Raw genomic sequence first — 72,089 nt, 5'->3', positions numbered from 1 at the left:
ACCTAAGCCTAGTACGAGGGAGTAGTAAGTGAGGAGTAGTTTAAGTTTTAGTATTTCTCTGCCAAGAATCTTTTCAATAATTCTCTAAGGATCTAATCAGCTCTGTACCTTGGTTTTAGAATGATAGAGGTCTGGTATCTCTTTCTCTGGACTCGATCTCCCAGCAACCCTGAAGGGTAGCCTGGAAACACTGGAGCTGGATTTCTCGGTAGGAGAAAAGACAGCGTCTTTTCAGTGCGTTAGTTGGAGGGTCGGCTTCCTTCAGCACTTGCATCAGCGGGGCATCGGGCAAGTAGTTAGTCGATCTGCTCCGGAACCACTGTGTGTTTGACTGGGCAAATGTTGGCATATTTATACCCCTGAAGGTGCTGAGTCTGACGTAAGATTGGACATAATATCGTCACTAGTGCCTTAGTTCCTTGAAAACTCCTGGATTTCTTGGATGAATCAGTATTCAAGCAGGGGAAGGTCCTGACTACTGAGGGCTGGTTTTACTACGAAATCAATGTGGATTCTCAGAGTTTAGTGGAAGTAGCCATGCCGTATTAGGGCTGCGCCGGCTATAACTAAATAAGGCAATGATTCTTAATGCCTATATAAGGACTGGATGTTTTATACCTATATATGGGCATGAATCGGGAAAAAGCACTCTAGGGTCCTAGATTCCCACATAACAAGATAAGCAGCAGGTGTCTTTGAAAACCAAGCAATAAAGAGAAAACAATGCATTCCTGCAACTCTCACAACTCACAGACCCCACATTGTGAGCTTTTCCACTACGCCAAACCTTTCCGTCACTCTGCAAATATAAACATAATTTTGCATTGGAGAAACTAGGCATTACTTCTGGACTTGAGAACAGAGTGGGGAGGAAGCTGTCTGGACCCTGGGTGGATCTGCACAGTATGTACAGCAACACGTCTGGGAGGAAGACAATCCGGGCACTGGATGTCTGGCAGAACATGTTGCTTAGTCCAAGCAACAAGGCGTAATTTTGTAGTGTGGAGTAACAAGGCCAGAAGCGCTGGGCAACTGATAGTGGGGTTAATCCCATGACACGTCATTTTTATGTGGTAATGTAATAAAATGCCTCTGGACTGAGTACCACCCTAGGGGTCTTTTTAGAATGAACACACAGGACAGTGTTTTGGGAGAGTCACTGTTCCCGGAAAGCCTCCATGCCATCAGCGACAGCTTGCCTTCCAGAAGCAACGGGTGTTGTTCCTGCTGAGGGCCCTGCAGCAACCATTTCGAGTCCGGAAGCATTCGCGGGCAATCGCAGCTCCACTGCAAGAGCTTGGGAAACCAAGCCTGAGACGTCCACCACGGAGTCACCATGACTAGCTCCGCTTTCTGTCTGATTACCTGAGTCATTACCCTGGGTATCATGAGGAAGGGAGGAAACGCATACTGCCTCCCCTGTGACCAGTCCTGGAGAAAAGCGTCCGTTGCCGCCGCCATCGGGTCCGGTCTCCAGCTGAAGAACCGGTGAATCTGAAACGAGAGCCTGGAGGCAAACAGGTCCGTCTGAAACGGGCCCCACGTGGCCTGGAGCCACCGAAAGACACGAGGGAGCAGCTTCCATTCGCTGTAATCCCTGAGATGTCTGGAGTTCCAATCCGCTACTTGATTGGCCTGGCCCGGAATATATTCGCCACTACCGAAATCTGGTTCTGGAGACAATAATGCCAAAAATCCTTGGCTATTTGAACAAGCATCGACGACCTCGTGCCGCCCTGCTTGTTGATATACCTCACCGCCGACACATTGTCCAAGCGGAGGAGGATGCAACAAGACGTCTGCTTCGGGGACAAAGTGCGAATCGCAAACGATCCCGCTAACAGTTCCAGACAATTTATGTGCATTTCCAGTTCTTGCGCCGACCATCTGCCGCCTGTAGAAACTTCTCCACAGCGCGCGCCCCAGCCCCACCTGCTGGCGTCGGACTCGATCACAACCTCCGGTTGTGACCCGAAAATCGCCCTGCCATTCCAGGCATCTACGTGACTTAACCACCACTGTAATTCTGTCCGTACTTCCTCCGAGAGAGGTACCGAGTCTGTGTATGAGAGGCCCCTCCGTAGATGTTGTATCTTGAGCCTTTGGAGGGCTCTGTAATGTAACGGCCCTGGAAAGATCGCTTGAATGGACGATGCCAGAATGCCCACTACTCTGGCCAGTGTCCGGAGAGTCACTACCTGACTGTCCAACAATTTCCGAATCTCTGATTTCAAATCCCGCAATTTGGATTGCGGAAGGAATAGCTGAGCCGACAGAGAATCTATCGTGAATCCCAGAAAATCCACCGATTGTGTCGGAACCAGTACCGATTTCTTTGAGTTGACTACAAAACCCAAGCTTTGGAGTAAAGACATGGTCATGTCCAGGTGCCGCAGGAGACAAATTCGATCCTGCGCCATAATTAAATTAATATATCGTCTAGATAGATGATCAGTCGAACCCCTCTTTCCCTGAGGAAGGCGACCACCGGTTTCATCACCTTCGTGAAGCACCATGGAGCCGAGGAGAGACCGAAGGGAAGTGCCAAGTACTCGTAACATTGGTTGCCCCAAATGAATTGCAGAAACCTGCGATGTGGTGGGAAAATCGGGATAGACAGGTAAGCGTCCTTGAGGTCTAGGCGGACGAACCAATCCCTTTCCTGCAGCAAGTCTGCCAGGAGGTGAATTCCCTCCATTTTGAAATGGTTGTAGGTAAGGTATTGGTTGAAATCCCTGAGATTGAGAACCAACCTGTTCCCGCCTCCTTTCTTTTGGACAAGGAAGACGTTGCTGAAGAAGGACCGAGGGCCCCTTTGAACCCTGGCGATCGCCCCTTTCTTCAGCAATTCTTCCACCTCTTCGTTTATAAAATTGTGATCTTGTAGGGAAAAATGGAGAGGTGGAGGGGGAGAGCCCTGCGCTGGGTGTGAATAAAATTCCAGGTGGAACCCCTGAATCGTTTGCAGCACCCATGCATCTTGCGTCAAAGCTCGCCACTGCGCCATGCAATGCTGCGTCCGTCCACCCAACGGAAGAATGGAAAGATCTGGAACACTCACCGGAGTTCTGGCTGGACTTGAAGTTGGCCCTGGTGTTTCCCGACTGGAAACGGCCCTTCGAGAACCTGCGCTTGGAAGGGTAGAAAGTCCCACCGCGGGTGGAGTCCCACTCTCCACGGCCACGGCCAAAGTCTCCACGCTGGGAGCCTTGCTGGAATCCTCGGCCTGACGAGCGGCCCCCGCCTCGTCCGGCCCTGTTGAAAACCCCTTGGCTTAGGGCTCGCTTGATACCGCTCTGGGCTTTGTCAAGGGCGGTGAAGGTGCCGACATATTTAGTAACGTCCTTCACGAACTTGTCGCCAAAGAGGAAACCCCCCGCCAGGGGCCCGGGTTCTGCTTCCGCAAGCTCCGTGAGGTTGCTGTCCATCCGTAGAAGTAGGGATTTCCGCCTTTCGGAAGATATGGCGCAGTTCGCGTTGCCCACGAGGCAAATGGCGCGCTGGGCCCAGCCCACCAGAATGTCCGGGTCCACTGCGTCCGGACCCTCCTTGGCTTTCAGCGCCATTTCCAGAATTTTCGCTAGGGGCCCCACGACATCCAACATCTTATCCTGGCAGCCTCGCCAGGGCCTATCTAACCCCCTCTTCGGGTCCTTGGAGAATTTACGTAAGAACGTGAGCATGCTCGCGTCTATCTCCGGAGTGTCAGCGACGCCATCTTGAATCTCAGGCCGGGGACACTCCGACCGTAAACGATTGCGGGCCTCCCTGCTGAAAGGCTTGCGGAGGTTCTCATGTAGATATTCAGCGACCGCCGGGGGAGGGATCCAGTCCGAGGACCGGGGGTGGATGATATCCGTCGGGTCAAAGTTGAATGTCCCGATTTTCTCCTCCGCCGGATTCGGCTCGGATCTGGCCTTCTTAAAGGGAGGAGGTTGCTCCTCCGAGGTGTCGGTGTCGGTGCCCGTGTCCGTATTCGTGGTAGCCGTGTCCGTATCCACAGGTAGCGGGCGTTTAGACTTGGCCTTTCCGCCCACGTAGCGTTGGTCCGATGGCCCTTTCGCTGGCAGGGAAGCCAGAGACTGAGCATGCGGCCACTGCTGACCCGCCGAGCTCGTCTCGGAAGAAGTGGCTGCGTGCTTTGATTTCTGCTTCTTCTTCTTCCCATAGCCATGGCGTTTGGCAATACCTTCGAGTTGTTTCCGAATAGGGCGCAGAGCCTCTGCAAGCGCCTGATGCACTGTCTGCGGGACTTGCGTCTCCATAGCTTTCGAAACCGAAGCCTGGACCGAGGCATCCAGGGCTTCTACGATATTGTCCTCTAGAACAGCTTCACGCTGTCCGTCTACAATCTCCTCCTCATCCTGATGTTCCTCATCTGGGTAGCGAACCCAGCCCTCCATCGTGAAGGAACACCGGCCGACTGCCGTACAAAGGGGGGTAACGGGGGGGGTCAGCCCGGGCACACTTGAACTAGTTCGACGGTAACGTTTCCCAAACCCCCTCAGCAGAGCTGTAGTCAAAGGTCAAAGACCTGGGCCCTTGATTCTGAGAGCTTGTGCACACCCTGGGCCTCGCAGATTTTACAACCAACAGGCTCAAGAGCGCTGGCGATCACACAAGGGGACTCGTCGGTGTGTGGAACGCATGTGCAATGCGTTTGCAGAAAGCCAAGGGATCAGAACAAGGCGCGCCGCCCAAACGCTACCAAAACCGCCCAATTAGCCCAAATTGGTAAGCGTGAAGGTAGCGCGCGTCGACCGAGAGCCACCCGGAGAAGCATCAGGCCGTACGAGGAAAGCCTCTGCGCGCCTTGCGGCTGTCGGGAACAGGCTCGTATGCGTTAGAGCGGCAGCCCCCTTGCCGGCCAAAGACCGTTGTCCTGAGCGCAAGAAGCGCGAGGACCGAAAGACTGACGTCCAAAGTCAACGGCTCTGAAGTGGTTCTTAAACGGACAGAGAAAAGTGCAACAACAATTCCAACAGAAATAAAACAATTCAATTCGGAGCTATGGCTCAATCATACAACACATAGTAAATCAATACGTTTAACCCCAAAGGAACAACCCAAACACAAGCAGAGTGAGGGGACCCAGGGGAGGTGCACTTAACTCTGACTTGAGCAGCAAAGAAAGAGGATGTGTAACGCACGCAGAGGGTTCTTATGGACTATGGGGGCGTGCCTATAACCATGGTGTTCATGGGAAATGTAGTAATTTATTGTTTGTTGCGAAAATAATATATTTTCATTGGCTGCTGTGTTGATGCAGTAAAGTTTGAGAAGCATAATCTGAAGCCTCCGGTCCTGTAATAGAATTTCTAAAAGAGTGCATACCAGCGAGAAAAGGATCCTCTCCCAAATGGCACAAGGCTTTTCTCATTATCGCCAATACCTGAGAAGCCTTAAAACGAGAGCCCTCTTGATGTCTAAAATCAAATTCAAAAGAAGCATCCCCACAGCCTTGAAATCCTGCTAGGCTTTAATTGGACATAATGAACCGCATATTTTCCGAAGAATAACATTTGCTCCTTTACCTACCTGATACATTTTGGATTTCTCCAGAAAAATCCTTGTTGCTTCCTTGGCACTAACCACATTTTTAACTTTGAGATCATCGTTAGGACCAGTACCTAACAGCTCTAAATTTCTAAAAGCCAAAAACAACAACCAACACATGCATAGTTTAAATAATAAATATTGAAAATGGGAAAAACAAATAACAGGTAAGCTCTTGATTATGGCACATAACATCTTCAATGATACAGGCTCGCTGACACACTGACCTCTCTTATTCTCCTTTGCCCAACCTTGCAAAAGTCGCCTCCCATCTCACCTGCAGATGGCTCATAACCCCAGTAAACTTTTCCATAAAAATTCAGGCCTGCCAATTTACCAGTGATCATAGTGGCTGAAATGTTTCTTTCTATTTTAGCCTAAATGAATGTAGCACATTCTCTCTACGCCTCTTTTAAACCTTTTAAACTGTGTGTCTTATGACCTGACTCCAAAAATTCCAACCATCCTATTCTATAAGCTATCTTGGTACTTTCTGCAAGCGATTTTCAACTAGCCGAAGCATTCTCACTCTGCTAGCTCCCATACCTCTTGAGGAACCTGAGTTTTTCGCAGACCTGCTCCTGGTGCCAACCCATTAGCTCCTGCAGCATCTGAAAAAAATTGTATCAACCATAAAATGTCCTCATCCAGCAACCACATAGTGACTCCATTGAATGCTCTCAAAAACATTAGCCAAACATCAAAATCAGTCCTCATTGCTGCTGAAATCCTAATCCTGAAATGTGGCATGGTGGCCTAGCCTTCTACAAAAGGCTCTACCGGTTTTTACCACACGGCAAGCAAAATTCAAATGCTCTAATAGACATTGAATTTGGGAGATAATTTGGCTTGTTCTAACAGTTTGATCATTTCTTGTACTTTCTTGTCCGGTAAACTCGCCTCTGTTTTAACAGTGTCTAACTCAATGCCTAGAAAAACTAGTTTGTAGGACCTTCCGTCTTCTCAGCAGCTAAAGGCACGTCAAGTTCCTTAGACAGCAACTCAAATTTACAAAAACCCTCTCACACTCTTGTGTACCAGCTGAACCAATGAACAAAAAATCATCCAAATAATGAGTGACGTTAACATATCCTGACCTGTAAGAAAAACACCACTGCAAAAAAGTACTAAAAGCCTCAAAAAGATTGTAAGAAATGGCACATCCCATGGGTAGTACTTTGTCTACAGAAAACAGATCTTCAAAATTAGGAGCCCATTATGATCGCGGATGGACTTGCGTCTGTCCGCGACCCCAGAGCAGGAGGGAACCTCCGCATGGCATGCGGAATTCCCTCCTGTGCAATTAGGATGTGACCGCCACCCTGGCAGCACAGCCTCTATTTTTAACATTGCGGCGGGTGCGGCTTCAAGCTGCACCCGCAGCAATGTTAAAAATGCACGCATTGCATTTGTATGTAGAAAGTGGCAGGCACCGTGCGGTGCCTGCCGCATTCTGCATACAAATGCTGGGGGGTACCTATACCCCCCATGTGCACCCCCCACCCCCCCTTCACCTAGGGGGCCCGCAACGGGCCCCTGCAGTGAAGTTCTACATGCTTTTCCACGGCGGAAAAGCTGCCGCGGAAAAGCATGTATCAGAGCCCATCCTAATCTGGCTGACGGTGTCTGAGACACACCGTCACCATATTAGTGCTTTTCCGCCGCGGTTGTAAGCCAACCGCGGCGGAAAAGCTGCGGACGGAAACCAGGACCCACCAGCCATCCTAATGTGGCGGTGGGTCTTTGGTGGGCCCGCTGTGGATTTTACGCATCCTCCGGCCCGGCGGTGGCTTCCGCCGGCCCAGAGGATGCGGAAAATCCGCAATCCTAATAAGCCCCTTAATGCCTAGCAATGCCAAATCTATAGGGTGAACTGGTAACAGCCTAGAAGCTGAATTAATATCTTACTTAGCCAATTGTGCTTTTGGGCCCACTTTCTGACCAAACCCAATGCTATGCCTATTGATGCAAACTGCACCATGGTATCATCCTTTGATATAAAATCATTTACCGAGAAATCTTGAGGCCAGGAAAGATGTTGAATCATTTGAAATTCACCCATTGTTTTCTTAGGTATTACTCCTAAAGGAGACACTATGAGATCAGGTAAAGCCACAAAGAAAAAGGACCCGCCATTCTTCCTTCCGAAACTTATATAAACAACTTTTGTTTTACCACTTGCTGGTTTTCATTTGCTGACTTAAGATTCTTTGCAAATCTATGACATCTAGGGCCCTGGTAGCCTAATCTGTAACCTTCTTTAAATCCCCACTCCGGCCTTCCTGCCTCTTCCCTGTTGGGGTAAAACATTAGCCAAAAACATAAATGTTCAACGCCAATTAGCATAGAAGCCCTTGCAACCAGGCTGAAATGTACTGCCTCCCACCCTGCCTTGACCAAAACTTCCCCAGTTTGCATGGTCCCCGAAACATTGCAATATGGAATGTTTCCTTCCACATTTCGAACACTCGTGTTTGTACCTGCAAGGGTTCTTTTGACAATAACCTTTGTTGTAATTCCAGCAAGTGCCTGAATTTGAGGTTTGAGGTCTACTCCAAAACCCCCCCTAGGTGGGCTTAGCAAGAAAAGGCCGATGTGTTACTGCTAAGCGACTTGCAATGTGCATCCTAGGCGGGGGTCTTTGAGGGTACATCCACTGCACTCATTATCAACTTCCACACAAGGTTTTTCTGGGAGAAGAACCAAACGAGCTCGAAATTCCTCATCATAATGTAGCCAACCAAATCCCCCAAATTCCATGTGTGCTTTCCTAACAGTGGCAATGTATTTAAAGATGGCTACTGCTCTTTCAGGAATTTTTCACAACAGTCACTCTCAAATATCAAAAATGCTGATGTCCAAGTATCAATCGTTGTTGGCACCCTTGGTCTTTTTTCTAACTCCCCTGCTTCTTACCTCGACCCCTCTTTTGATTGGATCTCTCTGTGAAGCAGTTTAAATACATCCACGAATTCCCATCCATATTTGAACTTTAGTCACTTTATTCAAATGTGCATCTAATGGAATAGAAAGCCCCATATAAGGCAAACATTTTAAACCTTCATTTCTAGATTTCTCTTCTTTTTCTTTATCATTTTTCTCAGTACCTCCCACAGATTAAGTTAGTTCATCATTAAACCCATCTACTTTGTCATCCTGTTTAGATTTATATTCTTTACTTAACTTGGATAGCTCAACGTCTTCTGAAAAACACACCATCCTCACATTTTTTTCCACTAATTTAAGATATGACATTTTGCTTCTCTTATAGCATATGCTACTAGTATTCAGATGCCTTAGCACATGACTCTTACCTGTTCCTAGTCTGTTGTCCATATCCAGCGATGATCTTTTTTTTGTCTCCCCATCTTGACATCTTTTTTCCGCAGGGAGGTCTGAACCAAGACTCCCTGTTCTCCTTATTCTGTAAATTACGCTTTAGGGGCAAACATTTAGAACCCCTTCCCCCTTCTCCACTCTGTTACCCACAACAAAAACACCCCCATTAACAGCATCAAAAATGTCCCCTTCCTCCAATTCTTCAATATCATCCTCATAATCTACCACCCCTTTTAACTGCACATCCTTAATAATCGCACTCATGCCCGGGCATTCACCATCCCCAACTCCACCATCAAATGAACTCCCATCAATTGTTCTTGAAGACTGAGAAGCACATTTCTGATCCCTCTCTTCAGACTGGTGACAACAGAATGCCTTTGACCTGTCTAGCAAATTCTTATTGTACCTTGCTCCTTCATGCAGAATGTTCCCATCATGGTTCTGCAAAGTGCTGAAACTTGCAGACTCTGGAACTTCTTCTTCCCTAAATTCTGTTTCTCTATCCACATCACTAGGCACCCAAATCAATGTCCCACCTTTCACTGCTGTGTTAATACCTTTTACATGAGCTGAGTATTTCACACCTAACTCTTTTTTGACTTGAACATTATTCTTCAATTGGCTATCTACCTTATTTTTTACTATTTATCATTTTTACCTGATCTGACGATTTGGTACTCTCTTCAACTTTTGATAATAAAACAGGAGAATGCATTGTATGCACTACATTGTCACCTGTTACACTCCACACTATTGGAGATAAAGAACTCTCCCCAAGGTTTGCAGAAGTCTTACTTTTAAATATGGGAATGACTGGTTTATTAGAAACTTTAATTTCTGAATCATTTAATCGTCCAAAAGAGCTCTCTTCTGTTGTTAGCCCAATAGGGAGCGATAAAAAGCTCTCGCGTGTCACCCTGGCCTTCCCTTTAATTCTTTTCGCTCCTTTAAGGAGCTTAGCACAGACAGACCTATTAGGCTGCAACGCGTGTGTGTGCGTACGGCCACTCTCTCGCCTCACAGCCGAAAAGGAACCAAGCACTGAGGAGGTAATGGAAGCCTCTCCTGTACCATTTTCTAAACCCTCATTACGTGCTCTGTGGACAGCTTTAATAATCCTAGAGGGTGCCTGAACCTCCATTGACAGGCCATTCAAGTGTTATCATTATCATTCTGGTCTTGGAATGACACAGCTTGATAGAAACTGTTGGTATCAATGGTATTGAAGAAAATGGATACATAAATCTCCTTGACCGGTCTATCAAAAGGGCATTCCCTTTCGACCCTGGGTGCAAGAATCTTGAGGTGAAATCTGGGCATTTCCTCTTTTTTTTTTGCAAATGAAAACAAGTCTATATGTGAATGACCCCAATCTTGAAATATGATTTCTAAGACTTTGTCGTTTAAAACTCAGCCATGTTTGTTTTGAACTTTGAGCCTGAGAGTCTGCTTCCACATTTTGTATGCCTAGTAGGTGACCAGCACCGATATTTAGATTTTCTGACATACGCCATTTCCATGTGGCTTTAGATACAAGAGACAGATGTCTGCAATAAGGTCCTCCTGCTTGTTCAGATAATACATTGTTGATCTATTATCCATCTGTGCAAGAAGGGAGTTTGTCATAATCAATGGATGAAAAGATTCCAAAGGTAGATGAACTAGTCTTATTTATTAGGTCGATATGGTAAATCTTTTTTTTTTGCCTGACCAAATCCCTTGAGTCTTCAAGTGGCTCCCCATCTTTGGACAGGTGCACCTTTTACTAGAGTTTGTATTGGGTGATATTGATAGAATGTGATCACGTTCAGTAAGCTTTTTGGCTGATTTAAGTGATGGACTGCTCCCTGTGACAGAGTCAATCTCTTTTCCCAGCTGGCTGGGAACTAGTTCTATTAGTCCTGTAGGCATTGTTGTAGTGTTCTCATGTGAAGCCTGCCATGTGGAAATAGGAAAGTGCAGGATGCAATGAATCATAGAAGAGATGATATCTGTTGTGCTGTTGGGTAACAAGTTTGCAAAAAAAATGAGACACTAGAGACGGCTAGATGATAGTCTCTCCTCTAAAGGATACACCTTTGCAGACTGGGTATCCAGTATCGCACCAAGGTGATGTAATTTTTTGTACTGGGTATATTGTTGATATTTTGAGATTGACACCAAGACCCAAACTGGTTAGAGTATTTAGGTATACATCAAATTGTTGCAACCTCTACTTCAAATTATTTATTTAGTTTGTTATTTTTATTTATAAAGTTTTGTCCAGCGCGAACATGACTCAAGCGGGTATCAGAGTACTTCACAATTAGGACAGCAAGGATGCAATAGAGGGAACATAACATTCATTACATAGATGTGTATAGCATGGTAACGCTGGGCTTCCCAGGTGTACAACAATTTAGTAAACAATCAGGGCATCAGAAGAGAGGACAGGAAAGTAAGCAGTAGAGCCAAGGCTCTTTAGCGCAGAATCTTGTTCATTAGTATTTTTTCCACATTTTTTAAAGAAGCTGTGGATGATATTCGAAGGATTTTCAGTGGAAGCAAGTTCCAAATCTTCGGGCGATAGCTGGGAAGGCCCTGTGACTCCTTCTCTTTTTGTGGAAGATCTGTGGTTTCAGAAGCAGTGATCTTGCACTATGTGAAGATCTGCAACCCCCTGATAAATCTAGCTTTTGAGGCCCGATAAATGGGGGTCTTGAAATGTAGGCTTTGTGAGCCATGCAGGCAATCTTTAGCTGTATTCTTGCTTAGTAAGGCAGACAATTTAGTGTTTTCAGGGCTGGGGATATGTGATAGTTTCTTTTTGTACCAGTGATCAATCTAGCTGCAGCATTAATGGAAGCCCTTAGCGGGGCCAAGCTATGTTTGGGAAGGTCACAAAGCATGGCGCAACCGTAGTCTAGCCATGTTAATACAAGAGCTTGCATCGCCTACTTAAAGTCTTCATCTGAGAGGAATGGTTTGAGATTCCTTAGTATACTCATCTGGTATTTACTCACGTTGATTGCATTGCAGATATGATTCTTTATGTTCAAGTGCATGTCTTTTGTAACTCCAAGGGATTTAGCTGACTCAATAAAATGGGAGAGCAGTTGAAAGATGTAAGAAGTTTCATCCAGAGGTCGATCTTGGAAGTGTGATCAATTAAGTGCCTTTTATTAACCAGTCATTTAGGCATGGATAGGTGACATTGTTTTGCCTGCTTAGATGAGTTGTGATGACAGTCATGCATTTCGTAAAAGTTCAAAGAGTTGATTTTAGACCGAATGGTAGAACTTTGTATTGGAAATGACTGGTACCTACTATGAAATGAAGGAATGCTTGTTGCCTCTTCATTACTGCAATATGAAAGTAGGCCTCCTGAAGGTTATTGCACACATTAAGTCTCCTTGATGTAATTGAGGGTAGATCTGGTGCAATGCAAGCATTCAGAATTTCTCTTCCTCATTTGTACTTTTTCAGTATCCTAACATCGAGGATAGGTCTGAACTCTTCTTTTGGTGCCTTTTTTCAAACTAGAAAGTAAGAAGAATAAGTCCCAGATCATTTTTGGTGACAAGGAACTTCCTCCAACATGTTTTTCGGTAGTAATCTGTTGACTTAATTCTGCAGCAGTTTGTGTTGATAAACCAAAGTTTTTCTTGATGGTATAGAGGAGGAGGGGACCTGAATTGTAGAGAACATCTATTCTGAACAATGTTCAAGATGCATTTCTCTGTTGCTATGAAACGCCACTCTTGTAGATAGTTTTTTTTTTAACATTTCTTTATTGATTTTATTCTTCGGAAGGTACAGACCATGTTCGTATACAATACATTTCCCCCACCTGTCATCTGATACCATGAACATTCCAATTGTGAACCCAGGATCAATCCGTGTGCGCTCCTCAAGAGTTGTGTACCTCTCTAGACAAGGATTTGGTGTGTGGTAAATAAACTTTAACTTTAACCAACCCCCCCCTGAACTGCCCCCTCCATTATCCACCCCCAATGCCTCCCCTCCCGCCGGTTCTATGCACCTTAGGTCTGGTTATCCTAAGCGGCGTCTGGGGTCTCCATCTAACTCTTCTCCTGACTGTGGGTCTCAGTCCCAGATAGGTGTGTCTCATCATGCGATGCTTGTGTCGACTGGGGGGCCTGCCCCCCTGCCTCCTGTACCATCGCTCCCCACGCCATCAGTACCTCCAGCAGTTTGCCATTCCGTCTGGTGGCGCGTATATGCCTCTCCTCTGCCAGTGCCCATTCTCATAGATCCAATATCCAGCTTGTTATCTGTGGTCACTGCTGCGCCAGCCCGTGTATTGCTATCCGTCGCCTAGCTATTATAAGCCCCAGCATCACGAACCGTCTACTTGTCTTCCGTTTAGGGTCCCGGGAAATGAATCAGAGGAGACATGAGCTCGCCTCCATGGCTATCGCCCATCCAGTTATCCTACGTAGGTCTTTTAGGACCTCTGCCCAGAACGTCTGAATTATTGGGCAGGTTCATACCATAGGTGGAAAGTCTGCTCGAACATGGCGACACCTCGGGCACCCCGGATCCCTAGAACTATCGATAGCATGGAGCCACCAGTGAGAGGTAGGCCATGTGTACTACATTATACTGTTTGAATCTGTTAGAGACCGATACCTTGCGTACACTCTTGTGAATTCTCTCCCAGTCCCGGGGTGTGAGCTCCTGCGGACACACCTGCTGCCATTTGTCCTCTACTTTTAAGGGTTCAAGTTTTTTATCCTCCCTCAGTGCTCTATATAGCACTCTTGTAGATAGTTAACCATGCTTCCCCCACTGGAGTAAATATCATAGAAGGGGAAGAAGGAAGTAATTGTTTAGCACATGGCTTTCCTGCGGCCGCAGTTGGTTTCTGGGGTCCTTTGTCTCTAGATGGTTTACGAGGGTGATAGGGTAACCTCTGATGTTACTGTTGGTGCCGGTGTAACCATTGAGGGATTTGAACCCTCAGAGGGTTTGTATCTCCTTCGGTATTCCTTCTTCTTTTCCAGGCCCACATCTATTAGTGTCTCCATTTCAGATTTCATGTGATTTACCATATAAACCTACATGTGAGACTCTTCGTCATCTGCTTAAGTACCAAAGAGAGTATTTCATGAAAATGGCAAGTTTAGGATTTGTTCCTGTGCCTCAAGTCTGAGTCCTGTCAGTCTAAGCCAGGAGATTCATCTCATGCAGATACAATGCAGTATCAATGAGCCAGCAGGTCAGATGTGTCAGCTGCTGCACCTACAATTTAGTTAGAGACATGCATGCCCTCATTAAGGACCTCTTGGACGTTTTGTTTGTCTTCCTTTGGAAATTTGACACCAAATCTCTGAAGAGAATCCCATAGAGATCAAAAGGAACTAGCTCTGGAGTAGGCGCTCCTAGCGTGTGTATGTGTTGAGAGGAAAACACATTATGTTTTGAAAAAAGCCCTCACTCACCAACATAGCTGGGGACATGCTTCATCATCATGGAGATACCTTAGATCTCCCTCACTATCTGCCTCTCGTTTTTATCAACTGCCAAGGGCCCACATATTAAAATAGTCATTTTTTGTCCTATGGGACCCTTAGGACAGTCCTTTTAACATCCACTCACCCACTATCACTGCACTCTCACATAATAATACCCGCTCCACTGTATCCGGGCGTCATAGAACACCTGAGGTGCACTCAGCTCCTTGGTTGGGGCCTGATGATGAAGCATGTCACCAACTAGGTTTGTGAGTGAGGGCTTTTTTCAAAACATAATGTTTTTTCCTCTCAAAACATACAAACGCTAGGAGCACCCACTCCAGAGCTAGTTCCTTTTGATTTCTGCATACATACTAGGGGAAGTGAACTGGCTCCAGTACCTTTCCTCCCTTTCCTATTGATACTTAGCATCCATTGTATCTTCCGAGTAGTGCAGTGGCGCTAGCAGCTTTCATGGTAGATGATGATGTTCTACACATTTTCCTTCCAACAGTGTCTCTTTGTGCAGTAGAATAGAAGAAAAAGGAGCTGCTTTTTTAATCTTTCTTGCTGAAGCTAAAATAACGGAGTGTGGAGGAGGGTCTGCTCTTTGAAAGAGAGGGTCCTGGTCCAGTGGTTTATACTGTTTTAAAGTCTTGATGGAGGAACACACTTAATTGATGCAAGTGTGAGCAGCAGCTGCATCACAGTTCCAGCAGTCCAGGGACTATATGAGGAAGCGGTTTTGATGAGGTTATCTGGTATAGTGTTTTGCAAATGACAGCTGTTGAAATGGACAGCTGTTGAAATGGTGGGAGTGGTCATTGTAATACTCAGTTTTGCTGCGCTTCTCACCAAGACATCATTAAAAGTGGTTAGGTCATACGCTGGTGAGACTCAAGCTGGAGGAGAGTTTGTAAGAGTAGGAGAATAATATTTGATGGATGAACGGGTAGTGGTTGTCCAGTAAGGAGGTAGTGTCTTGTGATGAGAACGGGATCTTCTACTTGATCTTCTTTTGAAACATCTGGATCTTGTGTGAGAAGAGGATCTTCCCCTAGATCGGGGGTCTTCAAACTGGGGGGGCGGGCCCCCCTAGGGTAGCCTCAGGTGATCCCAGGGAGGGCACCAGACTCTGGCCAAAAGAAGAATTATTCTCTAATGGGACATCCCTAACATCTTTAGTCATTTGCATCCTAGCTGGGAGTATGTGTCAAAAGGGGAAGAACTCCAAATATTCATCAACACTCCCAGCCACACACTGTGAATACTTTTAATAGACACAATTTAATAGAATAATTGAGAAAAACTTTGAGGGGGGCCGTGATTATTTTCCCGGGGGGGGGGGGGGGGGGCTCGACAATTTAAACTTTGAAGACCACTGCCCTAGATGATCTTCTAGATCTTGCTCTTGATCTAGTTTGTAAGTCATGCGTCCTTCTTGAACTTCTAGACCTTCTGGGAGTACTAGGAGGAGAACTAGATGACTGTATATTCCTTTCTCTCTGAGGTTGTATAGGAGCAGCGGGAGGATCTGGTGTTCGAGTAATGAGATGAGATGATGAAAAAGAACAAGTTGCTTACTTTCGGTAATGCCTTATCTGGTAGAGACATTATCTATCCACAGATTCCTTACTTTGGAATTATTATCGGGTGTCAGGCTGGATCCAGAAAGTTTCTCATGAGCAGTGCCTCGGTAAGTGGCATTGTTTTGATTCGCTAGACGTTGTCGATTTCATCCGCGCCGTAAGAGACGTGCGCAATGCCTTTATAGGTGCCACCCAGTGCGCTGACATCAGTTTTGTTTTGCAACTTTCTATGCCAGGAGTGCAGAGCCTGTAGCAGGGTTTCCGTTCTCCCACAGAACTGTGCACAGAGATCTAGAACCTGGGTGAGTTAGGGTGACCCGAAACTCACCTTAGTTTCAGAAATCCCCTTACCAAGCTAGCTACAGTGTCTCATTGGTACTAATTACTTCCCAATGACTTAGACAATCCAGAACATGAACTTAGGGTACCTCAGGTATCGTGGAACACATGAACACTCTTTCGTTATATAATCATTACAAACCAAAACGGGGAGTCAAAGAACACACGTGCAAGTTTGAAATGTTTATTTTTCAATGCAAGGTTCTCAAACGCAGTATCTTATATAATATCAACATACATATTATAACAATCAGAGTTATCAGCGTAGTCACTAGTCCATAATAAGCGAACGGTGATAGCATATTATAATGCAAAATCTATAGAAATTCTGTATCACCTATATCTCGCGCACCCTATTTAGCATACTATATTATATCTAAGAAGGTCTCATTTGGGTTTTTAGCAGGGTGGGCCCATACCTCTAATGGTCAGTAGGAGCAGATCACATCAACAGCTACCGGCTCTCTGCATGCGAAGCATCAAGTGTGTTGATTCATTCCCTGTAACTCTATCTTAAACCCGCGTAGAGCCCAATGTTGGCAGCAACATTATTTGTGTTATGTCTAATGTGGTGCGAGGATCACGCCTTCAGCAACCTTGTGTTAGGTTATTGTTAGAGGGTGCAGTTCTCAGTGTGCAGACAGTTGTACCAAGTGTACCAAGCACAACTGATATCAGAGCAATAACATATTATTCTCAAATAAATCACATCTTTCGTCTAGGTTGAAAGCTACAATAACAATTAGGTGTCGTGTGCAAACTGAAGCCGAAGGAAAATATGCTGTTTAAACATTTAATAAACTCATGCTAACTTAACACAATATATAGAAACACAGTAACCATATGACACCCCCCCAATGATCCGAGGACGGTCAAAAATGAAAAAAAACCCCAAGCCAATACTATAAGAAAGGCAAAACATGAAAGCAGAGTTCAACAATATTGAGCCACGCTAAAATATGTAGATGTGTATAAAATTCAATAATAAAAAATATGTATGAATGCCTATAGTGGCCACAAAAAAATATAAAAATCTTGAACTTGAGGCCAATTATTAAATCATAGGCCCAGAACATATAAACGTCGAATGTTCTTACAAGAAAAGGCACCATTCAGAATTACTAAAAAGTCACGTGCCATAATAGTGAAAGTCTTCAAAGCCACTCATGGGTGGATAGAATATGCAAAATAGGTAGCCACAGCTTCCAACATGAAATCACTGTCATCATCCGAAAACAGTTCAGCCATCCAATTAAGCAATGGGAAAAAGCATACGTGCTCCTCCAACACCGAATCCTCTAGCAACATCAGAGGACAACTCAGTGGGTTCTCGAGAACGCTATGTGCCAGAAAGTCATGTGCCGCTGTGGGTACGTCCCACTGACCCATTAGTCCATGCATCGCTGCCACGTCGAATAACCCTTTCGCCAGAACAAACCAACTCGTGAGCAACTACGGGGCTCATCAGCTGATCAAAATCGACGTCAGGAGAAGTCGGTAAGCAGAGACACAAATCAATGGCCCAGTCGAAATCACAGCTCAGGCAATGAAACACAGGCTGGACACATGTGAAATAGTAAAATCGAAATGATAATCCAAAAGCCGTGCTTAAAGTCGCAAGCGGTAATGTGCCATAGTAATCAAGCATCCAGTTGCGAAACAGTGTCTGTAGGGGCTGAGCGGCTTCTTGCGCAGGATGGGCATCCATGTTTTATAAAGCAAAATATCACCAAAACGCCTGCAGCCAAAGCCAGCAAAACAGGGAATCCGCCAAACAAACTTGCGAATATAGAATGAAAGAACGCAGGGATAATACCAAATACTTTTTCAAACGTAGTCACGAGACCACTGCTAACCAATTTAAAAAAATGTGCGAGTCCAGACGTGGAGGAGGCATTAAAGATTTGATGAACCAGCTCGCAGAAATGAAACGGCAAGTCAGTATTTAAAAGTGCCTGCACCTCTGTGCGTGTGTTAGCTATGTGAAGGACATAAGTTTCACGGGCCGAGCTCAGGGCCACTTCTTTTTGAGACAAAAGAGCTCTAGTCGGCTCAAACCATTGAACTCCGCTCTCAAGGTTGGGATTCGCGGCCAAATGGAAACATCTGAATTCCCATGCGTGGGTGGATATAACACGTTCTTGCAACACACCACACGTTCTGATACAGTAACCACATAGGCGATACCGACCATTAACCCACAACACTCCTCGTTATTCAAAAGTAAATAACTACCGTTAGTCAACAAAGTGAATGTGGGAACTATTGCAGGAACCGGTGTGCCTTTTAAAATACAGGCCAAATTAGGACGGTCCTGATTACAAGAACCATGCAACTGGATGTGTCTGCATATCAGTGAACGGTCAGGCGACTGTGTGCATTCTTCACCATTCAGATTCACTTCCTGCCCTTCTTTCAGACATCTGTACGTGTATGGTAAAGACCATGTCTCATGTAGGAAAGCACTGCCTAGTGGTTCATATCGCCCTATAGCAATATATCGCATACAATTTGTAAATTTATACAGAGCAAACGGTAAAGTAATAATACCATGGATAAGCCATGTAGCAGCAGCTGCCTCAGCTACAGAAAAGGGCAAAGATTCTAATTTTTCAATGTGTAACATAGAAAATGATGCATCTCGCATGGAAAGCATGCGCTGCTTTTCAGTCAAATTAAATGGGGCAAAAAGTGATGAGACGTTCATGTAACTCCAAGGCACTCGGCCAGCTTTCAGAGTCTGTAGTGTCCAAGCAAACTGCATAACAGAACGCAATTGATTTTGACCATGATATAATACGGACACTTCATCATGCACAATGTCAACAACAGAAGAGACAATATTGTTCAACGTGTAAATTCGGGAAGAAAGCGTGTTAATACTGTTATCGACAACTGCAAGTACTTTTTCCAAATTTGCTTGGTCAATTGCCCTTAGGCGCTAAGCAGCCTCAATTTGAGAAACTTTCCAAATTTCATTGTAAACTGCATAAATCCACCGTTTAGATCTACCCTTAGCCGGGCCTTTTATAAAATCATTTAAATCCACATTTTCAGTTAACTGGGACAGATGTAGTTTAACTGCAGCTAACGTGGAATGTTGTAACCAATTCTGACACAGTTTCCCCACAGAGTAGGTGGTGACAGTATAATCAGTTTCAAAACGGGGATCTGGTCTGACTAGTGTGAACCCTTCAGCCAACCCCAGAAAGCGACGTTGGCAAGAATCAGCACTTCTTTGCCACAACAGCCAACCCTTTGGATCCAAACTGGAAACATTAAAGGACGAATTGTGTATTAGAGACTGTATCTCAGTAATAGACAAATCAGAGAAATTACCCCATCCTGAATATTCTTCTAATTCAGGGATAATTGGTGTATTCAATTTTTTAGAAGTAGCCAATCCAAAGCATGTTGTTTGGGAAATGGTAGAATTTAGAAACAACATGTGATTCGGGATGAGACATGCACGGTGCAAAGCCTCAGTGCCTTGTACCTGCCAATCTTTGGTACCCCAAATCGATTTAAGGTCAATTATTCCCTTCCAGAACTCGTAGCCATCTACAGCCAACTTGTCTAGAAAGGACTTCGAATACAGCAACTTTGTATCGGTAAGTCTAACTTTGGACATGGACTTTTGTGTCATTTTGAAATAAAATGACTCAGGATTTGATTGATTAAAGTCTGTAAAATAAGTGTATTTTTTCAGAAATGTATCGGAGCTGCCTCCCAATGGAGCAGGGCAGTGTTCCCACTGTGTGTAATTAACAGCAACCCTCCTGGAGTTTGTCTTATGTAAAAAATGATTACCATAATGTTGAAAACAAAACAAATCACCATAATTAATAGAATCTAAATAAAGATCCTCAGCATCAAAGGCAGCATAGTACCACAAATCAGAGAATAATGCTTCTACGGCCTGAATATCCCAATCATCAGAACGTATATTTTGTTTAATCACATCTCCCATGTTTACTCTAAGCACATTCGGAACATTAATCAACTGCTACTAAGATGTACTTGTACGCAGTATCAGAAGAAAATGGACCGCAGTGATCCAAATAAACGCATCCAAGCGGTTTATTCAAGATGTACAACTGTGTCTGAGGCGGACGCGTAGCAGTAGAAGGTTTAATCTGCTGGCACATGTCACATTGAAGGACATAATCGCGCGTCTGTTTGTACAGTCCCCGCCACCAGAACCTCTGTTGTAGCTGAGTTACAGTGGCTGAGACGACCGCATGCGCAGACGCCACACCTTCATGAGCCGCTGTAATCAAAGCAGCCCTGCGATCCGAGTTGGGAACTAGACGTTCGCCAACCTCTGGAATTTTCACATAAGGAACCTTATCGGGACTTAAGTGGTATGTGTACTTAGAAGGGAACCCCGCAGGATATTTACTTCCCTTCGCGGTTGCAGCCACAGCTGCCAAGATGTCATCATCTATTTTGCTTTTGGACCTTGTGACTGCTGCAACCAAGTATTTCGACACCGCTGACTTCGCCGCTTCATCAGCAAGCGAATTACCAACAGCGTGGACCCCCATGCGCTGATGGCCGAGAGTATGAATCACAAACACGAGTGGCAACTTCTCTTTAAGTTCCGCCACTTGGACCCAGATCATTTTATGTTTTATTGTGCTACCTTTGGAATCACGAAAGTCATTCTGAATCCAAAAGAACAAGTTTTCATTGTAAGACTGGACACAGTAGTAAGAGTCACTTACGATCAAAGTCGTCACACTAGGATCAGCGTACTCCAATGCAAGCATCAGAGCACGAAGCTCTGCCAATTGTGCGGTGCAGTCCCCAAGTGTCTGCACGACACTGGACTTGAACTCATCATTCACCATGGCACCGACCACAATGGCGCAAGCGGAAACGTAGGCATGTTTAGAGCCATGCGCAACCTGCGCCGAACCATCAGTGTAAATGATGCAATGGAAATCCTCCAACGGCCGCATTGCTAAAGGAGCAGGATGAACAAATTCATACTGTAAATACTCCTGCGACCGTAAAGTGGCGTCAAAAATAAACGTGACATCCTGGGATGTCAAGGATGCAGCCCACTGAATCCACCGAGGGTGCAAAGCTTTGGAATTTGGTACACTGGCTTTCGTAACTGCCTCCAAGGCAGGACACGGGGTAACAACCAACATGCGTTTTCCTTGTGACAGGGCACGTTCTTTAAGAATTGCCATCTGCACAGCCGTTAAAACTTTCTCCACAGTGGAAAAACGCAGTTCAGCCGAGGTGTACAAGTGTGACTTGTAAGCAATAGGTACTGTATCCCCTTCATTAAAAGTCAGGTACGTGGAACCCACCGCCCCAGGGATAATTCTTATCACCAGGTTGGTCTGGTTATCACGAGTCTGTAAGTATTCAGAAGCGAGCAAATCAGCCTGCAAAGACTGCAGAATGGCCGAATGCTCAGGCAGCCAGCATGATTTGGAAAAAGATGGTTGTATCAAAGCATACAAAGGCTTGATACGCTGGGCATATTCCGGAATGTAAGTCCTCCCGAAATTAAAAAAAAACAGCAAAGATTGTAATTTTTTCAGTGTTGTCGGAGAGCGCAACAATGCGCATTTCTCCAGGAAGTGAGGTGCCAACCCCTTTCCCTCGTTGTTAAGCTCGTAGCCGAGAAACAACACTGTGTACCCTGCAATGTGCGACTTTGCAAAGTTAAATTTGTAACCTATGTCTGCAAAGTTACAAATTATGCTATTTACTCAACACAGATGCTCCCAAAGATCGTCGTCTGTGAGATAAATGTCATCCACATACGAGCAAGCAACTGGGTCGAAGCCCTCCAAAAGAGAGACTATGCGGGCGGAGAAAACTCCAGGACTATTCTCATAGCCCATTGGGAGACGCCGAAACATTTTTTACACACCGCCGCATGTAAAGCTGGTCCATTGGGAACTTAGACCGTCTAATCTATGGGCATGAAAACCATTGGAAATGTCAAGCGTGGTTTTGAACCGTTTACGCTCAAGACTATTCACTAACGCAGAGCCATGAGTATTCTGTACTGCGCAGTTACGGCAATGCGAGTTCAAATGCCTATAATCCAAAACCAAACGATATGAGCCGTCTGGCTTGTTTACAGTAAAAAGGGGGTTATTCATCGGTGACACACACGTTTCAATTACACCTTGATATTCCAATTGTTCAAGGATAGCCGCGACTGAAGCTTTGGCTTCACGCCGTATGGGATATTGAGGTTGAGGCTGCGGCTGAGACCGTAAAGGAATCTCGTGGCTTGGAGACAATTTATCCCAGCCACACTGATTGCGGTACACAGACGGCGCAAGCGCCAGAGCCCACTCTTCTGCAAAATGCAGCGCCTCCACTCTCGATACAGTGTGCGCGAAACTGGGGAGGATCACCTCCTCCCCTCGCGGAGCTGCGAGGAAAAAAGGTGGGGGCCAGTCAGCCTCTGAAAGCAAAATGTCATACGTAGACGAAAGATTTTCCCAAAATACCCCTTTTACAGTTTGCTGCATGTCACCTTCTATTAACAGGACAATTTCAAAAAGACGTTCAGGGGGAGCAACATGCGTATCAGCAGTTTCAATTACAACATAAGTGTCAGTCGCTGTCACCTTCAACAGTGGACGGAGGGCCTCTCTCACTATGGTAATCTCTGCCGCGCTGTCCAGCAAGGTCAGAGCCCACGTCAGATTCCGAAGCCGCGTTCTCACTATCTGGGGCATATCGATGCGCTGTCAGGGCGTCGACTTTCTTTGTGGCAAACTGTGGTCTCTTGGGCGTTGCGCCGTCCTGCTGATCTCCACCGTTACACGGGCGGGGCTGACCACGTCCTTGCTGGCCACCCCGGCCCCTGCCGCCCCCTCCACCACCGGTTGACGGAGCCGATGAGTCCTGAAAGGAACGAGGAGAGCATTGGTCAGAAGCCTGAAACCTTTCAGGTGATTTAATCATCGCGCAAATCATAAACTCGATCCGACTGCGCAGGCAACGGAGACGCAGGAGTAGAAATCTGTGTTTGTTGTTGTTGTTGCTTACCCTGATTCTGCTTTTTAGGCCAATTCTGTTTCTTGGACTTTTGTTGACCACTAGTTTCCGAAGACTGACCCTGGGGCTGCTTTTTCTCTTTATCAGGAAAAGCCTTAAGCCCCTTTGCATTGCGGCCAACCGTTTTATAAGCCGCCACAATTATCCTTGCCAACTGACGGGGTTTCTCGGCTTCGGGAATTAACGCCAAAGCGTTAGCCACCTGAAAGTTCACTGCATCCCCCTTGACATTTGCAAGGATCAGATCGCAAACTACATCAAAGGTGCCACACAGGCGCATACCCAACTCAACCGCCGACTCCGGTCCGTGGTCATCTTGAACACGTTTAAGGACCGCACCCAGATTGATCACAGACGGGGTGCCATAGCACCTCGAGTAGACCGCTGCAAAAGTCTTACCCCAGGTCTCACAGTCAACAAGTTCAGGTGCCACATCTTTCGGTAAACTAAGCGTAAGAATCCTGTGTTTGTCACCAGGATTCGTATTAGGAAACACAGCTTCTAACTGGCCGAATTTCTCTGCAAGCCAGAACGGAAAATCATCCTTGTCCTGGGGCTTTTTGCCCATCACGGAATTCACCATGACAGGATTAATTTTCAAACCAGCCTGTTCTGCACGAAGCTGTGCACCCCTAGGGGCCGCGTCCTGAACATTACGGCTTGTGTAATGAACAAGCGCTCTAATCACTGCCACTGCGACTCCATGAAGACGCCGCAGATCAGCCACGTTACAAGTGGCGCGATTAGGGTGAGGAGTGAATCCAGCCAAAGCGGGCCAATTAGTGCCCGGAATTGACAAAGGACCCAACCTCGGAGCGGTTAAAGTGTGTGGTAGGGCGCCACCAAACCAAACTCCATGCTGCCAAGCATCAATAGGAACTTCCAGTGCTCTGTACGGAGCATACGCAACCGGTACAGCTGAAGCAGTGTATGAATGGAACACTCCAGTATTAGCGTCCACCGCCGGAAATGTCACCCACGAATAAAACAATTCGTACGGGTAAGCATGTTCCGCACTCACCACCAGAACCACAGCCAAGCCATCCACAGGGACATTAAAAGCCCGTAAGTGGTCACGCACCGCAATGCGACTATGCTGTGGGATGTCCACGGCTTGTGCCATGTCAGCACAGGAACTCGAAAAAACAAAGAATACTTTGTAGCACAACTGGGTAGTAATTCAAAAAAACGTTTTATATGAATTCAAGCTTGAAAAAAGACCTATTTCAAAAATAGGTAGGTTGTCCGACACCACCGTTTTCCGGAAACCGGAATGAAGGAGTTAAGGTTTGAACGATATACTACTCGAGTGTCATGATATAAGGCCAACAACGTATGGGCGCCATGTAGCAGGGTTTCTGTTTTCCCACAGAACTGTGCACAGAGATCTAGAACCTGGGTGAGTTAGGGTGACCCAAAACTCACCTTAGTTTCAGAAATCCCCTTACCAAGCTAGCTACAGTGTCTCATTGGTACTAATTACTTCCCAATGACTTAGACAATCCAGAACTTGCTCTTGATCTAGTTTGTAAGTCATGCGTCCTTCTTGAACTTCTAGACCTTCTGGGAGTACTAGGATTAGAACTAGATGACTGTATATTCCTTTCTCTCTGAGGTTGTATAGGAGCAGCGGGAGGATCTGGTGTTCGAGTAATGAGATGAGATGATGAAAAAGAACAAGTTGCTTACTTTCGGTAATGCCTTATCTGGTAGAGACATTATCTATCCACAGATTCCTTACTTTGGAATTATTATCGGGTGTCAGGTTGGATCCAGAAAGTTTCTCATGAGCAGTGCCTCGGTAAGTGGCATTGTTTTGATTCGCTAGACGTTGTCGATTTCATCCGCGCCGTAAGAGACGTGCGCAGTGCCTTTATAGGTGCCACCCAGTGCGGTGACATCAGTTTTGTTTTGCAACTTTCTATGCCAGGAGTGCAGAGCCTGTAGCAGGGTTTCCGTTCTCCCACAGAACTGTGCACAGAGATCTAGAACCTGGGTGAGTTAGGGTGACCCAAAACTCACCTTAGTTTCATAAATCCCCTTACCAAGCTAGCTACAGTGTCTCATTGGTACTAATTACTTCCCAATGACTTAGACAATCCAGAACATGAACTTAGGGTACCTCAGGTATCGTGGAACACATGAACACTCTTTCGTTATATAATCATTACAAACCAAAACGGGGAGTCAAAGAACACACGTGCAAGTTTGAAATGTTTATTTTTCACTGCAAGGTTCTCAAACGCAGTATCTTATATAATATCAACATACATATTATAACAATCAGAGTTATCAGCATAGTCACTAGTCCATAATAAGCGAACGGTGATAGCATATTATAATGCAAAATCTATGTAAATTCTGTATCACCTATATCTCGCGCACCCTATTTAGCATACTATATTATATCTAAGAAGGTCTCATTTGGGTTTTTAGCAGGGCGGGCCCATACCTCTAATGGTCAGTAGGAGCAGATCACATCAACAGCTACCGGCTCTCTGCATGCGAAGCATCAAGTGTGTTGATTCATTAATCTGTAACTCTATCTTAAACCCGCGTAGAGCCCAATGTTGGCAGCAACATTATTTGTGTTATGTCTAATGTGGTGCGAGGATCAGGCCTTCAGCAACCTTGTGTTAGGTTATTCTTAGAGGGTGCAGTTCTCAGTGTGCAGACAGTTGTACCAAGTGTACCAAGCACAACTGATATCAGAGCAATAACATTTTATTCTCAAATAAATCACATCTTTCGTCTAGGTTGAAAGCTACAATAACAATTAGGTGTCGTGTGCAAACTGAAGCCGAAGGAAAATATGCTGTTTAAACATTTAATAAACTCATGCTAACTTAACACAATATATAGAAACACAGTAACCATATCACAAGCCACAAAGAACACTGCCTACTGGAGTCAAAAAACTAGGGCCCTGAAAGGGTAACAGCCCTGTCCCTAGAAATGCGTTTGCAGACTCGGGGTTGAGTGCGTCAGTAAGGAATCTGCAGCTAGATAGAGTTACTACCTGAAAAGGCGTTACTGAAGGAAATTAACTTGTTCATCTGACAGAGACTTCTAGCCACAGATTGATTACCTTATAATAGATACTCAAGCAATACCATCCCCGGAGGTGGGTCTGCGGACCAATTTCATACAAGCTGTTCTGCAGGACTAAAAGGGCGAAATGTCCATCTTAACGGACCTGCCTGTCCTGGCAGTAGTGCTTTGTGAACGTGTACAAGGTAGTGTCATATGGTTATTACGTTTCCATAGGTTGTGTTAAGTTAGCATGTGCTTGCTAAATGTTTAAACGCCATATTTTCTTTCTGCTTCGGTTTGCACACGACACCTAATTGTTATTACAGCTTTTAACCTAGACGAAAGATGTGATTTACTTCAGAATAATATATTATTGTACTGGTATCAGTCGTGCCTGGAACACTTGGTACAACTGTCTGCACACTGAGAACTGCACACTCTAACACAAGGTTATTGTAGGCCTGATCCTCGCACTACGTTAGTCATAACACAAATAATGTTTGTGCCAACTTTGGGCTTTACGTGAGTTCAAGATACAGTTACAGGGAATTAGAAAATACACTTGATGCTGTACATGCTGAGAGCTGGTAGCTGTTGATGTGATCTCCTCCTACTGAGAATTTGAGGTATGGGTTCGCCCAGCTAAAGCCCAGATGAGACCTTCTTAGATATAATATAATATGCTAATTAGGGTGCGCGAAATATAGGTGATACAGAATTCTATAGATTTTGCATCATAATATGTTATCACAGTTTGCTTATTATGGATTAGTGACTATGCTGCTGACTCTGATTTTTATAATATGTATGTTGATATTATACAAGATACTGCGTTTGAGAATGTTGCATTGAAATAATAAACATTTCAAACTTGCACGTGTTCTCATTGCCTCCCAGTTTCGGTTTGGAATGATAATATAACGAAAGAGTGTTCATGTGTTCCACGATACCTGAGGTATTCTAAGTTCATGTTCTGGATTGTCTAAGACATCGGGAAGTATTCACTGCCGATGAGATACTGTAGCTAGCCTGGTAAGGGGATTTCTGAAACAAAGGTGAGTTGTGGGTCACCCTGGCTCACCCAGGTTCTAGGTCTCTGAGCACAGTTCTGTGAGAGAACGGAAACCCTGCGACATGGCGCCCAACGTTGGTTGGCCCTATAACATGACACTCGAGTAGTATATCATTCAAACCTTAACGCCTACATTCCCGTTTCCGGAAAACGGCAGTGTCGGAAAAACCTACCTATTTTTGAAACAGGTCATTTTCAAGCTTGAATCAATCTAAAACGGTTTCCTTGAATTACTACCCAGTTGTGCTACAAAGTATAATTTGTTTTTTCTCGCTCCTGTGCTAACATGGCTCAGCCTGTGGACATCCCGCAGCATAGTCGCATTGCGGTGCGTGACCATTTGCGGATGTATGATGTTCCTTTGGATGGCTTAGCTGTGGTTCTGGTAGTGAGCGCGGAACATGCTTACCCGTACGAACTGTTTTATTCGTGGGTGACATTTCCGGCGGTGGACTCTAATTCTGGTGTGTTCCACACATACACTGCTTCGGTTGTGCCGGCGGCGTACGCTCCGTACAGAGCACTGGAGGTGCCTATTGACGCTTGGCAGCATGGAGTTTGGTTTGGTGGCGCCCTACCGCACGCTATGACCGCTCCGAGGTTAGGTCCTTTGTCCATTCGAGGCACTAGTTGGCCTGCTTTGGGTGGATTTACTCCTCACCCTAGACGTAACGCATGTAACGTAGGTGAACTGCGGCTTCTTCATGCAGTCGCGGTGGGAGTGATTAGAGCGCTTGTTCATTACATTGGACGTAATGTTCAAGAAGCGGCCCCTAGAGGCGCACAGCTTCGAGCAGAACATGCTGGTCTGAAAATCAACCCGGTCATGGTTAATTCCGTGATGGGTAAGAAGCCCCTGGAAAAGGACGATTTTCCGTTCTGGCTTGCTGAGAAATTCGGCCAGCTGGAAGCTGTGTTTCCTAATACGAGTCCGGGTGATAAACACCGGATTCTTACACTGAGTTTGCCGAAAGATCTGGCTCCTGACCTTGCTGACTGTGAAACCTGGGGAAAAACTTTTGCAGCGGTCTATTCGAGGTGCTATGGCTCCCCGTCTGTGACCAATCTAGGTGGGGTCCTTAAACGTGTTCAGGACGAACATGGACCGGAGGCGGCTGTTGAATTGGGCATGCGCCTGTGTGGCTCCTTTGAAGTGGTTTGCGGTGTGATCCTTGCGAATGTCAAGGGGGATGCAGTGAACTTTCAAGTTGCTAACGCATTAGCGTTGGTTCCCGAGCCCGACCGACCCCGACAGTTAGCAAAGATTAATGTGCACGCTTACGCAATGGTGGGCCGCAATGCAAAGGGGGTTAAAACTTTTCCTGATAAGGAGAAGAAACAGCCCCAGAGTCAGACATCGGAAACTAGTGGTCAACAAAAGTCCAAGAAACAAAATTGGCCTAAAAAGCAGAATCAGGGTAAGCAACAACAACAACAAATACAGGTTTCTGCTCCTGCGTCTCCATTGCCTGCGCAGTCGGATCGTGTTTATTATTTGCGCGACCGCGCGATGATTAAATCGCCTGAGAGGTTTCAGGCTTCTGAACAACGCTCTCCTCGTTCCTTTCAGGACTCATCGGCTCCGTCAACCGGTGGTGGAGGGGGCGGCAAGGGCCGGGGTGGCCAGCAAGGACGTGGTCAGCCCCGCCCGCGTTCCAGTGGAGATCAGCAGGAAGGCTCTACGCCCAAGAGACCTCAGTTTGCTACGAAGAAAGTCGCTGCCCTGACCGCGCATCGTTATGCCCCAGATAGTGAGAACGCGGCTTCGGAATCTGACGTGGGCTCTGACCTTTCTGGACAGCGCTGCAGAGATTACCATAGTGAGAGAGGCCCTCCGTCCACTGTTGAAGGTGACAGCGACTGAAACTTTTGTTGTGATTGAAACTGCAGATACGCATGTTGCTCCCCCTGAAAGACTTTTTGAAATTGTCCTGTTAATTGAAGGTGACATGCAGCGAACTGTAAAAGGGGTATTTTGGGAAAATCTCTTGTCTACGTACGACATTTTGCTTTCGGAGGCTGACTGGCCCCCACCTTTTGTTCTCGCAGCTCCGCGAGGGGAGGAGGTAATCCTGCCCAGCTTCGCGCACACTGTGCCGAGGGTGGAGGCGCTGCATTTTTCAGAGGAGTGGGCTCTGGCGGTTGCGTCGGCTGTGTACCGCAATCAGTGTGGCTGGGATAAATTGTCACCAAGCCATGAGATTCCTTTACGGTCACAGCCACAGCCTCAACCCCAATATCCCATACGGCGTGAAGCGAAAGCTTCAGTCGCAGCTATCCTTGAACAATTGGAATATCAAGGTGTAATTGAAACGTGTGTGTCACCGATGAATAACCCACTTTTTACTGTTAACAAACCGGACGGATCATATCGTTTGGTTTTGGATTATAGGCATTTGAACTCGCATTGCCGTAACTGTGCAGTACAGAATACGCACGGCTCTGCGTTAGTGAATAGTCTTGAGCGTAAACGGTTCAATACCACGCTTGACATTTCCAATGGTTTTTATGCACATAGATTAGATGGTCTAAGTTCCCAATGGACCAGTTTTACGTGCGCCGGAGTGCAAAAAATGTTTAAACGACTCCCAATGGGCTACAAGAACAGTCCGGGAGTTTTTTCCGCGCGCATAGTCTCTCTTTTGGAGAGCTTTGACCCAGTTGCTTGTTCGTATGTGGATGACATTTATCTCACAGACGACGATCTTTGGGAGCATCTGTGTCGAGTAAATAGCATAATTTGTAACTTTGCTGACGTGGGTTACAAGTTTAACTTTGCAAAGTCGCACATTGCAGAGTACACAGTGTTGTTTCTAGGTTACGAGCTTAACCATGAAGGGAAGGGTTTAGCACCCCATTTCCTGGAGAAATGTGCACAGTTGTGCTCTCCGACAACACTGAAAAAATTACAATCTCTTCTGGGTTTTCTGAATTTCGGGAGGACTTACATTCCGGAATATGCCCAGCGTATCAAGCCTTTGTATGCTTTGATACAACCATCTTTTTCCAAATCATGCTGGCTGCCTGAGCATTCGGCCATTCTGCAGTCTTTGCAGGCTGATTTGCTCGCTTCTGAATACTTACAGACTCGTGATAACCAGACCAACCTGGTGATAAGAATTATCCCTGGGGCGGTGGGTTTCACGTACCTGACTTTTAATGAAGGAGATACAGTACCTATTGCTTACAAGTCACACTTGTACACTTCGGCTGAATTGCGTTTTTCCACTGTGGAGAAAGTTTTAACGGCTGTGCAGATGGCAATTCTTAAGGAACGTGCCCTGTCACAAGGAAAGCGCATATTGGTTGTTACCCCGTGCCCTGCCTTAGAGGCGGTTACGAAAGCCAGTGTACCTAATTCCAAAGCTTTGCACCCTCGGTGGATTCAATGGGCTGCGTCCTTGACGTCCCAGGATGTCACGTTTATTTTTGACGCCACCTTACGGTCCCAGGAGTATTTACAGTATGAGTTTGTTCATCCTGCTCCATTAGCAATGCGGCCGTTGGAGGATTTCCATTGCATCATTTACACTGATGGTTCAGCACAGGTTGCGCATGGCTCTAAACATGCCTACGTTTCAGCTTGCGCCATTGTGGTCGGTGCCATGGTGAACGATGAGTTCAAGTCTAGTGTCGTGCACACGCAGACGCTTGGAGACTGCACCGCTCAATTGGCAGAGCTTCGTGCTCTGATGCTTGCATTGGAGTACGCAGATCCTAGTGTGACGACTTTAATCGTAAGTGATTCTTACTACTGTGTCCAGTCTTACAATGAAAACTTGTTCTTTTGGATTCAGAATGATTTTCGTGACTCCAAAGGTAGCACAATAAAACATAAAACAATCTGGGTCCGAGTGGCGGAACTTAAAGAGAAGCTGCCACTCGTGTTTGTGATTCATACTCTCGGTCATCAGCGCGTGGGGGTCCACGCTGTTGGCAACTCGCTTGCTGATGAAGCAGCAAAGTCAGCGGTATCAAAATACTTAGTTGCAGCAGTCACGAGGTCCAAAAGCAAAATCGATGATGACATCTTGGCAGCTGTAGCTGCAACGGAGAAGGGAGGTAAATATCCTGCGGGATTCCCTTCTAAATACACATACCACTTAAGTCCAGATAAGGTTCCTTATGTGAAAATCCCTGAAGTTGGCGAGCGTTTAGTTCCCAACTCGGATCGCAGAGCTGCTTTGATTACAGCGGCACATGAAGGTGTGGCGTCTGCGCATGCGGGCGTCTCGGCCACTGTAACTCAGCTACAACAGAGATTCTGGTGGCGGGGTCTGTACAAACAGACGCGTGAATATGTTCTTCAATGTAACATTTGCCAGCAGATTAAGCCTTCTACTGCTGCGCGTCCGCCTCAGACACAGTTGTACATCTCTAATAAACCGCTTGGTTGCGTTTATTTGGATCACTGCGGTCCTTTTTCTTCTGATACTGCGTTTAAATACATCTTAGTAGCAGTTGATTCATGCACACGCTTTGTATGGGTATGGCCGCATCGAAGCGCTGATTCGCGGACTGTCATTAAGGATTTGCGTGTCTTTGTGGGAATTTTTGCCTGTGGTACTTTCCATTCGGACCAGGGCCCGGCTTTCGCCTCTAAGGCATACAAGGCTGCTATGGTTTCGTTGGGAGTCCAAGTCAAATTTTCAAGTCCCTACAGACCCGAGGGTAATAGTGTAGTAGAACGAATGAACCGCGACTTAAAGCAATCTTTGACAGCCCGAGTTATAGGTACTGGTAGAAACTGGCTAGCCCACCTCATAGGCGTGCAGCGTGCGCTTAATAATCTCCCTAGAAGGTCTCTGGGTGGGCGGACCCCATACGAAATGCTCTTTGGTATCAAGATGTATGTACCTGACCTTGATGGGCCGGACTACAAGGCCCAGGCCGGGGCCTTTGACGTAGATGAACATTGCAATGTTTTACAGAATCTACAAAAGACCAGAGACAGTCTTGCAAAGGAACATTTGCCCTCCACATCGGATGATGCGTTGCAGATCCCGGTAGTTGGCTGGCTACCCCAAGTTGGAGAACTGGTTCGAGAGAAGATCGATAACAAGAAAGAGTTTGGTCCCTCATATCGAGCACCAGTCCGAGTCCTTGGAGTGAAGGGCACAAGAACAGTCATTTTACCACCACTTCCAGGTCGTAAGGAAAACAGATTTATTTCTATTGACAATGTCAAGACACACAGGGTGGCCGATTCTTCATAGCATGACACCGGCTGTATCCTGTCCTTCCATGGTGAGGCACTCTGTGCTGGCTATTACATCTGGTGCAGAACAGGAGGTGTCCCTCGAGATGCCTGCCATATCCAGTCCTTTATTAAATACTATTCCTGATACTAACATTGATGAGCAAAACTACACTTATCCTGCTGATTTATCGATGCCTGATTTACAGACCCGTTTGACAGGCCAGTCCAGATTCTCTTTTGACTCTGTTTCGGAAACATCAAAGAAACCCACAAACATTGCAAGATATGCCACGTTGTTCAAAAAACATTTTTTAATTCCACCTTGGACATACATTTGGTTGATCCTATTTTCATTCTATCTTTTTATGTCAATTGGTTTTGTGTTTTATTTTTTCCGCCTGATTGATGGTCACTACGTTAAAGAAAGAACAGGAATTCGGTACCTTAATGGAACATTGAACCCTCTCTCCTCTTCACATTCTGCGCACAGACAGAAACGAAACTTAAAGGCAGTTAACATTACAGCATGGCCTGTCCTTGATGGGATTGTGTGGGATGCGGTTAGGTTTCAGATACATGGGCCTACTGAAGTGATTAATGTTCCAAATGTGCTTAGAGTAAACATGGGAGATGTGATTAAACAAAATGTACGTTCTGATGATTGGGATATTCAGGCCGTAGAAGCATTATTCTCGGATTTGAAGTATTATGCTGCCTTCGATGCTGAGGATCTGTATACAGATTCTATTAATTATGGTGATTTGTTTTGTTTTCAACATTATGGTAATCATTTTTTACATAAGACGAATTCCAGGAGGGTGCTGTAAATTATACACAATGGGACCATTGCCCTGCTCCATTCAGTGGCAGTTCCAATACATTTCTGAAAAAAATATACATATTTTACAGACTTTGATCAGTCTAATCCCGAGTCATTTTATTTTAAAGTGACACAAAAGCCCATTTCCAAAGTTAGACTTACCGATACAAAATTGCTGTATTCGAAGTCCTTTTTAGACAGGTTGGCTGTAGATGGCTACGAGTTCTGGAAGGGAACAATTGACCTTAAATCGGTTTGGGGTACCAAAGATTGGCAGGTACAAGGCACTGAGGCTTTGCACCGTGCATGTCTCATCCCGAATCACATGTTGTTTTTAAATTCAACCATTTTCCAGACAACATGCTTTGGATTGGCTACTTCTAAAAAATTAAATACACCGACCATCCCAGATTTAAATGAATATACAGGTTGGGGTAATTTCACTGATTCCTCCATTCAAGGGTTGCAAACTCTTTTACACAATTCGTCCTTTAACATTTCCAGTTTGGATTCCAAGGGTTGGCTGGTATGGCAAAAAAGTGCTGATTCTTGCCAGCGCCGTTTTATGGGTTTGGCTGAGGGATTCACAAAACTCAGGCCCGATCCACGTTTTGAGGGTGACTATTCTGTCACGACTTATTCTGTGGGGAAGCTGTGTCAAAATTGGTTACAGCATTCTACTTTAGCTGCAGTTAAACTACATTTGTCTCAATTACATGATAATGTGGATTTAAACGATTTTATAAAAGGCCCTGCTAAAGGTAGATCTAAACGATTCCTGTATGCAATTTACAGTGAAATTTGGAAAGTTAACCAGGTTGAGGCTGCTAAACGCCTAAGGGCTATTGATCAAGCTAATTTGGAAAAAGTGCTTGCAGTGGTTGATAACAGCATTAACACGCTTTCTTCCCGAATTTACACTTTAAATAATATTGTGTCTTCTGTTGTCGACATAGTACATGATGAAGTGTCCGTGTTGTATCATGGTCAAAATCAATTGCGTTCTGTGATGCAGTTTGCGTGGACACTACAGACTCTTAAGTCTGGTCGAGTGCCATGGACTTTTTTGAACATATCATCATTATTTGCCCCGTTTAATTTGACTGAAAAACAGCGCATGTTATCAATGAGAGATGCTACATTTTCTATGTTACATATTGAAAAATTAGAATCCCTGCCATTTTCGGTGGCTGAAGTAACTGCAGCAACATGGCTTATTCATGGTGTTATAACGTTGCCTTTTGCTTTGTATAAATTTACAAATTGTATGAAATATATTGCCATTGGGCGATATGAACCATTAGGCAGCGCTTTCCTCCATGAGACATGGTCTTTACCATACACTTACAGATGCCTTAAGGAGGGGAATGAAGTGAATCTGAATGGTGAAGAATGTACACAGTCCCCTGACCGCTCACTTATTTGCAGACACATCCAGTTGCATGGTTCTTGTAATCAGGACAAACCGAATTTGGCCTGTGTTTTGAAAGGGACCCCAGTTCCTGCAATAGTTCCCACGTTCACGTTGTTGTCCAACGGTAGTTATTTACTTTTAAATAACGAGTTTTGTTGTGGGTTAGAGGCTGGAATCGGATATGTGGTTACCGTGTCTGAAAGGGTCGTTTGCTGCAAGAATGTGTTGTATCCACCCACGCATGGGAATTCAGAAGTTTTAATTTGGCCGAGAATACCAACCTTGAGAGCTGAATTCAATGGTTTAGGCCGTATAAGAGCCCCTTTGTCTCAAAAACAGGTGGCCCTGAGCTCTGCCCGTGAAACTTATGTCCTACACATAGCAAACACACGCACAGAAGTACAAGCTCTTTTAAGTACTGATTTGCCGTTTCATTTTTGCGAGCTGGTTCATCAAATCTTTAATGCCTCCTCCACATCCAGCCTCGCTCATTTTTTTAAAATGGTTAGCAGTGGTCTTGTGACTACATTTGAAAAAGTATTTGGTATTATCCCTGCGTTCTTTCATTCTATATTCGCTAGTCTGTTTGGCGGATTTCCTGTTTTGCTGGCTTTGGCTGCAGGCGTTCTGGTGATATTTTATTTCATAAAACATGGATGCCCATCCTGCGCAAGGAAACGCACAGCACCTACTGATGCAGTTTCGCAACCGGATGCTTGATTATTTTGGATCCCTGCCGCTTGCGACTTTAAGCACGGCTTTTGGATTATCTTTCAGATTTTCCTATTTCACCTGTGTCCAGCCTGTGTTTCATTGCCTGAGCTGTGATTTCGACTGGGCCATTGATTTGTGTCTCTGTTTACCGACTTCTCCTGACGTCGACTTTGATCAGCTGATGTCCCCCGTAGTGGCTCATGAGTTGGTCTGTTCTGGCGAAAGGGTTATGGCTGTGGCAGCGATGCATGGACTAATGGGTCAGTGGGACATATTCGCAGCAGCGCATGACTTTCTGGCACAGAGCGTTCTCGAGAACCCACTGAGTTGTCCTCTGATGATGCTAGAGGATTCAGTACTGGAGGAGCACGTATGTTCTTTCCCATTGCTTAATTGGATGGCTGAACTGTTTTCGGATGATGACAGTGATTTCATGTTGGAAGCTGTTGCTACATATTTTGCATATTCATTCAACGAGGAATGACTCTGAATACTTCCATCTATATGGCACGTGACTTTTTAGTAATTCTGAATGGTGCCAATTTCAATACGAACATTCGATTTTTTCATATGTTCAAGGCCTGTTTATTATATTTAGGCCTCAAGTTCGACTTTTTATATTTTGTGTGGCCACTATAGGCATTCATACATAGTTTTTGTATTTTTTAAATTTTACATACATTACATACATTTAGCTTGGCTCAATATCATTGAACTCTTCTTTCAAGTCTTGCCTCTCATAGAGTATTGGCTTATGTATTTGTCTTTTGACCGTCCTCGGACCATTGGGGGGGTGTCATATGGTTATTAAGTTTCCATAGGTTGTGTTAAGTTAGCATGTGCTTGTTAAATGTTTAAACGCCATATTTTCTTTCTGCTTCGGTTTGCACACGACACCTAATTGTTATTACAGCTTTTAACCTAGACGAAAGATGTGATTTACTTCAGAATAATATATTATTGTACTGGTATCAGTCGTGCCTGGAACACTTGGTACAACTGTCTGCACACTGAGAACTGCACACTCTAACACAAGGTTATTGTAGGCCTGATCCTCACACTACGTTAGTCATAACACAAATAATGTTTGTGCCAACTTTGGGCTTTACGTGAGTTCAAGATACAGTTACAGGGAATTAGAAAATACACTTGATGCTGTACATGCTGAGAGCTGGTAGCTGTTGATGTGATCTCCTCCTACTGAGAATTTGAGGTATGGGTTCGCCCAGCTAAAGCCCAGATGAGACCTTCTTAGATATAATATAATATGCTAATTAGGGTGCGCGAAATATAGGTGATACAGAATTCTATAGATTTTGCATCATAATATGTTATCACAGTTTGCTTATTATGGATTAGTGACTATGCTGCTGACTCTGATTTTTATAATATGTATGTTGATATTATACAAGATACTGCGTTTGAGAATGTTGCATTGAAATAATAAACATTTCAAACTTGCACGTGTTCTCATTGCCTCCCAGTTTCGGTTTGGAATGATAATATAACGAAAGAGTGTTCATGTGTTCCACGATACCTGAGGTATTCTAAGTTCATGTTCTGGATTGTCTAAGACATCGGGAAGTATTCACTGCCGATGAGATACTGTAGCTAGCCTGGTAAGGGGATTTCTGAAACAAAGGTGAGTTGTGGGTCACCCTGGCTCACCCAGGTTCTAGGTCTCTGAGCACAGTTCTGTGAGAGAACGGAAACCCTGCGACAGTAGCCCATGTTGCTGCTTGGCAGATGTTGAGGACCAGAACTCCATATGCTAACACAGTGGTCGCAGTTTTTGCTCTGGTGGAGTGAGTACCAAACCCTCAGGGGTTTGTTTCTTAGCCAATGGGTAGCGGATCTTGATACAGAGGATGAACCATCTGGACATACCCCGCAAAGTTTTGGTCATCCACCAGAAATTCTCATGTGTGGTCAAAGTAGAACGAAAATGCTCTTTTTGGGTCCAGCTGGTGAAGTTGCTCTTCTTGCTTGGAGGAATGCAGCAGAGTGTAAAAAGTAGGCAAAGTGATGGATTGGTCTACGCGAAAGGAAGTGACCACTTTCGGTAGAAAGGAAGCTCTTGTACAAAGCACCAGTTTGTCTGCCTAGGCATTGAATTAGGGAGGCTTGGGTGATAAAGCATGAAGCTCACTGATTCTCTGGGCAGATGTTATAGCCATGAGAAAACCTGTTTTGATGGTAAGGAGCCTGAGTGGACAATTGTGCAAAGGCTCAAAGGGAGTGCACATAAGAAAAGTGAGAATGAGACTAAGGTCCCACTGGGGTATAATGAAAAGGGAAAGTGGAACCAAATGTTTCAAGCCTTTCAAGAACCTATTGACAATAGGGGATTTGAAGAGGGGTGTCTGCTCAGGCAAAAGCAGAGAGGTAGCCCTTGAGAGTGCCCAGAGCAGAGCCCTGCTGGGCAAGCGAAAGGACGAAAAGGAGAACCTGGGTAGGGGGGGCAGAAAGGACATCAATCTCTCTTTCTGTATACCTGTTATGGCTGCCTTTTTGCTAGCTCTTTGGAGAAGGAGAATGATGGAGAGTGACTCCAGCCTATCACCCCCATAGCATAGGGATTAGGTCGATAGACAGGGACCCTGCCTTACATATATTAGGGCATTTTCGTACTATTTTCCTTAGAGTAAGGCTTATGAATTTAAGTTAGGGGATAGATATATAAGTATTAGTCATGATTCGCTCATTTGCTAACATGCTGGGCTATTTTCCATGGAGTTATGCATATTGTGGGCTCCGTAGGCCTTAAACGAGACAGACTCCATTTTGCTTTCTGCCCGGTAGCTCGAGAAGGCTTTCTAGGTCAAATGTAGTGTTTTAGTTTCAAGCTGTTGTTCGCTTGGAGAGAACCGGTTCAGGCTGACCCTTATCGAAGGAATGTATTTTTCTCCACTCCGAAGACACAACTTCAGGCCGGCCGGCTGGGAAAGTGTCCTTGGTACGGGGAGGTACAAGAATTTGGTGGGCGACAGGTTACTGGCCGTGAATTTCCATGAAGGAACGGGCTTTGATATTAGCGAAGGTGTTAGTCTTTTTGTCAGTTAGTCCGTAGGCGGCATCTAGCCGTTAGCATCTCTGCCATCATTCATTTTCATGGTGGACAAGTCGCCATCTTTGAAGTCGGAGAAAGATTTAAGACCGAAACTCTCTGAGAAAGACTGAACGAGAAGTAGCGCGGAGCGCACTCATACAGAGAGAGAGAGAGACGGTAGCTAATAATCAGCAAGGTTCCGGTGTCCTGAGGGGAAGCAGACGAGGTTGAGCCTAGCGGTGCAGACGTGTACTTGTGACGGCTGAGGGTGACTGCAAGGCGAGCCAGGATACAGAGACGAGAAGGGAACCTAGATGACTGCCGAGTCCAGACTTCCCACTAACAAGGTGATACCTGCCTAACTTATTTAGGATGTGCACTCTAATCTTTACCTTTTTCTTGCAAAAGTTATGCTGCATAGTAATGTGATTTGTGTCTATTGTTAATAAATACCCTAATTCATATAGAATTATTGTGTGCCTGGTGCTTATGTTCAATCTCGGTAAACTGCATTCCTAGCCAAAAGCTGTTTAGGTGAACGGATGAGAAATCCCGATCAGGTAAATGGTGATTGAATAAAGAGGGAGTGAGTGGACCTTTGATGCCAAGAGCAGGGAGTACACTATATAATTTGGAACTATACTCAAAGTTATTATTGTAGTTTTATCCCAAGTAGATAACGGAGATATTATCCCGATAATTGTTCATAGGAATGTGGTCGTCGTTGATATGCGGCGTTAGTGAGAACACTGGGGAGGACTACCAGTGCCGATACCCACAGGATTGTGGCTTGAATAAGTGAGAGCGTCAGGGGGGATACTGACGTGGAGTTCGACAGGATTGTTGAGCGTTTGGAAACGGGAGCATAGGGTTCTGCAGGCCCATGTGTAGTCGCACCGGATTGTGCGCAATATCTGCCCTAGGGTAGACCGGTCTGGGTCAGGGTGGCCGCGAGACTAACTGATGTGAATAAGATATTGTAGAAAATTCCTATATATGTATATTATCATTCCCCATCCTTAGGTGCGACCTGTATATATATCTGTAAATCTATCCATTGTGAATACGATCTGAGGAGGGAAGGTGAGTACGTTTTGGCTGGGTCATAGGGGCCCCTGGGGGCTGATCCCATCTAAACAGAAAATCCAGCCATAACATCTGGCGTCACGAACTGTTTACGAAGCCTGTGTGCATTGTGTTGTTTTAATCTTGTTGGTTTGCGCTCGGCTTGTACGTATAAAATTTTGTTTATAATTGTGTATATAATTTTTTGTGTGTCATTATGTTTGCGAAAAAATCATCGTCGGTTTTCAAATTACCGATTCAGATTCCCGGCTGGGAATGTACCCCTTACGAGGCCTTGGCCCGTGAGTGGGCTGATTCTACTGGTTTGAGTGAAAATTGGTCTTCATGTTTGGAGCAGGCGGAGCCTGCCGATGTGGTATCGTGCTTGCAGAAAGCGCCAGTAGTGAAGGGTGATGAGCTTCCTATTTTAGGACGCAGAGGGTGGATTGTTCTTAATGCATACAGAATATTGCATGAGAAGTTTGTTCAGCTACAGAAGCAGTTTAAAGATATGGAAGGACAGTGTGTTGAATTACAAAATGCACATACTCTGTTGCGTTGTCAAAATAAATTGCTTGCCGACAAATTTGAGACATATCAGACCATTGCTGAAAGAGCTGCGGTCCGTATTGCACGATATAAGTATAAACATCGTCGTGGTCGTGTATCTACACGCAAAGTGCGTATGGTTGTAGCGAAAGCTGGAATGGATTGGAACCCCGATGAGTGGGACGGTAATATCTGGGATTCTCATACTTCTGACTCCTCGGCAGAGGAGGGTGACAAGCGCGAGTCTTCTCGCTCCGGACGTGATTGTAAATCTGCTTCATGCATTGATTCAACTCCCGATTGTGACCGTGCTCGTTCTTCCCGTGTGGATGACGTAGCTTGCCCTGATTGTGCTGTTAAATCTAAGATGCGGGCTTCCTCGGAAGCTCTTCCCGCAGTTTCTGCTCACCCGATTTTTCGACGAAAATTACAACAGGCCCCTGGTAATCCGGGTGGTATAGCTCTTGATTGTATTGAAGATTTTACTCAGCAGGAGGTTAGTGACATTCTGCAACGATTTCGACAACGGCCTGGTGAGGCCTTGCTTACCTGGATGGTCCGTCTTTATGAGCTTGGCGCTGCCGGTATTATGCTCGATGCTGTTGATTGCTTACGATTTTGCTCTTTGAGTTCTGATTCTACGATTCAGGATCATTTTCGGAATTATAATGGTGCTGGTCAAATTTCTTTGCTCCAGCTTGCGTCCGACGGCTGTAATCATAAATATCCAACAGAATCTGATTGGCCTACTGATGAGAAACCGTGGTACACTCTGCGTGATGCGTCGCAACGTTTAAAAGAGGAGGTCATGAAAACGGCTATCTTTCTTAGTACTGCTGATAAACTTTTGGATGGTCTTTTAACATCTTCTGTGCGTAATCGCATTATACGTTCTTCTCCTGTTGCTTACAAGCAGGTCATGATGACATTATTGATTAACCAAACTGGCAACCCTTTGTCTGTTGTGCTTGAATCTGTTCGTCAGCTTGGTGAGCTGGGTGAATGGTTTAAACCTGAAAGACAATCTCGGCCTGGGGGTCGTACTAGTGGTGACTACAAATTCTCTAGACGTGACATGTTCCTTGCTCTCATTGCTGATGGTGTCAAAAAGGAAGACATTGATGGTGAACCTAATAATCGCTTATGGGATATGTTTCGTAAGCGTGGTCTGGATCGTAAGGAGGGTGCCCGTCGTGTGCGAAAGAATGAGTATGATCGTGGTTCGGATGACAGTGGTGATGAGAGACGACGTGTGAATTCTGATCGCCGTGATGATCGGCGCTATGAACGTGATGGATCCCCTCGGCGTAATGATGGAAGGGGGAGAGAGGATGATCGTGAAAGAGGAAGTGATGATCGTGTTTCCGACAGACGACGAGATGCAAGGAGTTATTCCCCTGACGTACGAAGGAGGGAGGATCGTAACAGACTCTCTGACCGTAATTCACATCTTTTTGAGTCTGACACTAATCCGTTTCGTACTGGAGACGGATATGAACAAGACATTCTATTACCAAAGAAAACCGAGAGTATTTACCCTGATTTGTCTTGGTTGACAGAGCGCAGGAAAAATGACTAGGAAATAGGTCAAGCTCCGGTACGCAAGTGGGCCCACAGAGATTACAGACCCTATGTAGATATTGAGATTTTTTGGAAACATCGTAATATCCAAAGGGCCCGAGCGTTAGTTGATACTGGGGCGGAGGCCACTTTAATTCATGGTAAATCGAGAAAGTTTCATGGACAATCCTTTACGATTACTGGTCTGGGTGGTAAAGAAACACCCGCGGTTCAGACTGCACTCGAAATTAAAATTGGTAGAATCCCTCGTAGAGAATACTCTGTGTTGGTTGTGCCACTTTTGGAATACATTATTGGAATTGACATTTTGAAAGGTATGACTTTACATTTGGATGATGGATACTATCAATTTGGTACACGACAGTACATTTCGACCAGACCCGTACGGGTTGGCCGTTTACGCATGCCACCTATTAAAATACCTTTAGCAACAAAAGTGATTTCTCAAAAGCAATATCGCATCCCAGGTGGTCATGAAGAAATTACCGCTACGATTCAGGATTTGGTTGACGCAGGAGTCATTACTCCGGTCACATCTGCTTGGAATAATCCTGTTTGGCCCGTGCGCAAAAGTGACAACTCTTGGCGCATGACTGTTGATTATCGAGAATTGAATAAAAATACGCCTAAATTGACTGTTGCAGTGCCTGACATTGTCACTCTGATTCAAAGAATTCAAAAGCATCCAGGTACGTGGTATGCTTCCATTGATATTGCTAATGCATTCTTTTCAATTCCGATTGCCCCCGAATGTCAGGAACAATTCAGTTTTACATGGAATGGACGTCAAATGACGTTCCGGAGTCTTCCTCAAGGCTATGTACATAGTCCTACGATCTGTCACCGGCTGGTGGCTGAACATTTGTCTGAAGTGCCCACGAATCCACAAGTTCAGGTTTGTCATTATATTGACGACATTTTGATTCAAGGTGAAACGCAAGATCAGGTGCAGTCCCATTTAGATCAGATCATTGACTGTTTGCGAGCGAAAGGCTGGGAAATTAATCCTGACAAATTACAAACTCCATCCCAAGCTGTGAAATTTTTAGGAATTAATTGGCATGAGGGTCACAGAGAGGTGATTCCACAAGTTAAACGCAAAATACTTGATTTTGCTGTTCCCAGAAACAGGAAAGAAGCTCAATGTTTTATTGGTTTATTTGGATTTTGGCGTCAGCATATTCCCCATTTGAGTCAAATCTTAGCTCCACTGTATCGAGTCACTCGTAAAAAGAATGCGTTTGAATGGGTGAACCTCAACAGACTGCTTTTATTTTGGCTAAAGAAGCTATTCAGTATGCTTTGGATTTGTGGCCTGTGAGTGAAGGTGATGTGGATTTGAATGTGTCCGTGGAAGGCCTGTATGCCAATTGGAGTTTGTGGCAAAAGCAGGGCAGACAAAAAGTGCCATTAGGTTTTTGGACCAAAAAGTTACCCGAGGCAGGTGAGCGTTACTCACCTTTTGAAAAACAGTTGCTTGCTTGTTATTGGGCTCTGGTGGATACCGAGCAATTGACCCTAGGCCATGCTGTGATTTTGCGGCCCGAAATTCCCATTATGCAGTGGGTTTTGAGTTCACCTAAATCCCATCGAATTGGACATGCTCAGGAGGCTAGTGTGATTAAATGGAAATGGTACATTCAGGACAGGGCACGTGTGGGTCCGAAAGGTGTGGCAGTCTTACATGAGCGAGTGGCGCAGGCGCCCTCCAATGAGGCGGAAAGTGAAGGTTCGGTTCCCGTAGTGCAGGAGTCTCCCGTGAAGTGGGGTAAATCATTTGATGATCTGTCCGCGGAGGATAGAAAACATGTGTGGTTTACGGATGGTTCTGCGAAGTTCATTGGTGACAAAAGACATTGGAAAGCTGTCTCTTTTAATCCGATTACAAAGAAATTGTTAAGCACCACTGGAGATGGTAAGAGTAGTCAATATGCAGAACTCTATGCAGTTTACCAAGTTTTGAAACAGGAACTACCTGGTACATGTCATATTTTCACTGATTCCTGGTCCACTGCAAATGGACTAGCGGTGTGGTTACCAACATGGCATTCTCATAATTGGGAATTGCATTCCAAGGAGTTGTGGGGTAAAGAGCTGTGGCAAGAAATTTGGGAATTGCTCCCGCAGAGTACTGTAACAATCTTTCACGTGGATGCTCATACTCCAATTGACTCCCTTGACAAATTTTTTCATAACATTGCAGATGAACAGTCTAAAATTTCTGAGGCAGTGGTTGACATGCAGGATTCTGATTTGGCGGGATTGGCGAAGTGGGCCCATCAGAAAGCAGGACATTTTGGAGAGAAAGCCACTAGCAGGTGGGCTGCCGATAGAGGAATTCATATTCCCTTTTCTTTAATTAAAGATGTCATTCTACATTGTCCCATTTGCCAACATTCTAGGAAAAAAGAGGTGCCTCAGATTGTTCGAGGCCACTTACATCGAGGTAAATTGCCCGCCCAAATTTGGCAGATTGATTATATTGGTCCGCTCCCTATGAGCAGAAATTGTCAATACATTTGCACAGTGGTGGATACTTATAGTGGCCTTTTGGTCGCTTTCCCTTGCAAGAACGCTACCCAAGTGAATACAATTAAAACCCTGGAGCTAATTATTCTGTACTATGGTGTCCCATTCCAGATTCAATCAGACAATGCATCCCACTTTCGTGGAAGATTGGTGCAGGAATTCTGTACGGAAAATAATATTGATTGGGTATTTCATATTCCATATTACCCACAAGCTTCAGGATTGATTGAGAGAATGAATGGCTTGTTGAAAGAACAGTTGCGCAAGTTGACTGATGACCGTTACAGCCAGTGGAGAGATGTCCTACTTCAAGCTTTGTTAATTTTGAATAATCGTCCTTTGTTGCATGCTGAATCTCCTTTAATGCGTTTATTTCCTCCACATGTTGATGCGAAACCGAATTCTATCTCAACTACCGTAACGTATTGGGAAATTACCCCCGGTGCTTTGGCTCCATGTAGAGCAACCCCAGGTTCCGCAGGCCTCGACCTGCATGCTTTAAATGATGCACGATTTCCAGGAAAAGATCGAATCATTGTTGAAACTGGCATTGGTGTCTGTATACCTGCCGGTAGTTTTGGATTAATTGCCCCTAGATCTGGCCTGGCCCTGAAAGGTGTACAAGTACTCGGAGGAGAGATTGACAGTGATTACCAGGGAGAGATTAAGGTTCTCCTGCTTAATAGCAGTGAGACGGATTTGTTCATCAAAAAGTCTGACCGTGTTGCTCAGTTATTGATTATGCCTGTCTTCAGTGGTGAGATCAAAAAAGGCTCTGCCCCAACGTTGCTAACTGTGCGAGGACAAAAAGGCTTCGGATCGTCTGATCTTCCGGGAGCTAAAATATGGGTGCAATCGCCTAAAAATCCTCCTGAACAGGCTGATATTATTGCGACCGGTCATGACAACACCGTTTTGGTGATGAAGCCAGGGAAAGATGGCTGGGAAGCTGTCCCAGCTGATAAATGTTACTTACGAGAATGATTAAGGCCTGTATTTGTATTCTTTCAGATCATTCTTTGGATTGCTGCTGCAGGATGTGTCGGCGTTGGACTCCTTTTGGCTTGCTACGCCGGGAGAGGAGAGGATCCACCGACGCCGGTTGATGGGATAATAAGAGCCCCGCGGTCTGCGTGGCAGACATCGTCGAATTTCTGGATCACACTCGCGAAGCGGGTGACGAACTCTCCGCATTTTTGCCTTACCCCCATGAAGAGCGTTACTGACATTTTAGCGACCTGTTTGGTAGCTGTCCCTGCATCCACTGAGACTCTTCACCATATTTTCAATGTATCTAATGCCCGACCTAATGTTATTCTGGGCGATTTTGCGGCACACGAATTTTGTCCCTCATGTACTCTTATTCCAGACCTTGATATCCCTATTAATTCCAGGATTACTACTTTTAATATTACCCCTGGAGATCTTTGCTTCATAATGACCTGTAATCCTAAAGCTATTACCGAGTGCCTGCGGCTGAAGCTCCAAGCCGCTACTACTTTTTCACCTCATCAACGTTTGTTATGTTTAAAGAGACTTCCTAACTCATGTCTTTCAGTTACGAATAACATGACCTGTAAAAGATTGTTAGTAGCCACTAGCCATTATCGTTCAATGCTATTGCCAGCTGGATGGCTCTTTTCCTGTGGGAATTCATCTTGGCCCTATATTCCTGCGAATATTTCTGGTGGCCCATGTGCCATCACTAGATTAAGTTTGCTAATGTTTTCCTCACGTCCTACTTCATATTCCCGTATTGTACGTGATTCAATGTCATTACATGAAGACTGTGATTCCTCTGTTCATCGTTTTTCCAGATCAGAATATCTGGGTTTAGCTTTTTCTATTATTGGAGTGCCAGCATTGGCCGTTTATAATGCCAAAACAATTGGCAAAATGGCCTGCTGGATGGTCAAGTCAATTAACCAAACGTCTACTGTTTTATCAGATTTATTATTAGACTCCCAAGGTGAACGTAGAGCTATTTTACAGAATCGTGCGGCTATCGATTACTTATTGTTGAAACATGGACATGAATGTTCTGATTTTGAAGGTCTATGCTGTTTTAATTTGTCTGACCATTCTAAAGCTATCCAATCCCACATTGACAAACTCCACGACTTGACTGCAGAAATTAGAGAACATATAGATCAGGGTTTCTTTGACTGGCTTTTTAACTGGCTCCCCGACATGCATTCCCTACGACAAATCTTAGGGGGGGTTATTGTCGCTATTTGTGTCCTGATAGCTATTTGTTGTTTTATTCAATGCATCCCTTCCCTGCTCCAATTTTTTAGACTTAGTAAGAGTCGTAGATCAGTTAGTTTTGTTTCATATTATTCTTCTACTGATGTTAGCTCCATTTAGTTTGTGGTTAATAGACTGGAGTCAAGGGGTGTAATGTTATGGCTGCCTTTTTGCTAGCTCTTTGGAGAAGGAGAATGATGGAGAGTGACTCCAGCCTATCACCCCCATAGCATAGGGATTAGGTCGATAGACAGGGACCCTGCCTTACATATATTAGGGCATTTTCGTACTATTTTCCTTAGAGTAAGGCTTATGAATTTAAGTTAGGGGATAGATATATAAGTATTAGTCATGATTCGCTCATTTGCTAACATGCTGGGCTATTTTCCATGGAGTTATGCATATTGTGGGCTCCGTAGGCCTTAAACGAGACAGACTCCATTTTGCTTTCTGCCCGGTAGCTCGAGAAGGCTTTCTAGGTCAAATGTAGTGTTTTAGTTTCAAGCTGTTGTTCGCTTGGAGAGAACCGGTTCAGGCTGACCCTTATCGAAGGAATGTATTTTTCTCCACTCCGAAGACACAACTTCAGGCCGGCCGGCTGGGAAAGTGTCCTTGGTACGGGGAGGTACAAGAATTTGGTGGGCGGCAGGTTACTGGCCGTGAATTTCCATGAAGGAACGGGCTTTGATATTAGCGAAGGTGTTAGTCTTTTTGTCAGTTAGTCCGTAGGCGGCATCTAGCCGTTAGCATCTCTGCCATCATTCATTTTCATGGTGGACAAGTCGCCATCTTTGAAGTCGGAGAAAGATTTAAGACCGAAACTCTCTGAGAAAGACTGAACGAGAAGTAGCGCGGAGCGCACTCATACAGAGAGAGAGAGAGACGGTAGCTAATAATCAGCAAGGTTCCGGTGTCCTGAGGGGAAGCAGACGAGGTTGAGCCTAGCGGTGCAGACGTGTACTTGTGACGGCTGAGGGTGACTGCAAGGCGAGCCAGGATACAGAGACGAGAAGGGAACCTAGATGACTGCCGAGTCCAGACTTCCCACTAACAAGGTGATACCTGCCTAACTTATTTAGGATGTGCACTCTAATCTTTACCTTTTTCTTGCAAAAGTTATGCTGCATAGTAATGTGATTTGTGTCTATTGTTAATAAATACCCTAATTCATATAGAATTATTGTGTACCTGGTGCTTATGTTCAATCTCGGTAAACTGCATTCCTAGCCAAAAGCTGTTTAGGTGAACGGATGAGAAATCCCGATCAGGTAAATGGTGATTGAATAAAGAGGGAGTGAGTGGGCCTTTGATGCCAAGAGCAGGGAGTACACTATATAATTTGGAACTATACTCAAAGTTATTATTGTAGTTTTATCCCAAGTAGATAACGGAGATATTATCCCGATAATTGTTCATAGGAATGTGGTCGTCGTTGATATGCGGCGTTAGTGAGAACACTGGGGAGGACTACCAGTGCCGATACCCACAGGATTGTGGCTTGAATAAGTGAGAGCGTCAGGGGGGATACTGACGTGGAGTTCGACAGGATTGTTGAGCGTTTGGAAACGGGAGCATAGGGTTCTGCAGGCCCATGTGTAGTCGCACCGGATTGTGCGCAATATCTGCCCTAGGGTAGACCGGTCTGGGTCAGGGTGGCCGCGAGACTAACTGATGTGAATAAGATATTGTAGAAAATTCCTATATATGTATATTATCATTCCCCATCCTTAGGTGCGACCTGTATATATATCTGTAAATCTATCCATTGTGAATACGATCTGAGGAGGGAAGGTGAGTACGTTTTGGCTGGGTCATAGGGGCCCCTGGGGGCTGATCCCATCTAAACAGAAAATCCAGCCATAACAATACCATGCCACAACATTTCCCTAATGGCAGGTGTACACCATCTTGGTGGAGTAACGCCTGGCTGCCAAGATAATGTTATAGACTTCGGGAGGAAGGTCAACAACTGTCAACTGTTGCCACTCAATCTACACGCAAGAAGGCATATTGTTGACAGGTTTGGGTGGTGGACACTATTGCTGCTGCAACAGAAGATCCTACCGAAGGGACAGCCTGATTGGAGGATCAATGGCCATGCTCAACAGCTCAGGAGACCAAACTCTCCATGCCCAGTCCGGAGCCACAAGAATGACTTGGGCCCGGTCATTCCTGATCTTCTTTAGAACTCTAGGCAGGAGTGGCATGGGCGGAAAGGTGTATAGGAGGCCTGAGCTCCACTCAAAATGAAAAGTGTCTCTGATAGAGGTGTAGAACTGCTGACATTGCCCATTCTCTGCAGTGGCAAACATATCTAACCAAGGCTTTTCCTACTGCTGAAAGAGACCTATCACCACTTCATGATGGAGATGCATTTGTGATCCGCTGAGTTTGTCCTCTCTGATGCTCAGAGATTCCGCCAGATGTTGAACCAACAGGGAAATGCCCTGATGTTCCAACCATTTACAGAGATGCAGATCTTCCTGACAAATGGTCCATGACCTCACCCCACCCTGTTTGTTGCAGTACCACATGGCGGTGGTGTTGTCCATGAACAGTTGCACTAGCCTTCCCGTGATGGAGGAGAAAGGCTTTCAATGCCAATCAGATCTGCGGGAGTTCCAACAGATTGATGTAGAGTCCGGATTCTGTCAGAGACCAGAGTCCTTTTATCTCTACCCTGTGTCCAGAACAGCTCAGATGAAAAGGAGCATCTGAGAGGGAGTCAGATATGATTTTAGCACATTGATATTTAACCCCAGAGAGTGCAGGAGGTTCGCTGTAGTAGGGAGGTGGAAGACAACAGCCTTGGGTGAGCCCACCTTCAGCCGCCAGTTGTTGAGATGGGCTAAGACTTGCATCCTGATCTCCACAGATGAGCTGCAACCACCGCCATTACCTTGGTGAACACCAGAGGGGCACTGGTGAGGCCAAAGCGAAGCACGTCAAACTGAAAATGCTCATATCCCACAGTGAACCACGGGTAACGCATGTGGGCAGGCCGGACGGGGATATGAAAGTACATGTTCTGCAAGTCCAAATCTACCATCCAGTGTCCCTGGTCAAGGACTGACAGTACCTGAGCTAGAATGAGCAGTTTGAACTTCTCCGTATTGAGGAAGAAATTGAGAGGGTGCACTTCTAGGATAGGACAAAGGCCTCCGTCATTTTTGGGCACCAAAAAAGTAGAGGGATTAACAGCCACAACCGACTTCTGGCATCTGCACGCTCTCTTTTTCTCCCTTGGCCAAGAGAACCATCAATTTATGGCAGACAAGAGATGGGTGATCCTCTGTCGCAAGTTGGTGGCATGGGGGGAGGTGTAGGTATGAAGGGGAGGGAATAGCCCCTTCAGACGATCTGCAAAACCCACCTGTCTGATGTTTTGGCTCGCCAGTGGGGTGGGTGATGGCAAATCCTGCCACCCACTAGGTGCCCTTGACAATAAGAGGGCAGATCAGGAGGGACTGGAGGCTACAGCTGCCGTGGAGGGGGGTGGACTGACCTGTCTGCTGGCTGCCTGACCTTTGGGGCCTGTAGGTACAGCATCCTTCGCCATGCAGTCACTGAGAAGCATGCACAGTGCGGTGACTAGGGGTATATAAACGCAAATGGAAACCCCTTCTGATATGTTTCATACTGGTACCCCGATATAGGCTCAGGTAGTAAGTAAACTTTTCACATATATTTCCCCTGACATTACACTACATAACGGTTCTTGGTACTGGCCTTTTACCTAGTTACGGTTCTGCTTAAAATACGTGGGTCTTTCTCCAAAAATTAGCCGCATTCATTATCCATGAGGATTCTCTCAGTGGGACTACCATCTCCTGCATAATAATAACTATGTATAAGGGTCATTCTTTCTGTCGTCCTAGTCCAACATGGCACAGCAAGGTAGATCCCCTAAGGCTACCACTTTGGGTATATAAACACCATATCTTTGCTGAGGCAGAGAGAAGAGAAAAATGACTTCCACGCTGACACACTGACGCAAGATTCTGAGGTATTTGCACGTACACACTCCAGCTCACAGTGGTCTGACATCCCTCGTGGGGTGTCCATCTTGAGACCAAGTCGGGGTCCCACTTTCTCTCACTTCAGGTAATGAGGTTGGCTATATCCCAGGGGGATTCTTGGCTCTACACCTCCCTACATGCTAGGTACACATAGGTACATCTAGGTAGGGTTGCATCATAGGAGTACGTCTTCTTATTTTCATGTATTTTTATACCTACCAGTATTCATTGTTTTAGCATTATGGTAGGAATCTACCATCCTTTTACTCTATTGGTGCTTAAAATCATTTATATCTGTTTCTGTCTTATGGTTGTTTCAGCGCACCTATTTTTACATTCGAATGAGGCTGGTTCAATAAATGCTTATTGGAAAACGTCCCCACCATTTATTCGGTGTATTTCTCTGAGACGAAGTGGGCATTAGTGACTGAGCAAAAAAGTACTGTATTGTTTCCACAGTTCTGAGGGATCAGGGTTGTCATGTTCGATAGGTGACAGAGACTATTCACTATAGGAACAAATGTTGGTTGGATTCTTATTTAATGGTAAAATCTGAGTAGTTCAGTCGCGCTGTTCTCAGAGACCCCTACTCACATTTATCCAGAGAAGTCTAGAGTGGGGAGGGACACAATCCACTGCAGCTGAGGAGGCATATCTTATGGATTAGCTGTAGGTTTATCAAGATTGAAGGACAAATAGTTCCCTGTTGTGCATAAAATCTTATCTAAGTTTCCTTGAAACTTTTTTCAATAATGGCTGATGAAGACACCGCTGCACAAGCACAATATGCGAATGCAGTGGAAGAAAGAGAGCTAGAAGTGGTGATAAACATTTCGGTGTGACTGTTACATTTATGATAGAGGCACATAAATCATGTAGGATAGAGGTATTCTATTCATGGGTCAAATTTCCACTAGCAGATGCCCGCACAAAAACATTTCATTTTTACATTGAAGAGGAAACACCAAATGAATACTGTCCATATGAGGACATTGAAGCTCTGCTGACCTACCAGGAGCACAAAAACTGGTTTAAAGGCGCCCTCCCACACACAAAAGAAGAAGTGAGACTCAGTCAGCTCGGAAGAGATGGGGCAGCTTGGCCAGTCCTAGCGGCTTACACACCTCATTCAGACATTGACAAAATGCCAGTACCAGACTTACATCCACTTCATAAAGAAATAATAAAATTATACAGAAATTTAACACAGTTCGTTAGGAGAACTATCACAATTCAACCTACAAGGGTACATCTACAGGACAAATACAAGGTACTGCCACTTAAATAACAACACAAACACTGAACGCTGGTTAAGGGGAAATGCCCTTTAACGTGAACAAATGCCATTTTGGATAGCTCAAAAATAATACAGCTAGAGGCAGCGTTTCCACGCACAGGCCCACAAGAAAAATACAGAATGCTATCAATTTGCTTGCCAATGGGGATAGCTCCCCGATAGAGGACTGTACCACATGGGGTCAGTTTTTGCTGCCATATATACCAGAACACATGGTATTCCCTCAATAGCAGTGATACCAGACTTATTAAGACAAATACAGAATGCTAACAATTTGCTTGCCAATGGGGATAGCTCCCGGATAGAGGACTGTACCACATGGGGTACAGTTTTTGCTGCCATATATATCACAACACATGGTATTCCCTCAATAGCAGTGATACCAGACTTATTAAGACTAATACAGAATAAGTATGGAGCAGAACATGCTCTGTACTTAGGGATGAAATTGTTTGGCAATTATGTTAGCAAATATAGAAAGGGAGGCAGCAGCATTGGCTATACACCAATGATTGAGGGATTTCACTCCTGCTCAGCAGGAGTGGAAATTACCTAAAATTATTGAAGACACATATGCCAAATTAGGTTGCGATAATTTGGGGGCTAGAGCAACAAAACCACAACCAATAGGTAGTCCTGAAAAGGATAACAACAAGCAAGCACCTGATTCGTTAAAAAAAATGGGATAATAATAATAAAACACAAAAGAATAGAAGGAATAGATCACAATCAAGTAGTGGGTCTTCTCAACAGGAGCACTCCGAAAGGAGGTATAACCTTAGAAATCATTATAACATTTAAAAACCTGACAGATATCAGGTACTGATACACGTTCATCTCGCTCCTTTCAGGGTTCATCAAAAAACTCCTAGAGGGAAGGATGGTCAGAACCCAGACAAGAAGAGCGTACAAAATCCGGAGACACGCACTTCAGACTATACTTCCAAAAAGGAAGATAACCAAAATTCAAAACCTCAGTTCAAAAAGAAGAAAGTAGCAGGTTTTAAAGTGAGACATAACCATGATACTGAGGACTCACCTTCTGAACGGGGAATGGGCTCTAACAATGCTAGATAGTGCAGCAGAAGTAACATTGCTAGCCAGACCTCCCTGGAATTTCTGGTGACAGCGCTGTTGAATGACCACATCACGGTGGAAACACCTGATAACTGGGTATGTCCCACATAGATTACATGAGATAACACTCCAAATGGAGGGTGACAAACCTAGAAAAATTAAAGGTCTCTTTTGGGAGAACCTCACTTTTGGATATGACATCCTTTTCGCTGAAAATTATTGGCCACATGAAATCGTTACAGATTGCCCAAAGGGAGAAGCAGTAATTTTACCAGCTTTTTCTGACCTCGTTCGCACAGGAGTGGGCAGTAGCACTTGCTCCAGCATTATATCGCATCCACATAGGGTGGGATGCTGAGTCACCTCACCATGTAATCCCAGTAAAAAATACTTCAACTCCCCAAATACAGTACCCAATAAAACAAGAAGCTTAAAAGCAAGTCAGGGAGATCTTAGATCAACTTGAATACAATGGTGTAATAGAAACTCGCACGTCTGCAATGATTAATCCTTTGTTTCCTATAATGAAAACCGATAATTCATGCCGTCTAGTTTTAGACCACAGATATCTGAACACATGCACAAAAACATTTGCTGTACAGAATGCACACAGTGCTGCATTAATGAATAGCATTGTGCGGAACAAATACAAAACAACACTAGATATCTCAAATGGATTTTTCTGCCAAAATATAGTGCCTGAAAGCAGATATTTGACAGCATTTTCAGTGCTCAGTCCTCAGTATCAAGTCTGTCGACTCCCCCAAGGGTATAAGAATAGCCCTGGGTTGTTCTCAGCTAGGGCAACAGAGTTAATTCAAAATCTGGATGAGGAGACATTGTCCTATGTAGATGATATTTATCTGATGGATGATGATTTAATGGATCATTTGACCAGGGTGAGCAACATAATTTTGGGGTTCGCCTTTGAGGGCTACAAATTCAATTTTGAAAAATCAAAAATAGCCCACCTCAAAGTCTTATTTTTTGGATTTGAGCTTTCAAGTGAAGGCAAAAGCCTTACACCTAACTTTTTTAGAAAAGTGTGTACTGCTCAAACCTCCAAAATCTCTGAAACATTTATAATCCATATTGGGATTCCTGAATTTTGTGAGGACTTACATTTTAGATTACGCAAAAAAGTAAAACCTTTCTATGACCTAATAAGACCTGATTTTTCAGTTCGACATTAGACACAGGAACACACAGATATTATTTGTTCCTTACAAGCTAACATGATAGCTTCCAAGTACCTACAGACCGATGTAAACACCACACATTTGTGATCCGTGTTACAGCGGGTCATCAGGGTACACTTACCTAACCTTCAATGAATGCGAAACGGTCTGTATAGTATATAAATGACACTTGTTCACAAACGTGGAAATCCATTATGCTTCCACAGAAAAACTCTGACAGCAGTACAGATTGCTGCAGTGAGAGAGAGAGCACTGGCTTCTGGGAAATGAATAATTGTAGTGACTCCAGTACCAGCCTTAGAGGCTGTCACAAAGGCAAGCGTTCCAAATGCTAAAGCTTTACATCCAAGATGGATACAATGGGCTAATTATCAATTAAACAGATGTAGACTACATTCCTGCAATACGAACAAGAATATCCTGTCCCAAATGAAATAATGCCTCTAGATCAGTATGAGTATATTATTTACACTGATGGATCTATCCAGCCAGCCATAGGAAGTAAACAACAATACAGCGCTGCATGTGCGATTGTAAAGGGTGTTTTGCAGGAAGGCAAGTTCCATCCTAGCAGTGCTAAGACACAGGTTCTAGGAGATTTCACAGCGCAGCTGGCAGAATTAAAAGCCCTGTTACTGGACTAATAAATACAGATCGAGGATTTCCCACACTTATTGTGTGTGATTAATTTTACTGTGCCCAGTCATACAATGAATATCTTCACTACTGGGGCCAGAATGTGTTTAAAGATTCAAAAGGTTGCACAATTAAGCATAAATTACTTTGAGAGCAGGTAGCTGAGTTGAAAAACAGACCAAGAGTTCACATGATACACACACTGAGTCATCAACATGATGGTGTTCACGTTGAAGGGAATTAATTGGCAGATGAAGCTGCAAAAGCGGCAGTACGAACTGCTGATGGTGCTGCAATCACTCATTCTAGCACAAAAACAGCTCTGCAGTACCACAGAAATTTCGACTCAAGTACTCCTACAAGTTAGATGCAAATAACATTCCATATGCTCAAATTACTGGAGTGTGGGATAGAGTGAGACCAAATATGGATCGTAGATTAGGCGTAATACTAGTTGCATGCGAGGGTCTGGGTTCTGCACACGCAGGAGTTACCACAACAGTTTCTTTACTGCGGCCCCTTACAATCAGATGGGGCTTACGAGTACATCTTGGTGGCAGTGGATTCATGCTCTAGATTCCTGTGGGTTTGGCTTAGTGCTCGGCTGACGCTCGAACTGTTATAAAAGATTTGCAAGTCTTTATAGGGACATGCGCAGTTGGCACATTACTTTCTGACCGTGTCCCGGCATTTAGCTCTAGGACTTACAAGGAAACCATGGGAAGTTTCGGTGTTGCATGGCAGTACTCCATACATTACCATCCCGAGGGAAATTCGGTTGTGGAAAGAAAAAAACGGGGCTTAAAGCAATCTTTAACAGCAAGGGTATTAGGTTCGGGTGGTAGTTGGATCAATCACCTATTTGGGTTTCCAGAGGGCACTCAATAATATGGCAAGAAGTTCCCTGGGAGGTTCCACTACAAAGTTGATTCTACACTTAAAACTCAAGCCTTCCTGCAATACGAACAATAATATCCTGTCCCGAATGAAATAATGCCTCTAGATCAGTATGAGTATATTATTTCAACTGATGGATCTATCCAGCCAGCCATAGGAAGTAAACAACAATACATGCCGCATGTGCAATTGTAAAGGGTCGTATGCAGGAAGGCAAGTTCCATCCTAGCAGTACGAAGACACAGTCTCTATGAGATTGCACAGCACAGCTGGCAGAATTGAAAGCCCTGTTACTGGCACTAATAAATACAGATCGAGGGTTCCCCATACTTATTGTGTTCTATTAATTTTACTGAGTCCAGTCCTATTTGGGACAAGAATGTGGGTACCTGATCTCAATTATGAAAGCACACTAGCGGATAAAAAACCTTTTCACATAAATAAACATTTAGCTGTTTTACAGGATCTGGATGAATTCCGGGCACTACAAAGCAAAGTGCAAGTAAAACACACCTCCACTGGGGAAGTAAAATCAGTCACAGCAGGACCTGCCTGGATCCCAAAGGTCAGAGATCTGGTCAGAAAAAGATTGTGGCTAAAAAGAATTTGGACTATCATTCAGAAAGCTTGTCTTTGTTTTGGCTGTAGGAGGAACAAGAACAGTACTTCTTCTGCCTCTTGCAGGCAAAAAAAGAAAAGAGATTTGTCTCCATCGATCTGATCAAACCACGCTATATGGCCGATACTGAGTAGTAGGCCGTGTGGGCTCCTGAGTAGCAGTCGATCTCCTCTCGCTACCATACAGGAAGTTCAGACAGAAAGACTCATAACATTTGAAGAGTCGCCAATACAAAGTAATGGACTTTCCAACAATGAAATGAAACTCAAATTGAACAACAAACTAATAATGAAAGACAAATATCAATTCGACCTAACACCGATATCTACATCAATAATTCAATATGCCACTACATGAGACGTTTGCTAGTTCAACAAAGCCGAGCTACCAAAGAAAGATCAAACTGCATCTGGCTCCATCAATTTTGATGCTTTTTCTCTTGATCCCAGTAAACCTGAATCCCCGCCATCTTCAGATTCCCATAAACAACAAATTAATGAGTTCTACATTTTTCTGTAAAGACTTAACCTAGTCCCATCATGGCTACAGCTCTGGAGAATAACTGGAATACTGCTTTTTCTATTCTGGATTGGTCTAGTGACTCATGAATGGAAACTATCTCCCAGAATCTCTGCAGTATCAAATGTGAACTTGGTCCTGAAACCTCATACGTCATCTCATTGTGAACAAAGAGACCTGTCCTTGGTGAACATTTCAGCTGTTTCAGTTCCTGATGGTAGAGTTTCATATGATGTATTTGGTCCCACTGAACTTTTGAAAATACTTCATGTATTTACAATCTCTTTAAATTACATGGGTGGAGTGGTGTGGCTCACTGGTTAGAGGCGGCAGACCCGGAAGCAGAGAACGGCCCGGGACCAGGGTTCAATTCCAGACGCGGCAGGGTCGTGGACCAGGGTCAGCGGACTCGATAATTCTCACCTCGGTGCCTACTCTAACCAGGGATCACACTCGGCAACTCTGGGCATTAGCTTGCCTCATCTCTACAACGGCCCCCCACATTCGCCGGGGATGTCTGGTTTCACCTTGGAGATACCCAGTAGGGACCATCTCACAGGGATAGCCAGGATGGGTTCCCCAGCGGTCTACAGCGCCACAACGCCTCAGGGCAGCAGTGCGCTTTACAAGACACATACATTACATTACATCATTACCTCCTGTTCATTTTCTGACGATTGGGATTTTGAAACTGTAAATAATATGTTGTCTGATTTAGAAAAATCTGCTGCATTTTCAATCATTGAAATGTTAGAGGGCACTACTGCTTACGACCCAATATACTGTTACCAACATTATGGTCATCACTTTTTGCATAAATCCAGTATCCCACGTAATGTTTTTACATACCACCAATGGGAACATTGTCCAACACCACCAAAAGGTAGTTCACAAACTTTCGCACAAAAGTTTTCCTATTGTTCAGGGTTTAACACTTCTGATCGACCTCATATTACCATAAGGTTGCACCTAAAACTGCACAGAAAAATATGCGAACAAACACCAAACAGATTTGCCCTATTTTCTTTATTTCCCAACTGTCAGAACAAGATTTAGACATAGACATAAAATCAGTCTGAGGGTCAAAGGAATGGCAAGTTGAGGGAACAGAGGCACTATTTAGAGCGTGCCTTATTCCACAGCAGATAATATTTCTGAACAACACTGTGCAACTGACTTCCTGTCTTGGACTAGCCAAGAACAAAGATTTGAATACACCTGGGATCCCCTCATCTTTACATTTTGAGGGGTGGCAAAATGTAAGCACTCGTGGTAAGAATAGTGGATACACTAGATGACATCATACATACAGTTTCATACAATTCATCAGACCCCGATTGGAAGGGATGGTTAGTTTAGCCTACAGACACCAGTAGGTGTCAAACAAGATTCAAGGGTACCACCGCAGGGTTTAGTATCCACAGGCCGGATCAACGCTATGTACTATGAGAACATCAGGGGGTGGTGACATCATACAGTGTTGGGAAGTTATGCCTAGATTGGCTAAAAACCTCCACACTGTCCCAGGTGAATCAACACTTATCTTCACTGTCAGAAGACATGGATTTAAGGGTCTTTTTGCTAGGTCCCTGAAAGCCACTTCAGAAATGCTTCTTATATGCTGTTTATAATGAAATTTGGAAAATCTCTTCAACAGGAAGCTGAGGAGAGACTTCATGAAATTGACAGAATTAACTTAGGCTGTGGTTGACAATGGTATGACCACTATAACATCCAGAATGTATTCCCTGGGCAACATAGTATCTTCTGCTATACAATCTAACTAAAAAGCAGATAATGATGCTGTGATTATTCCAGTATTCAGATTGCTCTCAAATGGTAGTTACTTAATGCTGAATGATCAAGGTTGAGGTGGATGCTTCCGGGCATCGCATATCTTGTCATTGTAGGATCCAGGGTGACTTGTTGTATGCAAGTATTGTTTCCACCGACCCACACAGTCAGGGAGGTGCTGTTATGGCCTTCGTTGAATATTTCCTTTATACTGTTTGATACTCTGAGCAGAATGAAAGCCATGCTTTTACAAAAAAACGTGCCCTTAACCTCCACCGAGAGACTTTTGATCTTCAGGTCGCAAAGTCCTCAGCTGAGATACAGGCACTTGTACGGACTAACTGCCCTTTCCATTTCAGAGAAATAGTACAGCGTATCTTTAACATGTCATATATGAAGGGTATAGTACACCTATTCAAGACCATAGGTTCTGGACTGTTAAGCACCTTTCAAACAGTCTTCTGAGTGATCTTAGCTTTTATACACATATTCAGAAGCATTTTAGGAGGACTCCTGCTAATCCTGCTACTGGTAGTGGGAATAGTGATTGTAATTTTTCTGTTACACAATGTACGTCCCAGTCACCAAGGAGATGGATAAAAAGGCTCTTGGAGCACCGATACCTTGATCGCATGGTACACCATCTGGACACACCTCGCCTTCGGGAACTAAGTGAGTCTTGTTTGCTATTATTCCGACCAGTCTGCATTGACTGTATCTTGCCTGTTCTCCACTGTCTGTTCTACGGACATGAATGCATGTTGAATCTCTGTCTGACACTTCCATTGGTTGCACCACTGTGGGTAAATGCTTTACTGGGCCCATTAAAGGCCCATGTACGGCTGTGTCCTCAGCGTATTCCCATGTTGATGTCTGCATTCTTAAAGCCACCACGGGACGCTTCAGCTCCTGTTGGAATGGAGACAAGCTCCTCTACAGGCATCCAAGCCTTGGATATCATACAGGCTTCCCCAGCATCTGCTTTGTGCACTGAAGATCATCTGTGCTCGACTGACCTGATCTGTGAGGTGTTGCAGGGGCCGTTATCTGTGATGGCAAGCAGCAGTGATGTTGCGCCTCCCACACAGGACACATAAACATTTGGCTCATTGTGTGCTGGAAACATTTAGCCTTTTTCAAAAACAACCAAATTTGGAGTTTTTTCTTGCTGAGCAGCATGGCTTTTAGGCACTCATAGTTGCTCAGACCATATATACAAACTTATTTTAATGGACTTCTAAGGAATATTCAAGAATTTTAGCATCTTTAATGCATTTTCATGGACTTATTCGTTGTTTGATTATTTTAGAAGTACATTTAGTCGTTTTAGTATGTCGTCTAGTCGGATGAGGAGTGGGTGGTATGTTTCATACAGGTACCCCGATATAGGCTCAGATAGTAACTAAACCTTTCATCTATATTTCCCCTGACATTACACTACATAATGGTTCTTGGTACTGACCTTTTAGCTAGTTACAGTACTGCTTAAATGACGTGTGGCTTTCTCCGAAAACTATCGTCATTCATTAGGCATGAGGATTCTTGGGATCTCAGCAGGACTACCAACTCCTGCATAATAACTGTGTATAAGGGATATTTCTTCCGTCATCCTAGTCCGACATGACACAACAAGTTAGAACCCCTGAGTGTACCACTTTGGGTATATAAACACCATGGGGCATATTATCAAGCAGCAGCGATAATTATCGCTGGCCGCTCTTCGCAAGAATTTATTTATCACCAGCTATCGCTGGCAATTATCGCCATGCTATCGCTGTATCAACAATGCATAGCGCAATGGTGATAATTTTCCAGCGATAGCGGTGTTTACCATGGAACATCGCTGGTTTTCCAGCGATGTTCCATGGAAAATGGCGATAACCTTGCTGATACGTGTGGTCGTATCAGCATAATCAATCAGCATAATCAACCCCCATTGTTAGGTATAGGTAAGTCAGCATTTCAGCAGACATTAGTTTTTGACGAAAACCGCGTTTTTCGCCAAAAACTAACATCTGCTCAAATGCGTAGGCCTCCTTCTAAATATTGCGATGTACATCTAGCCATATTTTACAAGGTAGTCCATCAGGGGTACGCCAGTGACGCCCACTTTGCATCTCATTAGAGATGCAAAGCGAGGCGTCAGGAAAACAGGTGCTAACATGCGCTAATGCATGTTAGCACCAATTTGTAAATAGGGCGGTGAAAATATTGCCGCTTTAGCGGCAAAAAGTGCAGCTAAAGCGGCGGTGCTGCCCGTGTTAATATGCCCCCTATCTTTGCTGAGGCAGGGAAAGTAGAAAAAGGACTTCCATGCTGACACACTGTCGTGAGATGCTGTGGTTCCTGCAAGCAGAAGGAAGTGGCCCTTAGGGGCCCCCGGGTTACTTACAACCACCTGCTGTGCCTTCCAAGAATGAAGAGTCGGCCAGACAGTAGAGAATACAAACATACTTTTATTAGCAATACTCTGCAGAGGAGTCCAAGCTGACCTGCACCCTAAGATGTCTGCCTAGGGACTGACCCCTCAACAGTCTACAACACTTAATTATTCTTCCCAAGAGCCTCCAACCATGCCCATAGTGGAAAGTTACCGGCCTGGGCCTTACATGAACAAAGAGGGCACAGAGGGATGAACTACCACCTGCCTGATTGGCACATACTATCTGCAACTCTAGGTTAACGTGCTGAGCCTCCAAGTCTCTTAACGTGGGAGCAGAACTACACACTCAGATAGGTATGCGAGGGCGGAATGGCCTATTCATTAGTAAGTCGAGAAACAGCCTTGAACAGAAAAGAAAATAATAACGAAATACAGTGTTCTGCTGAGGCAAGCAATACGAGTACTGAGGCCTAGTGTAGGCACAGTCTAAGCAGCCTAATAGGGATTACGAATTACAAAATGGAGTCACACTCTCTAACTGAAGCTTGCACATTATGGGGATAACTCGGTGGGTTGCATAACATGAATACAAATGGCATCTATTTAGCCACACACTGCTAACCTAATATAGCATCAAACAAGTGCATTTCAGGAATGAGAATTTCAAACCTAACAGACCCTCCTTTTAGCATGGGTGGCTAAATGCTTTATTGAGGCTATCCGGTAGGGTATTTACAATTCTAAGGGGGAGAAAGAAAATGCATAGTCACTCATGTTACAAGGGAGAATAAAGCAACACACTTAGTATTAAAATCCACCTACAATTCATGAATGCCCTCATAGATGATCCTGGATATCCTGCAACATCATAGTAGAGACCTTGTTAGCATGTCCTGACAATCTAGGGTAGGGGTGAGCTTGCTCACATAATTGGTGCAATATGCTGGAAGGCAATTTATACATAGGCAACATGTAAACATGCAATTGCTACTAGGACAAGTAATATCTTCCAACCCCATGATGTTAGCAGACCCCAGAGCCCCCCTGTGTGGGACCATGAACCCTTAACCTGATGGATATCTGAGGCAAGTCTTGGTACACACAGCAGCTGCTGCCGATGATGCTGCAGGCTCCACCCCTATCAGCAAGAATGATGTCTAAAACCATCCGGTTTTGAAGAGCAACGAGCCTCGTAGCCTGAAGCTCAACTGTAATATTAGTCAGTATACCTGCAGTAGTATTAATAACGCCCTCAACTACTCTGGCAAGGTGACGAATATTAAGACTATTTAACACGGGGCCTCAGACCAGCAGAATGCCCTTCATTATGTCACTAAATTGCTTTAGGGAGGTATCTGTCTGATCAATATCGTCTGGATTGACAACTCTCTTCACTCAATGCATTATCTGTAGTAAAGGAAGATACACTGTCGAGCTGTAAAGTTAGATACTCTTTTATTGTAGATTCCTTCTAGGATAGATGAGTAGGAGAAGATAGGAAGCATAGGTAAAGCCCCACCAGGAGCAGGCTCCAAGCAGCTCAGCCTGAGCTGTCTAACTGACACTGTGAGCCAGAGAGTCACCCAGGCATTCTATGATGTCATGTCATGTCATGGACATTCTATTCAGTGGAGAAGAGTAGAGAAGTAATTTACTACATTATCCTTATGATAATTAGACGGTGCAATGTAAACAGGAGGTTAGAGGAAAGAGACATAACACCGGCCAGACCATCGCCTGGGAAGCCATGTATAAGCCTGTTCCCCACAGATGGAGTATACATTTGGAGGTGTGAGCAAAGATGGGCTACCAATAGTGTTCAATTTGTATGTGTAGTTACAACTGTTCTGTCCTACAGGAATGTTCCCTGAGCCTTCAACACAGAAACTAGCTGTTGTATTGATCACAGGGACGGGCATGGCTTTGTCTTCAGTGATATTTCATTCCCGGAAACATTTAAAGTGTTCAGTAACATTAAAGCCTTGGGAATCCAGAATTTCATTTTGTAACCAAGTGATATTCTCATTAGTTTTGAAAACGTTCATACAAGCTTCTGGATGCAGGGTACCCTCCTTGCCATCTGTACCACTATATATTACAACACTGCTTCGTAATCAGACTGTACCATTTTCATAGCGTCAGCATGATAGCGCATGTATACCATAGAAAGCAACTCGAACTATGCCTCATAACGACCCAAGTATGACAGGGGCAAGGACACCAGTAAATCATTCATGTGCATAATGGAGGGGAGTAACCCACACACCCAACAGTTTGTGGCATTAGTGGTACTGTGTACCTTTTGAAGCATTTGTAGAAAAGCGTTCTCTGTATTAGTCTGTCTATGTCTCTTTATGCTGGGCCAGTGCAACAAATAGGTGGAGCCGGGGTAGTCTGTATCAAAGTCTGCACAGGATGCTGTTCTTCTAAATACCAGACCACCCCAAGTAGTGTGAGTGTTACTATGAGGATGACTACTACCACTTTCACCCTACTCTCAGTAGACCAACTAGACCACCCAGGACCATTCTGCTGTAGTGGAGGGGCCACCAAGGGCTGTTCCTCCATCATGACTGCACTGCCAAATAGATACATAGAGAAAAACCCTAGGAATTGGAGCCACAAAAATACAACCTACCAGAGGGGTACATGTCACCCACCGTCCATCTAGAGCCTCACCAGTAGGCTCCTATTGTTCATCAATGATGGTGCTATAAAGCACTCCCACAGGGGAACTGCATGATCACAGTCCTTGCTGAAAAACAAATCCTCTTCTCTCAGGATAGGGCATCCTCCCTCCATGGAAGATACCCCCAGCTTATCCTGTCCAGTGTCCAGGTCAGTGCACCAATCTCTGTTTCCTATTCTTATCACCGGTACCTTAGATAGGGTACCTACAACCTGGTCTCTAGTCCTTCCCTAACTCCTAGACTGTCCCTCTGATGCACTGTCCTTTCATCGAGGGCGCAGGTTGTACCTGGTTGCTCCAGGCACTGTCTCATTAATAAAAAGGTGTAGAAACTCTGGGCCTGGTGGGCATTAAGAGTCAGATTCTGGTGTACTGGAAACAGTGTTATCCAGGGCAGCCCTTTTTTCTGGTGGGACCGCCTCCAACAAGGCTGCGTCACTGTCTTCATCCATCTGCGCCCACCTCAGTCGGGCGTCAGAGAAGGGAACGAAGCGGGGTACCCACTCTCCTTCCTGGTCAGAAATGCTGTCGAAGACCCACTGATCATGCAGAAGTAGGAGGGGGATCCATTTGACGTGCAATCTGTGCACCCAGTGCTTTCAAGCTTGACGGCTGTGCGGGTGGCGAGAAGGACAGGCAGGGGCCCCTTCCACCTCAACTCCAGACAGTTCTTCCGTTGAAATTTTTTCACCAAAACAAAGTACCGGGTTGTAGGTGATTCGCCCCTCTGGTACTGGTTGCAGCGTGGCCTGAATTAGTTGGTGGATAGAACGGAGATCTTTAGTTAACTCGTACAGATAGTCTACAAGCAGGGGGTACTCTATCTCAGAGAAGTGCTTGGGTCTTGGGGTGCCCCAGACGTTGGCGGGGTATCCAAAGACCACCTTATATGGGGACAACCCTGTTCTAGAATGCGCTGTCGCTCTGGTAGATAATAAAGCCAAAGGTAGAGCATTGGGCCATAGCAAACCTGTACTTTCTTGAATCTTTGCTAATTTCAGTTTGAGAGTACCAGTGTAGTTCTCAACACACCCTGCTGACTGGGGGTGGTTCGCTGCATGAAACTTCTTCTTAATATGCAAGCCTTTGCACACCAATTCAATGACTTTTAAATTGAAGTGCCTTCCGTTGTCACTCTAAATCAAACGTGTCAATCCATAGCGCGGGAAGAACTCCTTCAAGAGTGCCTTTGCCGTCGCCATACCTATATTCTTCTTAGTGGGGTAAGCCTCAATCCATTTACTAAATGAGCAAATCATGACCAGCACGTACTTCAAATTGTTCACTCGTGTCATTTTGATGGAATCCATCTGGAGAACCTCGAAAGGTAAGGAAGACGGTGCAAAGTTACCTGCGGGTGTAGAAGTACCTTTCCCAGGATTATACTTCAAACAAATGATACAATGCTTCACTAGGTGTGTGGCTACCTTAGATATATTATCATTCTGCCATACTGGGTCCAGTAGGTTACATATTCCTTTGGCACTAATGTGTGCTGGCCCGTGGGCCATGGTAACAACAGGGAGCACATAAGCATTGGGTAACAACCATCTCTGTTTCCTAGACAACTCAGTCCAGCACCTATCCTCGTACTAACGCCCTGTACTACCCTTCCATATTGCTAATTCATCTAGGGTCACCTCACCCTGAATTTCCCTGACATTTTCCAATGTGTCCTCAAACATGCCGTTGGCTGGGACCCACCTAACAGGACCTGCCACAAACATGTTTTTCATCTTTGATTGAGCTGTCTCCTTATCCGTCTGGTCTGCGAACGCATTTCCCCTCTCAATATCATGTGTGATGGCTTTGTGAGCACTACATTTTATTATTGCCAACTTATCGAGAAGTGTCAATGCGGACAGCAATCTATCTATCAATGGGCCATTCTGTATGCAAAGTCAAGAATCCTCTCTCCGCCCAGAGGCATCCGAAATTATGGGCCATGCCAAAGGCATACTGGCTGTCGGTGTAGACATTAACAGCCAGTCCCTCACTCAACTCACAAGCCCTAAGGAGGGCAACCAACTCTGCAGCTTGGGTCGATTGGTATGGGATACAGGATCTCAACTACAGTGTGTAATGTTGTGATTGCACAAGCTGCAGTGGTAGTGCCATCTGGTAGTTTGAAACAAGAGCCATCGACATTTAGTTCCTCATGGAGATCAGAGAAGGGAACACCAGCCAGGTCTACCCGTCCTTTCGTTTCTTCCTCAGTCCGATATAAACAATCATGAACATCATTGCCCTTTTCTTCCGAAGGGAAGGGTAGTAACATTGCTGAGTACAGAGTAGCACATCGTTTGATGGTAATGTGTGGAACAAACAATGTTAATTCATATCCAGTCAGATGCATACTAGTAAGATGCTGCGTCTTTGTCTTGTTCAATAGTGTATCCACAGCATGAGGTACCAATACTGTGAGATCAATATCAAGGCGAGCCCTACCGATTGTCTGATAGAACCTGCCACCACCGCTGCAGCTCTCAGGCAGCTCGGGAGAACTCTGGGGACATTGTGAAAAATAGCAGAGAAATAAGCGCACCGTCTCTGCTTGCCAACAAAACCCTGTGTGTTAGGACAGAAACCGCACAACCATCCACCTCGTGTATGTAGAGCACAAAAGGCTGCTAGTAATCAGGAGTACCAATCACAGGAGCAGAGTAAAGCGCAACCTTTAATTGCTCGAAAGCTTGCTGGCATGCAGATGTCGAAGGCAAGGGTTCATGCACTTCTTTGGTGGTCAGGTAAAGAAGAGGTTTCGTTAGTAAGGAATAATTAGGGATCCAGTGACGACAATACAAAGTTATGCCAATGAAAGCGTGCACCTCGCGTTGAGTCTTAAGAACAGGCATATTAGTAAAAGCAGCTATTCTTTCAGGTGTTAGTCTGCAACCCTCCTTTGGCTGTAGATGACCTAAATAGGTGACCTCCTGTTGACAATATTGAAATTTCGAGAGTGACACCTTGTGTCCATGGTGTTCCAAATGTAACAGTAATTTGACTGTGGCTTCTTTGCAACCATCCTCAGTGTCCGAAGCCACAAGGAGGTCATCAACGTACTGCAAAAGCACATTACCACGGGGAAGCTCCAAAGAATCCAATTGAGCTATCAAAGCTTGGCTATAAATACTAGGACTTTCTGTATAGCCTTGTGGAGCACAGCAGAATCAAAAGCTCCGACCGGCTATTGCAAATCCCAAAATTCGTAAACTTTTGAAGACATGGCTCTTTTCCCTGGCTTAATAATTATTACTATATCTGCCTTCTGCTTTGTTGTATTTATCTGTCTGTTATCTGCGCCTTGATGCCCCTTGGGGTTAAGTTATGCGCATTATAAGACACCCATTCAATCATTCATTTATATCAGCTATCCGTATGCATTGGTATGCTGAAGAAAGCATTCTTCAAATCAATCACGGAAAGGGATTTTGCTGACGAGGGAATCATCGTCAAGATCATGGTAATGTCTGGAACCACAGGGTACTGGGGAACCACTATTTTGTTTACCTCTCTAAGGTCAATTACAAAGAAGTAAACATCAGGGTGGGCATCAGAAGTATCCAAGGGTGTCTTTTTAAGAATAGGAAGAATGGGACTATTACACACAATCAACCACACCAGACCTAATCAAATCCTGTATTATTTGTAATAAAGCCTTTTCTCCTGCCTGCAAGATCTTGTACTGGGGAATGCGTGGTAATTTGGAGTTATCCTTTATCTGGATGGAGACCAGTGGGATCTGGAGCATCCCTACATCCATGTCCCCTGCAGCCCACAATGTGCGTGGCATGTTCTTAAACTCCGCTGGGAGGGGAGCATCTTTAGCAAAGCATTGCTTTGCACGGGCCACCTGTAGTCCAATAGTCATGTATACACCATCAGGAGAACAACATATTGTTGCATGTAACCTTTGTAACAACTCCAACCCCAACAAATTCTCCTCACAATTTGACGTTATTAAAAATGGTGAATCAACTGTGAAGGGGCCAATAGTCAAAGCAAGAGGTTTGGAAATGTGACTAACAACCGGCATGCCTGAAAAGCCTACTGACACATTATTTTGACCAGACAGAGCTTCCCCCGGGACCAGTGAACGGGAAACAGAGCTATTTATAGCCCCTGAATCAACTACAACTTTCTTGGTCGTACCTTGCAAATCCGCCGTAACATAGGGTCCGCGCTGATCTACAGGCATCGGAACTGATCCCTCACACTGTCCCTGGCTGTCCTAGCTATGGGACAACCTCGTCACCTCATCAATGTCATAGTCATCATGATAGTACTGTCGGCCAATGGGTTGTCAAAATAGTTCTCACTCTGTCGCTTGTGTGATGTATTCTCTGACTGCATCTCCCCTCAGCCTCCTCCTCCTCTTCGGCGTCCCCTCGACCTCTCTGGCCTCTCTTTTCTGCAACAACTCTGGACACTCATTCTGTCAATGTCCCTCCTGCTTACAATATGCACATTGGTTAAGCCCAAGAGGCGCACTCGAAGTACCAGCTTTAGGGACCGGGGTAACCGCTGGGCCCAACCCAAACCTCTGCATCTTCCATTACCCCTTGCTTCTTGCTGCATCAACACCCTTGTCTTCAAATACTTCAACTTTTTCTCCACTTTCTCTTTCTCCTCATTCTCCTTATGCTCATAGTACAGTGCCATACTCAATATTAATGATGAGGAAGAGGTGCTCCACGTGCTTTCTGAAGCCTGCAATCTAGTCGCAATCTCAGGGAGCAAGTTATTAACAAATCTGCTGACAAACAACCGGACACCACCCTCCAACGACAGGTCCTGACCACTAAAGTCTGAAAATACCCCTTAAAATCTAGTAAAGAAATCAGACACACTATCATCCTTCTTCTGATGACATGCAGTCAACTTGTCCCAATCCACTCGTCCTGGCGGGGTAAGGGATTGCATGTAAGTGATAATACGCCGTGGCAAAGCTAGGAGCTCCGCTTTCGGCTTCTCGCCGCTCCTTATCCCAAGTCTTGATCTCATCCCATGTGCTACCCTACTTAAGTGCATGATCCTGCATATGCACCTGCTGCCATATATCTACTGGCACCAGCAGACCAAAGAACAACTCAATATCAGCCAATGTCATCACTGTGGAGGAGGTCGCCTCCGTCAATTCTTTATAATTTGCAGTAGGGTTTTTCCAAGGGTCCGGTAGCTGACTCTTTAGGGATAGGACCTCACTCCTATTCCAAGGAGTATAGATCCACTGTTCCTAAAACCGAGTGTCGACCCGTGGTCTAATTACAGTGTCCGTGGAGTCACACAGTTCTGGTATTTCAGGATGGTAAATGGGATGAACCTACCTCATGGGTTGCTCTGTCCCTATCGTTGGAACGTTTTGAAGCAATCTGCCCCGGTAACCCACTAATGTTGTTACATTGCTAAAAATCACATTGCGAGCCTTACCTGTAGCATATGTCCCATATGTCATAGATGATCTGCGGTGCAACACCCTGAAAAAACTGTTCCCACAGTCCTATTAGCGTGGCCGACATGTGCTTAAGAGCATGCTGCTGTATGAAGGGCTCATAATCTTTCATCGCACTCCACACATCTTCCACACTATAGATCGCATTCCGGGCCCACTGAGCTGCTTGATTCATCACATTTTGCTTTTCCTCATCATCCACAGCAGAACGCATCAACACTTTCTCCATGCGGTTGCGCTGCTGTCCAATTCCCTTCATGCATCCCACGCACAGGTGCTTCAACATTTGACAGTGTTTGAGGTATCACACTCAAGGGGGAAATAGCAGATGCAGAGACAGGTACCATCATGTAGGGAGACAGTGTTGTACGGATGAAAGGGGGCGTAGCGTTTGAAACGGAACCAGTAGACAGGACAGGGGGGCTAACAGCTCCAGCCCCTATGGCTGGCGCAGGTAGAGGAGAAGCAAATGGGGCCGGGCTGAGGCAGTAGCGCTAGAAACAGAAACACTAGGGAGGGCGGCATTAGGGGCCGAAGACTGGGACGTCGGAACCTGTGGGTATAGTCGCTCAGGAGCATAAGGTGGAGGAGGACGAGAATCCAATAGCTCTTCAACAAAAACATCACCTTCATCTCTAGTAACATAACATTTATCAGTCTGCAATCGAAACTTTCTATCTGCACATTCTATGCCCTTCTCTATCTTTTCCCTTTCATAGGCCACTGCTTTCTGTGTCATAGTTTGCGTCAATCTCTTCTGGGTCTCTTTCTCTGCTCTCATACGGCGTTGCTTTGCTTCTTTCTGCCATACTCTTAGAGAATCAAACATCGACTGCCTACTCTTTTTGGCAAATAATTTGTCCTGCAAGAAATTCAATTTTTGTTCATCAATCGAACCAGTAAGTGGCCATTGTAGCTCAGCATTGTCCCTCATATATTTATTCTACAATGTGCTAAACACAATAGGGACAATACCATGCTTGACGTATATGTCAAAATTTGGGGAACCCTCCAGAGGCGCAGGCTGGCTCTTCCAAGCGGGCATCAGTGGAACAACATCGACATCCAAAACATCCTAACTTACCTAAACAAGTCATCTTAATATAAGACACATAGGCTGTCCCCAACGGACAAGTGTAACACGAACAAAAATAATAAAAGGAAAAATAAACAAGAACAAAATTGTTCAAAAACCAAACCAAAACGGTCTGAAAATTGCCCAATGCAGTCCGGAGACTGTACCAAGTTCAAGAAGACAGGCTCTAGCCCCAGACCTTTTCCAGAGAAGACCAAAAATACCAGTTGGCCTGGCAGATTGATCGCAAACACTCTGTGTCATACAAAAAGGGTCCCTAAACCCACCAAGTTCAAACTAAGACAGCCCAAAAGATCGTACCAAGACACAGCCCGTCGGCTCGTGCTGTTCAAGCAAGGCACGCAAGATAAAACCATATATAAAAAAAATTTGGCCGCCGTCATAAAATATACTATCTAAAATATAAAAAACTTCAGTGGCTTTACAGTGTTAAAATACAAATTTAGCCATGTGGTATCAATCTTGAAAGTAACACTGTCACCTGTATCATTTAGTGCTCCCCCTTTTTAGGTTGATGGTCCATACATCCCAATGCCCAACAGTTTTAGTATCAGTTTGTCATTTTTGCCCGGGCCGCTTCGAGGAACCGGGCCAATCTGGTGTTCAATTGTGGTGATGCGGGGTCGAAGCAGGCCAAAACTTCCTGCCTCCTTGTCCGAATCCCTCTTTGATTAAAGGGGATTTTTAGCAGGTGCCTTCTTTCTTGGAGCATCTCCGTGCTGGAGCAGATGGTATGAATGATGTCCCCATGGCGTTTATGCACACATTGCATAGTGTGCAAGTCTGCACCCTTTTCCATGGAGAAAAATGCTGCGTGCATGGTATCACTCCGAGACGTAACTTTAGAATTTAGACATTTTAATTTCAGTGCTTTTGGATAGCCCAAGTTAAAATATTGTTGTGTTGCTAGGGTCTTGTATGAGTTCAGAGTCATCCAGGCGTGCACTCTGGCGGAAAAAGCAGCTTTATCCTCCACAAGTGACTGTATTTTCATCGACTTCCACACTGATTTTTTTGAAAACTGAGTGGTGGCAATGTGTGTCCCATAAGGGCAGTAGGCCTGTGTTTGTCAGTGCCTCCTGGAGATACAGTCTTGCAGGTGAGTTCTCCCTCTGTTGTAGATCTTGCCACAGGAGGTGGTTTAATGTGTTAGGGATTGATGTACTGATTTTATGCCAACAGTTAATGTATACTCCATAACTGGCCCAGGTTTGCTTTATTAGACCAAACTCCAGTCGGATTTGCACCGGTGAGGTATAAGACGGGAGGCTGAACATGGTTCTATATGCTTTTACTAGCATTTTGTCCAGAAGATTGGTGTCTCTCCCCCGCTGTGCTTCGTTACCATAGGTAATTGAAGGTAGGATTTTGGCCTGTGCTACCGCTAAGAGAGGGCTCAACTTTGGGCCCAGTAGTTTAGCTTCTAAACCTTTCATGGTTAAGGCAATGATCATCTCTTTCCTTTTGGTCTCTTCTTGTTGTCGGGTGAATGATCCTTCTTTGTCTAGGTAGACTCCTAGATACTTGTAAACCTCCGCTGGTGCAATGTGCTTGTCGCCCAGATACCATAGGTGGCTTTTATTTCGTTTGCTATTGATTGTCATGGTCCTGTTTTTTTAAAGTTTATTGAAAGGCTATTTTCTTCTACGTAGACCCGCAGACCGTTAAGAAGATGTTGTAAGCCAACTGCCGTGTGACTGAGTAGCACTACATCGTCCGCATATAGTAGATTGGACAGTGAGGTGCCCCCCAGTCTGGGCGCATGTGAATTGCAGGTGTTAAGTGACTATGTTAAGTCTGCCATAAATAAGTTGAA

This window comes from Lissotriton vulgaris, chromosome 5, assembly GCF_964263255.1.
Source record: "Lissotriton vulgaris chromosome 5, aLisVul1.2, whole genome shotgun sequence".
In the NCBI taxonomy this organism is placed as follows: Eukaryota; Metazoa; Chordata; class Amphibia; order Caudata; family Salamandridae; genus Lissotriton; species Lissotriton vulgaris.
This window is presented reverse-complemented; position numbering follows the sequence as displayed.